Source organism: Lissotriton helveticus, chromosome 11 (assembly GCF_964261635.1).
Source record: "Lissotriton helveticus chromosome 11, aLisHel1.1, whole genome shotgun sequence".
NCBI classification, from domain to species: Eukaryota; Metazoa; Chordata; class Amphibia; order Caudata; family Salamandridae; genus Lissotriton; species Lissotriton helveticus.
In genome coordinates, this window is record NC_136072.1 from 1,146,031,464 (window position 1) to 1,146,092,411 (window position 60,948).

Sequence of the window (60,948 nt, forward strand, 5' to 3'; positions counted from 1 at the left end):
GTCATAAGAGCCCGAGCCTTCCGAAGCAGTGATAATCGTCGCTCCTCCGAAGGAGACACGCTTGCCGACAGCATATCGATGGAGGCTCCCAAGTACTGAATGCACTGGACTGGAGTCAGTACCGACTTGGACATGTTGATGTGCAACCCCAGCTTGTTCAAGAGAACGCACGTCTTCTGGAAGTGCGCTTGCGCTTCCGTGAAGGAGGAGGCCTTGATCAACCAGTCGTCCAGGTATGGGTAGACAAACACCTTGTTCCTCCTTAGGTGTGCGGCTACCACCGCCATGCATTTTGAGAATGTTCTCGGCGCAGACTTCAGTCCGAATGGCAGTACTGTGTATTGATAGTGATTGATGCCGACTTGGAACCGCAGGAACTTCCTGTGTTTGTGTGCAATGGGCACATGGAAATAAGCATCCTGGAGGTCTATGGCACACAGCCAGTCTCCCCGTTGCAGCTGAGGATAAATCTGATGCAACGACAGCATGCGAAACTTTTCTCTGCGAATCCACTTGTTTGCTTGTCGCAAATCCAGAATGGGCCTGAACTCGTTCTTGTCCTTTTTGCGAACCAGAAAGAACTGGGAGTACAGACCTCTTCCTCTTTGAGACAGAGGTACGTCTTCTATTGCCCTTTTCCTTAACAGGATATCGGCCTCCGCCTGGAGCTCGCGCAGTTAATACTGCGAGCTGACCGGAGGAATTGATGGAGGCGGGCTGGTGAACCGAAGACTGTATCCATTGCAAACAATATTCAGCACCCACTTGTCCTGAGTAATTTTTCTCCACTCTGCCAGAAAAGATTGAATGCTTCCCCCCACCGGAGCGGGTAACAGTTGCAGGGGAAGTAAGCGCTCAGGGCCTAGACCCGGCCTGGCCTTTAGTCGCTGGAGCCGACTGATGGCCGCCTCTGCCTCTCTGGCGCTTCTGGAACGGTCTTCTGAACTGCTGCTGTTGTTGTTGCTGCTGTTGTCCAGAAGACTGGCCACGCCCTCTGCCTTGACCACCGAACCGACGTTGGAACGGACGGTACGACTTCTTGGTCTCCTTGGGCTTCTCCAAACCCACCGCTGTGAGCGTTTCGGCCTCCGCCTTCATGCGGGCCATTTCATCATCAGCGTGCTTCCCGAACAGGGTTTCGCCAGAGAATGGGAGATTGGCAACCCTTTGCTGAGCGTCCGGTTTCAGAGACGTAAGTCGGAGCCATGCTTGTCGTCGCTGGTTAATTCCGTGGCAGAAACCATGCGCCGCCAGCAGCGAAGAGTCAGCTGCAGCGCTGATGACTTGATTCGCCACTAACATCCCTTCGTTCAGCACCTCTTGGAAGTCTTCCCACTTGTCCCGCGGTAGGATCTCCACAAACTGTTGAAGGGATCCCCAGAGGGCTCTGTCATACCGACCCAACAAGGCAGTGGCACTAGCGGCCTTCATTGAGGTCGCTGAAGTCCCACAAACTCTTCTTCCAGACGAATCCAACCACCTAGATTCCTTATCTGGTGGAACTGTGGAGGAAGGTGTGGTGGCATACTGTTTGCGCGCCGTCGTCACAATCACCGAATCTGGAGGGGGCTCCACCCTTAGAAAGGCCGGGTCCGAGTCCGGAGCCCGGTACTTCTTCTGCAGTCTCGAGGGTGCCGCCTTAGTCACCGCTGGGGTGAGAAAAAGATCCATGGCCGGTTCTTCCAGACCTGGCACCAGTGGCAGTAACGGCCGAGACAAATGCTTCTGATGTAGCGTCTCGAAGATGACTGATGTCTTGGGAGTAGGCACCGTCAAAGTAATGCCCAATTTCGCCGCACCACGTAACAGTACTTCCTGGAAGGAAACCAGATCATCAATCGGTGAAACTCTCGTTTCTGGCGAATCCGACAAGGTCGGGGAATAGTCCCTGGTCCCTGACGACCTGGTCCGTGAACGAGACCTGTGCCTCCTGTGGCGCCGTCTAGATCGTGTGGAAGACCTGTTGCGCGAACGTTCCCTTCTCCTGGAACGGGAGCGCGACCTCCCAGTACGTGGGCGCTCCACCGGTTTCCGTGGAGGCGTCTTCCGTGGTCTATCCTGGGGCTTCGGAGTAGGTGTCCCCTTAGGAGGTGTCGGAAGCAGAGGCAGCGACACTGACCTCGGTGGCCGGACAGGAGGCCTCTCCGGCAAAGGCGCGGGCCCATCAGGTGGGACCGGCGGCGGAGGTTGCCCCGCAGGAGGTAGCGGAGGAAGTGGAGGTAGCGGCGGATTAACAGGAGGAGCCTCCTTCGGTAGAGGTGGAGGAGTCGCAGGCCTTGGCGGTGTATATACCACCGAGTACACCGAGCCCGGTGACTTCTTCGGGGGAGGAGCCTGTGACCCAGATCCTCCAGAGCGTGAGCGACGCCTCCGACGTCCTTCCCCAGATCCAGCGTGACTTTTCGCGCCAGAATCCCTTCTGCGCCGCTTAGGGGAGGCGGAGATCCTCGGGGACGCTAATCTCTTCCTGCTCGACGTCGAGCGTCGTTTTTCAGGCGTGGAACGGCGACCCCTCGACTCCGGCGTCAAACGCCGTCTCCTCGACGTCGAGTGCTTCTTCCTCGACGACGACCGTCGCCCCCTCGACGACGAACGGTCAGACCTCGATGGCGAGCGTCGACTCTCCCTCCTCGCGACCTGTTTCCTCACAGTCCTCGACGGCGATCTGCTTGACGGCGAACGGCGGTGTCGCTTCGACGGCGAGCGCAGGTGCCGCCTTCGTCGACGACAACGACGACGCCGTCGGCGGTGACCTCGACGGCGGCCTACCCAGGCCTCTCGACGTCGATCTTCCACGCTGTCTCGACCCGGAGCCCCGGGGAGAAGGGGAACACACCGTCGTCATCCCTCTCGACGTCGTCGTCTATGCAATCGACGTCGACCGGGACCTTTTGCTGGTCTTCCTGCCTCTGGGGAGCCCCCCAGAGGCCTCAGCAGGGGCAGAGGGAGCCTTCCCAGCCTGCCCAGACCCACCTGCAGGCTGCAGTCGCCTCTCTTCCAGGCCTTGGAGCCTAATTCTCAGCCTTTCCCTCAGGGTCCTTGTAGAAAAGGTCTGGCAGATGTCACAATCTTCAGGGACATGCTCTTCAGGGAGGCAAAGAATGCAGACGTCGTGTGGATCAGTCTTGGCCTTCCTCCTTCCACATGCTGGGCACTTGTCGAATAAAGCAGGCATTTTAGATCCCTAAAAAGCCTGAACAAACACACAGAAGTGAAAGGAAACACCAAGTAGCAACTGAAAACACTATTAAATCGAAAAAGTGTACAAAAACTCCAATAAACCCTTGAAAAAGGGAGAGCTCAATGCACCAGGGTCCTGTAAGCAGGAGCCGGAAAAAAGAACTGAAAGTGAGAGGGACCTGCTATGCATTCTGGGATACTGGGAGAAGTTCTGGAAAGTTCTCTTAAAGGCACAGTATCCTATTTAAGCCACAAAATGGCAGCCTATGGGGCTTGTCTGTCCATGCCTTCCTCTCTATCATTTCTGAGGGTGTTTGGTGTTTGCTGTTGAAGCAAGGGAAATCTGGACAGGCTTTGCTGTTTGTGGATTTTTTGGTGGAATTTTCTAGTTGAAGTACTGGACAGTGTAGCCTGTGGATATAGGCTGCATTATTTGTCTTTAAATTTTCTCTTAAGTGTCTTTGCAGTTCTGCAATTTTCTGACAACTTAAGAGATTATTTTTGATTGCCGGGGTCCTCGCACATGGGCGGGACTATTCACTAGATTATGACTATACACAGAGATCCCCTACTACAGAACCGCGTCATCCGCGTAGAGGAGTACTGGGACTACGTAGTCCCCCACGCGTGGAACGTCTGGTGTAGACCCTTTCAAGGTTGATTCAAGGGAGTTTATGTAAAGGGTGAATAGGAGGGGTGCCAAAATGCACCCCTGTCTAACACCTCGTTTCGATGTAAAGGAGCTAGTGCTTCCTCCCTCGCTGTTGGTTCTAATCGAAGCTCGCAGGTCTTGGTGCATGGCCGCTAAAAAACGTACCAAGGGTGGGTCTATCCCTATATTAATTAAAATAGTCCAGAGTTTTGTGCGATTGACCAGATCGAAGGCCGATGATAGGTCCATAAAGGCCATGTATAACAAACCCTCCTTAGCCACGGTGTATTTGCTAATTAGCATGTGGCGGTTAAGGCATTGGTCAAGAGTACCCCTTTTGGCCCTAAACCCATATTGTAGTTCGGAAAGGACCCTCCTCTCCTCTAGGTGTTCTCTGAGTCTCTGCAGGAGGACTCTGCCCAGGATTTTAACGGCAGAGTCAATCAGGGAGATCGGCCTGTAACAGGCAGGGTCAGATCTTGCTCCTTTTTTGAACACAGGTATAATAGAAGAAGTGGCCCAAGACGAAGGAAACCCCGATGTAATTGTGGAGTTAAAAACATTTGTAAGCGTCTTAGCCCAAAACTCCAATGGGTTCCTATAGAGGTCTGCGGGCACACCATCTGGGCCCGGCGCCTTATTTTTCGTCATTTCCACAATGGCCCTCTCAACCTCATTTTCTTTAAATGGCGAAAGGGGGGGCTAAAAGACTGTGAGTGGGGTCCGTCACTGGAATATAGTCCTCCTCACTGTTATAAATTTTACTAAAATGTGCAACCCATCTCTCATCTGGGATCACGGAATCCATGATTGAGTTATTTGTGCCAGCGAAGTAAGGGTGGTTAATTACAGCCCAAAATTTAGAGCGGTCTCTAAGAACATCTATTGACATAAGATTTTCCCATGCCTCATTTTTAATGCATTTTTTACGGTTAGCCATGGCAAGTTTATAATTTTTTTCAAGTAGAGCCACTAGCTCCCGATTTCTAGGTTTTTGTTTTAATGCATATAATAGTTCTTTGTGGGTTTTTGAGCATGTCTCATCAAACCACCTTGGGAGATCTGGGCAGTCCCTCTTCTTATTACACTTCAAGTCACGTCTGACTTGTGCACAAATATTGGTGAAGGAGTTAATGACCTGTTTACCATCTGCCAAACGATCTAGACATATTTCCATGTCCTCTTTTACTTTGCTCTCTAAGTCCTGCATAAATGTGTCTGGGACCACCTTGGCCCAATTAAGCCTCCTTCCCTGGTCCTTGGGAATAAGTTCATCATGATTTCGTTCCGCACTATCATTATGTTTGTACGCGTCACCCCCCTTGAGAAATGACAAAACAAGGGGGTTGTGATCGCTGAAAGTCGAAACGACAACTTCAAAAGTTGCTCCCAAAGTTATTATGCCAGGAGAGACAAAGATGAAGTCAATTACTGTCTCAGCATCTCTGCCTACAAAAGTCGGGGCCCTGTCCTCCCCCCAAGTTCCCTCAATTTCATATAGATTAACAATGGCCAGTAGATCTTCCAGCATCTCACCTTGTGAAGAATGTTCAAAATGAGTGGAAATAGAACCAGGAGGACCTATGTGTTGTTTTGCCAGACAGTCCCAACCACACGGGTGTACATTAAAATCGCCCATTAAAATTACATCGAATAAAGCGGTGTGCGTTGACTTATAATCTTCTAAAAAAGTAACCAAAGTACTCAGGTGTATGTTCTGTGTGTCCTTCTCTGGGGCATTATAAAAATTCAGTATTAAAGTTGTTAGATGTTTAGGACGAGACCATTCCAAGCCCTGAAGGTTAGCTGAGGTGATCCCCAATTTGCTGAATGTGCCTGGGAGTTTAAGTGAAGTTAGGATGCACAGGCCACCTTTAGATCTTCTTCCCAGTACCGGTGTAGACTTTACTAGAAAGCTACAATAACCATCTAAAGAAAAGAGATCACTAGAGTCCCAGGTCTCTTGTAGAGCGATTATATCGCGTTGTACCACAAAATTTAGCCATCTGTCATCCCTTACTTTCTTTCTCAGCCCTGCCACGTTCCAACTGATTACCTTATATGAAGAATATGGCATTACCTGCCTGTTCTGTTCTATAACGGCCATGTCGGCCGTATCAGTGGATAGTTGTCAATCGTTTATGTCCAAACTCGACAGGGCGGAAAATCTATTGGTTAAAGTTATTTCTGGGCAATGCCCTACAGTAATTCTGCACGCTTTTCCCCCTCCTGAGGCTGAAGCCGGGAGGTCTCTTGCCTTTCCTCTTTGTTTTAACTGATTTAAAAATTTTGCTTCTTGCATTTTGCACTTCGTTTCACCTGAGCTTAAAAGGTGGGATTATTGTGTATTATTGTGCTCTGACCCCCCAGCGCTTGTAGCGCTTCAAATCCCCTTCTCACCCCCTCCCCTCTTGCACCGGACCTGCTCTCGGCTGAGTATTGACGCCGAGGGCAGGGCACCGGTTTTTGGCCGCCATCTTGGGTAGGGTTGGGCTTCCTGACGCGATTTGCAGCGTCATAAAAGGGACGAGAGGGCGAGTGCAGGTAATTCTGATTCTGCACGCTTTTCCCCCTCCTGAGGCTGAAGCCGGGAGGTCTCTTGCCTTTCCTCTTTGTTTTAACTGATTTTAAAATTTAGCTTCTTGCATTTTGCACTTCGTTTCACCTGAGCTTAAAAGGTGGGATTATTGTGTATTATTGTGCTCTGACCCCCCAGCGCTTGTAGCGCTTCAAATCCCCTTCTCACCCCCTCCCCTCTTGCACCGGACCTGCTCTCGGCTGAGTATTGACGCCGAGGGCAGGGCACCGGTTTTTGGCCGCCATCTTGGGTAGTGTTGGGCTTCCTGACGCGATTTGCAGCGTCATAAAAGGGACGAGAGGGCGAGTGCAGGTAATTCTGATTCTGCACGCTTTTCCCCCTCCTGAGGCTGAAGCCGGGAGGTCTCTTGCCTTTCCTCTTTGTTTTAACTGATTTTAAAATTTTGCTTCTTGCATTTTGCACTTCGTTTCACCTGAGCTTAAAAGGTGGGATTATTGTGTATTATTGTGCTCTGACCCCCCAGCGCTTGTAGCGCTTCAAATCCCCTTCTCACCCCCTCCCCTCTTGCACCGGACCTGCTCTCCGCTGAGTATTGACGCCGAGGGCAGGGCACCGGTTTTTGGCCGCCATCTTGGGTAGGGTTGGGCTTCCTGACGCGATTTGCAGCGTCATAAAAACGGGCAGGGATGACTCCGCGCAGCGGACGCGATCAGCGGGCGCGCCGGATCTGCGCCGGAGTCGTGCCAGAGTCCTGCCCGTCTGCGCCCATCCGCGACACGGCAGCAGATGTCGCGGTGGCAGGCCCTGGACTTAGGCTTACTTACTCTGCAGCGGATCTACTATCATTGAACCTTAATACCGCTACCTGTCGGTATGTCTTTCCTGGCCGATTCAAAGGCAAATGCTGCTGCCCAGGTTGTGGTTGGTATCCTAACATTTACCGGGCTTCTGAGGGTTCCCGTCCACTCCCATCTAAACAGTTTAAGTGCTTATTGCTTAACACCCGCTCATTGCATAGGCACGCTCTGGACATCTTTGAGCTACTTACCTCTGAGAAACCACTCTGTCTCTTGCTCACAGAAACATGGCTCTGCGAGTCGTCTAATCCTGACATCGCGGCAGCCTTTCCGCCTGATTATATTGTTTACAGACAGGATAGGACAGTGGGAAAAGGTGGTGGTGTGGCACTTGCAGTTCTAAGATCTTTTGCCTGCACAGTTATTCCATCCCTGCCTATTCCTGGCTGCGAATTCCTGGCTGCGAATCCCTCGCCTTTTCCATTGCACTCTCCCCGCATCAATCTTTTACCGGGCTTCTTGTCTATAGACCTCCGGGTCTGCGGGGTTCCTTCTTCGATGACCTTCATTCTGCTATTACTGCTCTTTGCTTGAAGGTGGAAAATTGCATAATGTTAGGGGATTTTAACATCCATATGGACGTTGAGTTGGACAGTGAAACGATTAAAATCAAGGACATCACTGCTCCTCTTGGTCTAATTCCTTACATCTCAAGTGCGACTCATGATAAGGGTCACACGCTTGACCAAGTGTTCTCCACCTTTCCCCTTATTATGTCCCATCCCACCCCTGTTCTCTGGTCTGACCATTCTTTGATCAGTTTTGTAATTCAGGGCAGAAGTAAAACATCTTATACTAATTCAGACCACCTCAGGCACCCCAGAAGACCTCTGCATAAAATTACTCCTGAGATTCTGGCTCAAGCGCTTCAGGAATATCCCTGTATCCTATCCGGCCATCTGGAGAGGGACCTTGAAACCTTCCAGGAATGGTTAACTGAAAGGCTTGATGATCTTGCTCCTCTTTCTACCCCCTCTTCATCTGTCAAGCGCTGCTCGGCCCCTTGGTTTTCTAAATCACTTGCTCTGGCACGGCGTAACTGTAAGGTAGCCGAAAGACTCTGGCGGAAGCATTATGATGAAGAAGCTAAGTCTGCCTATAAACTATCTATTAAATCTTACCACTTTGACATTCTTGAGGCCAAAAAGAACTATTTTTCAGATAGAATTGAGTCTGCGTCAAATTCCAGTAAAGAAATTTTTACCATTGTCAAAGAGTTTATCTCTCCCAAATCTAGCATAGTCCAGCACAAGTTCTCCGAACCTTGGGTAAAGGAACTGGCCATTTTCTTTAACACTAAAATCAAATTGATTCAAGAATCTTTTCCACCAGCTGCCCTTATTGCATCATTGCATGACTCCAATCTGACGTCCTTATCTCCTGATTCCTGTCCCATTCTATCGGAGTTTCCTCCTTTATTGGAATCTAATTCTCTGGATCTTCTACTCAGGATTAAATCTGGCTCTCCGCTTGACCCGTGTCCGGCGAGCTTTTTAGCCAGGAATGCCATGACTCTGAATTCCTTAATCTCTTCTGTTTTGAACCTTTCTTTGTCCTGCGGCATGGTTCCGCCAGCCTGGAAGAAGGCAATGGTCGTTCCCCTTCTAAAAAAACCAGGCCTTGATCCAGAGATACATGCTAACTATAGGCCCATATCTCTCCTGCCCAGTTTGGCTAAGATCGTCGAGAAGCACGTTCACTCTGTGCTTTCTTCCTTCCTTGAAGACCATGGGTTACTCCACTCTACCCAATCTGGCTTCCGCTCCAACTTGAGCACTGAGACCGCTCTTTTGGAAGTTAACGAAGCCATTAAGGAAGTTCTCGACACAGGCGGAAGAGCAATGCTGGTGTTGTTGGATCTGTCGGCGGCCTTCGACACCGTCCCGCATGATGCCCTCTTGAGAAGACTTCACGAGATCGGTCTCAGAGGGACGGTGTTGAGCTGGCTGAGATCTTTCCTAGCGGGTCGTCGACAAGTGGTCTGGGCCCCCCCGTACTCCGCCGAGATGCCGCCTATGGATGTCGGAGTCCCACAAGGGTCGGTGCTGAGCCCGACCCTTTTTAACATCTTCATGACTCCATTGGCGGTACTGGCGGAGTCAATGGGTGCCCAGATCATATCATACGCTGACGACACCCAGCTCCTCTTCACCTGCAAGAAGGGCATGGAGTTCGACGGGGAGAGCATCCGTGGTTGCCTTGGGGCTGTCTTCAACTGGTTTCAGCGAAGCAGCCTCAAGTGCAACCCTGATAAATCTGAGGTGCTCTTCTTCGGCTGTCAGGCAGATCCGCCCTGGCAGGAATGGTGGCCGGTTTGCATGTCCCCCCCCTCCTCCTCCTCTTTGGTCGCCAAAAACCTTGGGGTCAAAATTGATAACACCCTTGCTTTGAAAACACAGATCACAGGTCTCACGGGTACCTGTTTTGGTCTGCTAAAAATGATGCGCAAATTCCTTCCTCTGCTCCCTCTAGCCCATAGGAAGCTGACAGTACAAGCTCTGATTTGTTCCAGGCTTGACTATTCAAATATCCTCTACCTGGGTTTGCCGGATTATCTCTTGCACAAACTCCAGGTTGTACAAAATTCTGCGGCCAGAGCCATCTTCGGCCTACCCCGGCAAGCCAGATCATCTGAGTTGCTTTCCTCCCTGCACTGGCTTTCGATTAAGAAGCGAATCACATTCAAAGCTCTTACACTGGCCCATAAGGCACTCCATTTGGTAGGGGCCTCCTACATTCAGAAACGGCTTTCTTTCTACAAGCCCACCAGATCTCTCCGGTCGGAAAATCTTGGCCTGGCAATGGTGCCTCCCATTAAGAAGGCCAGAATTGGTGGACGTTCCTTTAAACATCTCGCCCCCAAACTATGGAACTCCCTTCCCGTTGATCTCCGCCGCATCCCCAACCTGTTTGCCTTTAGAAAGGCCCTGAAAACTTGGCTTTTTAATCAGTAATTCTGTTATGTTTTTGTTGTCCTTCTCCTTTTTTCAGTAATGGGTCAGAAAGCGCCGGGACACTCCTTGGAGTAGCCGTGCGCTATATAAGTCACCCATTAACATAACATAACATAACATAATCTGTCCAGCAGTGTCCATTTTATCTGCCCTCAGCAAAGCCTGCTGAGATTGATATGAGTGACATTTAGTGTTGATGGCATTCAGGGTGGTGCATTGAATCTGTGGGACATTAAGTGACCGTAATTTGGGTTGTAAGTAGAAAGATAAGGGATCAAAATAACCTAGAGGTAAAGGCCTGATGCCTTGTCCATCAAGCTCTGAACCATCCCATAACAAAGTATTCACAATATTTGCTTTGTTAAAATTAACGACCACACAATCTCCTGGGATAGTCTTTCTCTGTTTCCCAACCCACTCAACCCTTCTAGCCGTAATTATACTTGTGGCAATATCGATATTCCCACTACTAAACTGTGTGCACCACCTTTTAGTTCTGTCCAATAGTTCATTTTCCTTTTCCACAGCACTATTTTATTTTAGAAGGAATTCCGGTCAGAATTACCACTAAAGGGGCTGCTTGAGGGGGAAGATGCAATATAGGTAATTTTGGGTTACAGGGGTCAGAGATATGAGAGTCCTGGACTAGGGACCTTCTATGTGCAGGCTCAGGAGGTATAGGATGTTGTAGAGCCCTCATGGGTATCTTTGTCTTTTTTTCTTGGTGTGTCTGTCGTTCAGACAGGGTCTGCGTGTCTGTACCCAGGGCGGGAAGCATGTCCATTTCCTGCCTAGACATCACAGCTTGAGTTTCGCCCATGGCACTACTATCCTTGAAGCCTGTAAGGTGAGCCCTAAATTCCTTCAGGAAATTATCAATAATTTCACATTTCTTGACAATATTTGTGACACAAAGGTTCAGAGAATCCACTATGTCCTTCCCAATGTTCACAAGTACAGGTTACAAGTGGGATACAATTATTTCCTCCATCAAGTCCTTCACGTTAGCAGGGAAACTAAGGTTCGTTGTACTATCCTCTCTCCCTTTAGACTGGATAGGGGGTTTCTTCCTTTTATTGCCTTTACTGCCATATTTAGCGTTATCATGTGTCTTTGCCCTCCCCAGACTGTATCTCTGAGTGGTATCTACAGGAGCCGGGCTATTCAGGGCACCCTGCTGCCGGTTGGCTACAATAATGTCTGGTTCTAAAGGGATAGGGGGAGCAGTACTCAATCCAATTGCGGCATCCAGAGGGGGTACTAATTCTGTGGACATATCAAGTCCCAGTTCTTTCTCTACATTGGCAATTTGGTCGTTTAGAGCCCCCACAGCTGATGTTAAATAGGAAATGATACTCTGATTTACGGGGCACCTTGGCGTTCTTACCTTCATTGGGAATAAGTTTGCGCTTCCCCATCTTGCAGCCAAGAGGGGTGGCCCGACCCGACCGCCTCTGACCACTGATGGCCACAGATGGCCCCGCCCTCTGCCCGGGCTCAGCCCGGCGACACCCACACGCGTCCCGCGACGCGGAGGGAAGGGCTGCCTCTAATATGCCTCTGGGCGGAAGCCCCCGCGGTCCGACGGCGTCCCCGCAAAGCAGGGGACGCTGGGAGTTGTAGTCCTGGCTTGCTGCAGGCCCCTCTCGGCGGCCGCGGATGGTCTGCGGCGGCGGGGGCGAGTATGGAGCCTGTGGTGTAGCGACCTGAAAGCAGCAACCCCAGTGCCGGTAAGAGCGTCCTCCCCCTGGTCTCTAGCACCTTCATGCCTTAGAGTAATTGCTGAGCTTTATAAATCTCAAATCAAAATCAGACACGTTTCTGGACCTCTAGGTCAAGTGCCTCGGCTCTCTGGGACAAGGGACAAGAAACAATGCACATGCTGGGCGGGGTGTCACACCTCCTCCCACAGTATGGGCACAGTGCTCGAGAGGGACGCTTCAAAGACCTGCCACCGCTGTAATGCAACCCCCAGCCGCAGATGGAAACCCATGGTTTACAACTCCACTGTGAGTGGGAAAACCTAGAAAGAATAAGAGGTATGCTCGCCTCTGCCAACTCGACCCCCAAGGTGAAGGAGGGGAGGTGAAGTACACCTTTCAGTCCGCCCCATCTTGCAGTTGGAGCAACTCCTCCAATGAGGTCTAGAACAATCCCCTTCTCACAGGAGGGTGGCATAATTGAGGGTGTAGGTGCCCATTGGCCCTACCTGACACGCCCTTAAAACATTCCTAAATGTAGTATTTAGGTGGCTCGCCCAGACCCTGAAACTAGTTCCTTCCAACTTAAGAACAAGCATTTGCAATGCAATAGGTCTTACATTAGGAATGTTTGAGCTATTGGTACTGTAAATGACAACTTTTTTATTTATGTGTTGGTTTTGAAAATAGCGAAATTAATAGCTTTGTCATTTACAATGCCAATAGTTTTAACTTTCGCAAATGTGACACCTATGGCATTTGTAATGCAATATGTGTTATATTTACGGACTTAGATATATTGATATTACAAATAACAATGGTTTTTATTTTATTTTTTAATAATTAATACTTAAAAGTAATTGTAATTTATAATGGCAATAGCTTAAACTTTTGTAAATAACTTTTGTGAAGATTATGTTCAGTGTCTTATTGTGACGAAAATACAAGAACAGAAGTGAAATATTAACATCTTTTTGTGACATTTGTAATAAAGCTTGAAACACAGAGTACATATTTGAACCAGTTGTTGTTGAATGGTTGTACAGACTGATGCTGTGGCGGCACTGAGTGATGTTGTGGTGGCGACGAGTGATGCTGTAGTGATGCGATAGATAGAGTGAGGGCGAGCGATAGATAGAGGGAAGGCGATCGATGGAGTTAGGACGATAGAAGCGTGCACTGACGTCAGGTGGTGTGTGTGGTTGTTGGTTTGTGTGTTGTGTGTGTGGTTGCACTGTAAGGCATTCGCAAGCGTGGCAGTGCTAGAGTACACACCTTTCAGTGAGAGGCTTTGGGGTAGAGGTGTGCTAGAAAAAAACTCAAACGCCAGATTGCAGCATAATGTATACCAAATTAGATCAGCCTAACAAAAGTGCGTAAAAGACAATACATAAAAAAATAGTTGTCTAACAATTAGGTGGGTCGGATGGTGGTGTGTCTGCCTGCTAGAAGCGTGCACTGATGGCTGGTGGGGTGTATGCCTGGTGGAAGCGTGCGCTGACAAACAGTGGTGGGTGTGTGCCTGGTGGAAGCATGCAAATATAGCTGGTGTTGTGTATGCCTGGTGAAAGTGTGAACTGACAGCTGGAGGAGTGTGCCTGTTGAACAAGTTACTTACCTTCGGTAACGCTTTTTCTGGTGGATACAGTATCTGCCTGTGGATTCCTAACCTTGTGAATATCTCCCTGTGTCAGCAACGTTCTGAAAATTATTTTGTAGCACGCCGGCGTGGACGACGTCATAGGAGCACGGCATCGCGCGCGACTCCGACTGACGTCACTGACTCCTTATTAGGCCTACGTCAGCGTGATGACATCAGTTCCGCCCTTTTTTCCGTGCCTTTGAGGCACCCGGACGGACCAATGACAGTAGCTATATACATATACAGTGTACACAGTACATAATAATCAAGATAACACATAGTGTGAAGACAATGCATGAAAAACACAATATATATACAAAATATATATATATTAATACATTTAAACATTGCCATAAACTCAGATATAGAAGAGTGGACAACAGGGAGGCGGGTGAGTCAGTGAGGAATCCACAGGCAGATACTGTATCCACCAGAAAAAGCGTTACCGAAGGTAAGTAACTTGTTCTTCAGATGGATACATCTGCCAGTGGATTCCTCACCTTGTGAATAGATTCCACAGCAGTCCCCACTCCCGGAGGAGGGCGTCTACTCTCCTATACCAGAAAATCCTGGAGGACTGAACGCGCAAAATGGCCGTCCCTCGTCACTTCGGTATCCAAGCAGTAATGCTTTGTGTAAGTGTGGAGGAAGGCCAAAGTTGCCGCCCTACAAATATCCTCTACAGGAACACCCCTAGACAAAGCAGATGTTGATGACTTTGCTCTAGTAGAGTGAGCTCTTATACCTTCTGGAGGCTCCTTACCCGCTAGGGAGTAGCAGATCTTGATGCATAGTATAATCCATCTTGAAAGTGTGCGCGTGTGCACAGCTCTTCCTTTTCTGCAGCCAGCAAACCCAACAAAGAGGTGGTCATCCACTCGATAGTCTTTTGTCCTTTCAAGATAAAAGCTAACCGCCCTCTTAGGGTCCAGGCGATGAAGTCTCTCCTCCTCCTTGGAAGGGTGAGGGGGGAAGAAAGAAGGTAGGGAGGGAGGGTAATAGACTGTCCTAGATAGAAGGGAGTTACCACCTTAGGCATAAAAGCAGCCCTGGTCCTGAGAACCATTCGTTCAGCATGAATGGTCAAGAATGGGGACTTTGAACTAAGAGCCTGAAGCTCACTTACCCTCCTTGCCGAGCAAAATCACAATCAGGAAGACCGTCTTAAAAGATAAAAGTCTCAAGGGACAGCTATGTAAAGGTTCGAAAGGAGAACCCATCAGAAAAGTAAGCACCGAATTCAAGTCCCATTGAGGCACAATAAAGGAAGTAGGAGGAAAATGTATTTGTTAGACCCTTTAGAAACCTCAAAACAACAGGAGTTTTAACAAGGACGGCTGATCCGGCAGACAGAGCAATGCTGAAAAGGCCGGAAGATAACCTTTGACTGTAGCTACAGCAAACCCTTGCTGAGCTAGGAAAAGAACAAACTGAAGTATATCAGACAAACGAGCCTTCAAAGGGTCAATGGACTTCTCTCCACACCAAGCAACAAACTTAGACCATCTGTGAGAATAGATCGACTTAGTGGAGTCATGCCTAGCCAATAGAATGACATCCACCACATCATGTTGGAGAGAAAAGGAATTCAGGTTGCCCCGTTAAATCTCCAGGCATTAAGGTGTAAGGTCTGGAGGGGGGGGGGGTGTAGAACCTGCCCCTCCATCTGAGAGAGGAGATCTGCCCTGAGAGGGAGACGGAGCAGCGGGCACAAGGAGAGGTGGAGAAGGTCTGTGTACCACACCCTTCTTGGCCAATCCGGGGCGACCATTATGACTTTGGCCCAGTCCTGACGTATCTTCCTCAGAACCCGAGAAATCAAGGATATGGGAGGAAACGCATAAAACGCGTCCCCCAAAGCTCCCTGCATCAGATATTGGAGACTGCAGAATGACCGACAGAGAGCATTCTCGCGAGTTGCGAACAGGTCCACCTGAGGAGCTTCCATCGTCCGAAAGACGTAACAAACTACCTCTGGATGGAGCCTCCACTCGTGGTCGGCTGAGAACTGCCTACTGAGACTGTCTGCACATACGTTCCCGGCCAGATGATTTGCCATCAGACAAATATGATGGTCCTGAACCCAGAGACACTGCAACCCTACTCCACCCTGCTTGTTGACATATCACATCGCGGCAGTGTTGTCCATCAGGACTTGAACTGACCGACCCGGAAGGGAGGAAGGCCTTGAACGCCAGACGTATCGCCCTCAATTCCAAAAGGTTGATATGAAGCAACCTTTTCTTCGGAGACGAAAGACCCTTGATCTCCAGATCCCCCAGATGAGCACCACACCCTAAGGTGGATGCATCCGTTATCACCGTAGCCACCGATGGAGGCAGATGAAAGGGCTTTCCTTGAGACAGATTGCCTTCCACGCTCCACCAAGACAGATCCGCTGCAGTTTCTCTGGAGATCCTGATTGACTCCCTGAGATCTCCATTGTGCTGATACCACTTCCTGCGGGGACACCACTGGAGTGCCCTCATGTGCCAGCGTGCATGGTTGACCAACAGAATGCAGGAAGCCATCAGACCGAGCAGACAAAGGACCTTAAGGACTGGAACAACCGCTCCATTGTAAAATAAAGGAATAATTTCCTCTATGTCGAGAATCCTTTGAGGTGGAGGTAATGCTCGATACACAGTTGTGTCCAGTACAGCACCTATGAACAGGTTTCGCTGGGAGGGCACCAGGTGAGACTTGGTGCCATTTATTGAAAAACCCAACCTGTACAACAACCGAGTTGTCTCTTGCAGATGATGGAGCACTTTCTCTGGAGACTCTGCTTTGATCAGCCAATCGTCCAGATAAGGAAATACTGGAATCCCTAACCTTCTGAGATGTGCTGCCACCACAGCCATCACCTTGGTGAAGACTCAAGGCGCAGTAGTAAGTCCAAACGGAAGGACCGCATACTGGTAATGTTGCAATCCCACCATGAAACGGAGATACTTTCTGTGCGACTTCAGGACGGGGATGTGGAAATACGCATCCTGCAAGTCGATCAACACCATCCAGTCTTCTTCCAGCAGCGCTTGAAGAACCTGAGCACGGGTGTGCATCTTGAACTTCTTCTGTTTCAGGTAAAGGTTCAAGATCCTGAGATCTAGGATTGAACGAAGTCTGCCATCCTTCTTGGGAATCAGAAAATACAGGGAGTAGAATCCCTGACCCCTCTCCTGCTCTGGATCACCTCTATCGCACCCTTTCTTAACAGTGCCAGGACTTCCTCCTGCAGAAGCAATAGGTGGTCCCCCGTGCAAAAACCTTGGCAAGGAGGGTAATTTGGGGGAAATTCCCGAAAGGGAAGAGCATACCCATTCTCCACGAGATTGAGAACCCAAAGATCTGATGTAACCGATTCCCAATCCCGCAGAAAATAGGTAAGCCGGCCCCCCCATAGGACCCGCATGATCCGGAATGGCAGATCTAGGGCTGCTTTGGTGTTGTAGGAGGGGTTGGGCAGAAGAGGAGGCAGTGGAGGAGGAGGAGGCCTGACGTCCACGAGGACGAGCTCTTTGTCTGCCCCTGTATGACCTGTACAAAGGATTTTGCTGCTGCTGTGCCTGCTTATAGGGACGAAAAGAAGATCTTCCGAATCCCCTGTATCTTTTGCTCACAGAGCCTCTACTATGCAAACCCAAAGACCTGGCCGTTGCCCTGCTGTCTTTGAACCTTTCCAATGCAGCATCAGCTTTTTTACCGAAAAGGCCTGAGCCATCAAAGGGCAAATCCATTAAAGCAGCCTGAACATCTGTAGAGAACTCAGAAGTCTTCAGCCAGGCAGCTCTTCTAGTGGCAATCGAAGATCCCATGACTCTAGCCACTGAATCCGCGGTGTCCATACCGCTCTGTATGACCTGCCGAGCAGCAGCCTGCGTGTCAGACACCACTTCATTAAAAATGTTCCTGTCCTCCTCAGGAAGCTTAGGAGACAACTGTTTAACAGTATCCATCAAGGCATGGATATAACTACCCAGTAAACAAGTGGCATTTGTATATTTTAGGGCCATGCTGCCAGATGAAAACACTTTTTTGCAGATTGGTCCTGCTTTTTAGAATCCTTATCACCAGGTACCTGGGGAAAGCACCTACAGATCTTTTTAGAGCAGGCAGCTTGTACTACTAAACTCTCTGGTAAGGGACGAGTAGACAAAAAGTCAGGGTGACCAGGAGCCATTCTATAACACCTTGCAACGGCCTTAGAAACTGCAGGAGCTGTAAGAGGTCTACTCCATACCTCCAGGATGGGATCAGTTAAGGCATCAGTAAATGGAAGTATAGGCTCAACCACAGATGATGGAGAATGGAGGACTTCAGTCAGAATGTTCGACTTATACTCAGCAGATGGCAATGTCAAATTCAGCAGTTCTGGAGCCTTTTTAATTACCACATGGTAGGGAGCCACATCTTTAGAAGGAGCATCAGACACCGTGGCTAACTCCCAATCAGGAGACAGTTCTATACCACTTGCTCCTCGCAGATCATCAAAATAATCCTCCTGTTCTTGAAACTCACCTTCTTCAATTTCAGCTTCCCTTTAACTCTGCTCCTCCAAAAGGCGCTGTGCTTCACGCCTCGACCAGAAGGCGCCGGCGTTGAACGTGGAGCTGGAGCCGGCGTCTAACATGGAGCTGGAGCCGGCGTCGAACTTAAGAGTTGGATCTCTAGGTCGGTTCGGAGCCGGTGAAGCCGTAAACGGCATCGATTACTTCGGCGGCACCGAAAGATGCCACGGTAGAGCCGGACCCGGCATAAACGGCACCGGAGCATAAGCTTCGGGAACCCCCAAATTGTATGCCAAAGGACCCATGGGACCAGCCGGTGCTCCAGAGGGGTATATGGCTCTCGCATTTAACACCATACATGGCGTTTAAAAAATGCGAAGGATCCTGTCCCAGACCCGGAAAAGGAGGATACAAACCCACCGGCTGCTCCCGAGGAGGCTGCACCGGAATAGACTCCTCTTGTTCCTCGGGTTGGTGTACCAGTTGTCGAGCCTCGAGGAACAGGAACCTCTTCCTCCTCATGTTCAGGAGCCGGTGAATGCTCCTACGACTCCAAAGGCAAGGCCTCACCTTCAGGATTCAGATCTGGAGAGGGAGATACCATGTCCTTACGATGCCTTCTAGAAGACGACTTCGAATCCGATCCTTTTACCGAATGGTGCCTTGAACTATGCTTCCTTCTCTTATGCTTTTTCTTTGATGGTCTGGAAACATGTCCCAAAGTCGACTTCGAAGCCGACCGGGACCTCTGGCATCTCGAACTCTTCCTGGCCTCCTTACCCTTTAATTTAGCACCAAGGAGTTTTGCCTCACATTCACGAAGAGCCTTCGGATTCATCTTCAAGCAGGATCGACAACCCTGGACGTCGTGATCCAAACCCAGGCACCATAGACAGTTCTCATGCAGGTCTGTGATGGACATAATCTTTCCTCATGTCCCGGTTTGGAGACCCCTGGTTTAAACCCAGTCTTCTTCGACGACATCACGACAGAAGACGGTGACACCGAAAAGATACAGAAAACTCTCAATAGTAAAGTTACTACCAACACAACAGAAGATCCCTCGAAACCGTTAGGGTCGACGACACGGAAAAAAGGGAACTGATGTCATCACGCCGACGTAGGCCTAATAAGGAGTCAGTGACGTCAGTCGGAGTCACGCGCTATGCCATGCTCCTATGACGACATCCATGCCAGCGTGCTACAAAAGAATTTTACAAACGTTGCTGACGCAGGGGGATAGTCACAAGGTGAGGAATCCACTAGCAGATGTATCCATCAGAAGAAACGTGCACTGGCAGCTGGCGGGGTGTGCCTGCCTGGTGAAAGCGTGCACTGACAGTTGGTGGTTTGTCTGATGGAAGCGTGCACAGACAGCTAGTAGTGTGTGCATGATGGAAGCATGCACTGACTGGCGGTGATGCCAATTGGACCTTCTGAAGTATTTAGCCATGCAGCACATTATCCTGGGTGCTACACCATCTACTGTTACTTCAGGTGCATTGGTTAACGACCACACACCCAAGGATGGACTTCCGTGCTTTTAAATGAAAATATGACAAAGTTGTGTACGTGTGTCATGTGAAAAAAACTGTGGAAGTGAGAGACAGGTAAAGGGACGTCGGTACCAGTGGTGCAGCAGGTGGCACCAGGTCAACTGCAACCAAATTGCACATTAAAAACAATATTAGATGTTCGTGACCGACCTCACACTATATGTGGAGCACATGCGGCTTGATTGCCATATGACTGTAGGTAAAAACTCACATGGACAAGGAATTAGTACATCAGAAGTTCAATGTGATGAATCAAAAAGTTCCACAGTCAGAAGGGACAACATGAGTTAACTGTTTCTGTTGTATCTGTAGCCAAGAATAAAGAAATATAGAAATTAGTCTTTGTGGACTTAATTGTGCATTGATTACATTGAAAGTTTGCTCTTCCTTGACCGTGATTCAGAAATAAAGTGTTGATGTTTTTTACTTTAAAACTAGGGGATAGTTGGGCCGTTTTCCGTCCTTGCACATGTGCACACTATGTGGTCTGAAAGCCCTCTCTGCTCCATACGGGACTGTCACATATCCAGCTTCAGGTAGGAAAGCACCTGGGGTGATTTATTCTTTAGGGCTGGTGTCGGCTTCCGGAGCGCGCTGTGAAACGACCACCTGCCCCTGCTGGCTGGACGAAATTTCGAAGAAAAAGCTAATTTCTGATAAGCCTGCTACAAGGGGTGTCAGCTTGAAGGCAGAGCCATGGTCTGTGAGAGGCTGTGTGGGCAAAGAGGGTGGGGGCGCTGCGGTGACGGTCTGTGGGCAGAAGAGAGGCAAGGCCTCTGCCCAAAACCCTGCCCTTAAGGGATATCCCGGGACTGAGAACGAGAAAAGGCCTGTTCAGGGGTTGGGGATCCCCGGAATGAGAGAATACAAGGCGGAAGGTAAAGGAGAAGCATGCAACGAAAGAGGGAGTAAAGGTCTACTGAGAGAGCAAATATTGAGAGGCAGAGAAGGGAGGACATGAAAATAAAGGAGAAACAAGGGGTATATAGTTTGTGCGATCTGAATTTGCAAAGGAGGCGGGGTGATGTGAAGGGAATGGACAATCCAAAGATATAGAAAAGGAGAGCGGGAACATATGAAAACAGTGGAGAGAACGGCCAAATAAAAAGGGAACACAGAGAATATGAAGTGAGCAGAGGGAAGAGTAAACTAAACAGGGAAGTTGTAAAGAAAAAAGCTAGAAAAGAGATTGAAGAAGTGAGTGAAGAGGGTAGAGATAAAGTAGGGGAGAAAGAGGGGACGGAAGAAGGGTTTGAGAAGGATGAGATAAAGAGTGTGTCTGAAGAGAGCGGGGAGAATGAAAAGGAGAGTATATACAAAGCGAGTGGAGAGGGAAGACAAAAAAGAACAGGGTAGATGAAAAGAGCAGAGAAAAGTAAAAATAAACAGAGACATGAAAGGTGTACATAGAGAGGACAAACAAGAAAAAGTAGAGTAAGGAACGTGCAAGTGAGTGAAAGTGTATCTAAATGGGAAAAGAAGAAAGATGAATAAAAACAAAGTATGGAGCGGTGAATGCAGGGAGTACACCCATACTCTTGGGGTGAGAGGGAAGACTGGATCCTAAGCTCGAGGGGAGTGGACAATAAAGGGAGGGAATGGAAAGTACAGTGGTCTGGAGAGCACATGGGTTGGAGGGTCGGAGAGCAGGTTGTGGAGGGTGGAAAGTCAAAGATTGGTCAGTGTGTCTGGAGAGAATCAGATTTGGGAGGGGGCAGAGGAAGATTCTCAGAGGTGAGAAATAGAATGGGAGAGAGCATAGCTGGGTAAAGTTCTGTGCAAGGAGGCATACGAGACTAAGTGCTCACAGTTCAGGCAGACAAAAGAAAACAGGGTTCATTCAGGTGGGAAAGCGATTTGTCCAGGATCACCCGAGCGGCCTAGTGATGAAGCCAAGATCTCCAGAGTCTACAATTAGGTCACTTAGAAAAGTATGTTGCCCAGATGAGGAGCTAGGAAGGAATACGTGATATAGAGGATAATAGATGTATCAAAATGTAAAGAAAAGGCAAGGACTAGATGTGAGGTGGGGGAAGGTGACTGAGTGGGCTTACCAATTAGGAGAGTGGGTGTCTGTGGCACAGCAGTTTGGAGGAGAAGGAAATGGGAGTCAGAACAGTCGAGCGTTATTGAAATAAGAGGGCAAATGGGCGGGGGAGGATAGAGCCGCCCAGTTAAAGATGGAGGTGGGGAGAGAGGAGGGGAAGACAGCAGCGACTAGAAATCAACAAAGGGAAGTGGATGAGGCGCTGAGAGACTGGAAACAGAGAGAAGAGCAGTGGCGTAAATAGAGGTGTCCAGAGACAGTGGACGATGGAGAAAGAGATGGGGAAGGGGTGCGAATGTGGAAAGTGTGTTGGTAGTGGTTGAAAAGTGAAGAGGCAAATGGGAGAAACAAGGAGGGTGGTGGGGAGGGAACAAGGATGTGGACGCGGTAGTGCAAAGGGGACACAGCACACAGAAATGGTAGGTGGGAGGAGAAATCAGTAACACCGGTTGCAAACATCAGCTGCGTATGTTTGCCTCAGAGAGCCTACAAACAGCATTCCAAGAACACGAGCCGAGGCAAAGAAAACGGTGCACAGAACGAATTGAAATTAACATTAGTAAAATGAGACATGTAACAGGGGATGTCTCCATGTGAGATTCCAAAACACCAAATGGAGGGGCTAATAAGCATAGTCACAAAAGAAGGCATTTATGAAGGGCAATAACAGGAACCAAGGTAATGGCATGGCGGGAGCGCATGCCTTTGAAGTACGATGCCGAGGCACAGACAAATGGTGGTGTGCGAGCGGCTTCCTTTCAAGTCTGATTTGGGGGGGGGGGGGGGGGCAAATGGTGAGCACACACCTGGTGCACATGCACTGGCCATAATCCGCATTCCAAAGCCCTCTTGGCAGCCTTTCCTGGAGCCCCTACATAATTCTCGCCGAAGCAATGAGCAAGCGCATTGGCTCAGCGAGACCTAAAAATTATGACACCGTGCAGGCCTTAAGGCCCCAGCCCTACCGGCCTGTGTCCAGCTTCAAAGACTCAGCAAAAATAATACAATGCAGGTCCCGCAGCCAGCGACTTTCAGAACTCAAAAAAGATTGCCTGATCCTTGATAAAGAGCAGAACTCCAGAAGACAGCGGATCTGTCCCCAACAAATCTACACAAAGGATTCTGGTGCCCTCTGGAACTGAGAGTCCTGCCCACTGTGACCAGATGCTTTCGGCACCTGCCCTGGTGGGCAGTCGACCCAGAACAAGTTCCCCAGCAACCCAGACCTCACATCCAGCATTGGCTGACCCCTTATGAACTACACCTGCAGACTGAATCCAGAAGCCCCCCCCCGACCGCCAAGAAAAATCTGATGCCAAAGGATACCCCTGCACTCGAAGACCCTTGGCCTTGGACAGCTCAACCAACGGTGTCCCTATGACCCCCAACACCTCAACATACCCAGCTGTCGCTGGTTTGCTTCCAGCAGCCTCGATTTCGACACCTGCAGCCTGTTTGTCCAACCGAGTTTCCACATTTTAGAGCATTGGGCGCTCAATGCTGTATTTGCCCCCTGCACCCAGCCGCCCCTGTGCCGCTGGTGGTACAGACTGCGTTAACCTGAACCATGTCCTCTGCGGATCTTAAACCCCCGAAGAATGGGACAGTAAGCTGGATACTTACCTGTGAAACCGCATTGTTGTTTTCTTCCATAGGTTAACATCGAATTGTGCAACAATTGCACAACTTTTAAAAAGACTAACTTATTTTTCCTGAAAAACATACTTACCTTTTTGCAAAGATTTTTATCTTAAACTAAAACTTGAACAAAGCTTCTTTTTTTTATAAAATTGGTGTGGATCTCCTTTGAGGCGTGTGGTAGTTATTAGGCAATGTGTGTGCAATACATAGCTTACACTCGGGTGTTCGGCCTAAAGCTGCTTGCACACACTACCACTAATAGAGAACTTTAGGTTTACATTGAGCCCTGTACACTTCGGGGGGAATCTCTGGACTCGGTGCACGGTATACCCACTTAGTGGTACACCATATACAGAGCCAGCTTCCTACACCATGCAACAAAGGAATATAATCTTGTCCCTCTGTCCGCAGCTTAAGATACTGGACATGAGATATGGACTTCTGGATCCTGCTATAATGTTGATTACATGCAACAAAACCTCAAAATAAGATGACCAGGGCCAGTTCAGGGCTTCCTGGACTCTCTGGAGGATTTAAACATGGGCACAGCCACCAGTCTGACAACAGCAGTTCTTGCTGACACAGAGCTGAGGGAGCACCAACACCTCCCAACCGAATACAAGAGACAAACTGGAAGAAATAACCCAACATTGGTCAAAGGGCCTGAAATCTAAATACCTGGGCAAACCGTAACCATCACAGGACAAAATCCCCAAAAATTGTATTTCGCTATAGTTCTATAGCATAAGGATTCAAAATTACAATAAGACAAAGGCAAATACACAGACTTTAAACTCAGAACTGGAATGTCACCATAAGAATTCATTTACATGTTTCAGGGACAAGGATATCCTAGTTCTGGACCACCTTATTCCAGACAACATATTTAAAACAGGTGCATGCAGAGTTCTGGCTGGAGTAGACTTGCTTCTTGGACTCAGAGACTGAATCATTGCCTAGCCACACGGTTCACACCAGTGCATGCCATCTTGACCGACTCCACAACCTGTGGAAAGGGAGCAAATGTATGGGAATAGTGTCAGGAATATACAACATACTAAGCATGTATACTCCTCCCCACTTCCCAACATTGAAAGGGGTGTGGTCCCAATGACCAACTTGAGTATACATATGAAAACAGGGGGAGCTCTTGGCAACACAGCCCACCTACCCCCATCCAAAGGTCAGCCACCAAAGCAAGCAGTGGCTTGCCAGAGCCTTGGCAGTAGCCAAACTGCGCATACCACAACTATAGCGATCCTATCTTTCCCAGTGTATTCAAACTAACTATGAGACATGCACAATACAGCTGCCTATTAGGTTATAATCCAGCTAAATGATCAAATGGAGAAATTCAAGAGGGTATGGGTCAGCTCACCCGGCCTCGAGCAATATTCCCACCTGACTCAGTCAATCCTCCCATGTCGAATTGACTGTGCACAAGCAAGCCCTGTCACATCTCGTCTCCCACTACTTGCAAGCATGCAATGGTAGCATTATATCGAGTAGGGACTTACACTGGCTGCTCAGCCAACCCTTCGTGTGCATTAAAAGTGGAGAACATGGACCTGCAGGGTGGACCCAACAACCTACATGCACAGAAGGACATCAGGCTTAGGTGGGTTGTACTTGCAGGAGTGTAAAGCATTAAGGATATTTTCTAAATGCGATATAGACTCTCCCTGTTTACTTTTGGTATAGAATTTTTTGGGAAAAAGAACGTACATTCAAAAGATTACACTTCTGTACGGTCTGTACAGATACCAATGTATATTGAGCACTTTACCTGTGATTTTCTCAGAAGATGCAGGGTGTTCGAGGACACTTGATCCTATAGAACCGGTCTTTCTACTCCCTGGAGGGAATGTTTAAAGTTTGTTATGCGAACATTGTCAATAAGATTGTTCTGAGAACTGTGTTCTCATCATTACATGTGTGTGAAATCCACAAAATGTAAAAAAGCCTGGACAGCAAACCACTGACTTTAAAGCAAAGGGGGATAAAGATTAAAACCGTTCCACAAAAACCCTATAAGAAAAGAACGTGAATATGATTCAGCAGACAACAGAATAAAGCAGCACAAAATAATTACAATGCCTGGAACAGGATTTCCAAAATCTAGATTTGTATGGCCTCTGCCACATGGGAAAGCAGGCCTTTACTCTACAGTATAGGTAACCTTCCAAGCTGATGGGACAGTTTGAGAGTCAAAAACTGAGAGTGGAGATTAATACACCAAAAGGGGGTACTATTCATATCACCTCCCTCTTGCATAGGAGACACTCGAACAAAGTGAAACAAGAAAATGCCTAACTTCCTGGTCCATTTCCCCAGCTTCCACTCCCCAGGCTCCCTCTTCCGGGAACCAGAAGCAAAACCAAGCATTTTAGGTCCCAAAATGTTTGCACTCACAAAGTTGTCAGATTATGCCAGGTTCTGAGACAAAGGCAATAACCTGCTGAGGGGAACACTTTGCACACTGGTCAAACCCCGGATGTGCACAGCAACTGGAATCAGGTGGATGTCTGTCCAAATCGCCAGTTGAGTTGTCACAGAGTTTAATGATGAGGAGTACTCCCGTAGTGACAGATCTACATGACTACATAAGTCTGATCTCACCAGGATGAAAATGTTGCAACTCCCTCTCAAATTTGAAGACTTGCAATTTTTTTGTCGCTCACCTGGCTTGACGAGAATGAGAGGCCTAAGTTGCTCACCATCCTATCAAGTAGACATCCATCATGAGAATCACTTAAGATCTTGGACATATCAGCTCCCTTAGAGAGGTGAAATGGATCCTGCCATCACTGGAGATTGCTCTATTTCATGACCAACAGGGTGGTAGTATCTTAAGACTTAGACAGCAAAACCTCTGGAGATGTGAAAGGAGCCAACATAGAAGTTTTGCGCACTGCCTTCTGAAAACATATGCAGGGATAGATCTCCAACCATTTCAGTGCTGCATCCTCCTGAAGAGAAAGCACTGTCCAACAGCATTCACTTCGGTATGGACAATTTCACTAAAACATCACGAGTCAGGCACCTATAAAATGGATAGAGTAGACATTTTTGGATCTTGAGGACAAACCAGACACAGTTATTTGTTGAAGCCTGTATAAGTCAGTTATTGAGGAACAGATTAACTGAAGTGCCATAAGATGATTTTTGGGAAAGAACCAGGGCCCCTGTATGCAGGATAAATATGCACTAACAGGGAATAAAAAACTAACAAATAAAGAGACACCTTGGCAAGGTGAATAACAACGTATGCGGGCATAACACTTTGAATTCAAACATTAACAAGTCTCAAAATGTATATTCAAAATATATAAATATTTAATAAAGTTATATATAAAGAAAGAATGACATTCATGATCACAATATACGATATTGTGATCATGAATGTCATTATTGAATCGTCCTTTGAAATTAACTAGGCTCTTATGACCTTAGTACAGTGTATAGTGGCATTATTAATTTGGCCAACGCTACACTGAATGATTGAGGTTTTTTGAAAAAAATGGAATATAAATATAAACAGATCAATTTGATTGATTACAAATATGTGAAAAGAAATACTTGAATATTCTCTTTATATAACTTGATTAAATTTATATTTTGAATATAAATTTGGAGACTCAATGTTTGAATTGAAAGGGTTATGCCAGCATAAGTTGTTATTCACCTTGCCCAGGTGTCTTTACTTGTTAGTGCCGTAGAGATGATCCGCAAACTACTTGAAAACGTGGGTCTAACGAAAGACCAGATGAGAGAAAAAAGTTGAATTACATACTTTGTGATAATTTACAATAGGTATCTGGGATTAGGCAAGCATCAGTTATACACTGGGTAAGATGTAATTTAATGATCCTCGCAAGGTTTCCACCTTGAATGGATGACAAAGTCAATTTTTCCAGTCGCCCAGAAAGTGTTGAATTGGACCGCCCACCTCCAATGTCCCTTTTGGTCACGACAGTAAGGTTGAAGGCTGTTTAGGAAGTTATCCAGCAAAGGAGGTTATTTGAAACTTAGAAAACCGTTGCGGTGGTTGTAGTCTTCTTTGTGGCAGTCTAATCAAATGATTCCACAAAAGATTCATATATCTTTGAGGACTCCTAAATTAGGAAGAGTGCTTGGTCCCCTTACATATGCAGTGCAATTTATCTTCCAATCCATTTCCAAAATGCAAAGATCCTTCTAACGGTATTCCCAGAGTTCCAGACTTTTGAAGAGCAGTATCATTTCACACACACCCTTCCCCACCTCACCAACGTACATACAAAAGAGGTCCCAGTTACTAAGTGCACACCTCACATCAAAAGATGACCGACAAGGATTAGTTACTTACCTGTAATCCTAGTTCTCTTCCAGGGGTATCCTCATCAAAGTCATAAGCATTAGAAAATTCCCGCCCATGTGCGGGACCCCGGAAACACTACATTATATGTGCCCCACATATATATATATATATATATATACACTCATATATAATATATATATATAAAAACATGCAATAGCAGCCAAACAAATAACAGAGCTGAAATATGCTGAAAAGAATTTCCACCATACATGAGTAATAAGCATTGGAAAACATGAGAAAAACAACACAAAGTTTGTTTTAGAAACTGTTTTAATGCTCAGAAAGCAGTAGAAATTCTCATAACTCACTGGAAGCATAGAAAAGCTTCCAGGCTGCATTGCAAACACAGTCTAAAAAGACTGAAAAGCCAACCTGTAGCTACATAGCAATAAACTGACACCGTGCCTTTAAGGCACCCATGACCCCCAGTATCCCATCATGCCTCAGGGGTGACAGCTAGGTCAGTTGTTCTTTTCGGAGACTGAAAATAAACCCAGTAACAGATAGGTTAACAATATCTCCTTTGCCCGGGGAGGCGGGAGGGTTGCTTATGACTTTGATGAGGATACCCCTGGAAGAGAACTAGGATTACAGGTAAGTAACTAATCCTTCTCTTCCAGGGGATCCTCATCAATAGTCATAAGCATTAGAATAAAATAGCGAGCCTCACCTCATCTCATCTCCCTGCGGGCAAAGGGGTAACAATACAGTAATAACCATATTAAGCCTAGTAACTACTAAGCTTGTACAGGCCGTAGGCTACCCAAATAGATTCCTCAAAGAGGCTTGTCCTACTTGAGTATCGGCCCTGGAATCAGACTCGAGACAGTAGTGTCTCGTGAAGGTATGAACTGATTTCCAAGTCGCAGCCTTGCAAATCTCCGACATTGGAATGTCGTGCAAGAAGGCTACTGTAGCGGCCTTCCCTCTAGTGGAATGCGCTTTGGGTGACTGCAACAAAGGCTTGCCTGCAAGCTGATAAGCCAATTTAATGCTAGAGACAATCCATCTCGCGATGGACCTCTTGGCCGCTGGAAAACCTGTTCGCATCGAACCATAGTTCACAAACAGTTGATCCGTTTTCCTAATCCCTTTGGTCATTTCCGAATAGAACTTGAGCACTCTCTTAAGATCTAAGGAGTGAAGTGACCGCTCGGCTGGGGTCGTAGGATTTGGAAAAAACGAAGGGAGGGAAATGGACTGATTTATATGAAAATCAGAAATAACTTTAGGTAAGAAAGCTGGATGAGCCCTTAGGACTACCCTATTGTGATGAAAGACAGTATAAGGTTCTTTCGCACAGAGAGCTTGAATATCGCTGACTCTGCGAGCAGAGGTGATAGCCACCAAAAAGGCCGCCTTCCAAGAGAGATGTTGTTAAGAGGCCTTGTGGATGGGCTCAAAAGGCGGTGACATTAACCTGGATAGAACCAGGTTCAATTCCCATGGAGGAGAAGGATTTCGCACAGGGGGATACACTTTTTTCAACCCCTGGAGGAAGTCCTTAACCACTGGAACCTGAAAGAAAGAAACCTGATCAGGTGATTTTCTGTATGCTACTATGGCTGACAAATGCACCCTAATAGAAGCGTATTTTAAACCAGCAGTCGCTAGGGAAAGGAGGTATGGCAAGATGACATCCTCCTGTCCTGTAGTCGGATCAAGGTGTTGATCCCTACACCATAAGAAAAACCTCTTCCACTTGAACGCATAGGACGCTCTCGTGGAAGGTCTCTTAGGCTCCTTTAAAATGTTCATGCACTCAGGAGGCAAGTTCAAATGTCCGTATTGCAGGACCTCAGGAGCCATGCTGATAGGTTCAGTGAAGGGAGGTTGGGATGCATTATCCTCCCGTTCATCTTGCTCAACAGGTCCGGCCTGCAAGGGAGTCGTCTGTGTGGACACACAGACAGATGTAGAAGATCCGGGTACCACCACTGCCGCGGCCAATCCGGAGCTATCAGGATCATGTCCATGTTCGACCTGCAGAGCTTGGAAACTACTCTCGGAATCAGAGCCAGGGGAGGAAACGCGTAAGCGAATGTCCCTGACCAATCCATCAGTAGAGCATTCCCCTGAGTCCCTGGCCGGTGGAACCTGGACGCGAAGGCGTGGCATTTGGAGTTTTCGTCGTCTGCAAACAAATCTATGGTTGGACGACCCCAGCAACGAAAAAGCTCTTCTACGACTTCGTTGTGTAGCACCCAGTCTGGCTGATCTTCGAAGTGTCTGCTGAGTGCGTCTGCTTTTATGTTCAACTCGCCTGGAAGGTGCACTGCCACTACCGTGAGGCCTCGAGAGAGGAGCCAAAGCCAGATTGCCTGAGCCTCTCGAGACAGTGGGCGAGACCTTGTGCCTCCTTGCTTGTTCAGATAGAACATGGTGGTCGTATTGTCCGTCTGAACTAGGACTGAGTTGGACTCTATCGCTGGGAAAAAAGCTTTGAGAGCCAGGAATACCGCTCAGTTCCAGCATATTGATGTGGTAGGTCTGCTCCTGCGCAGACCACTGGCCTTGAATTTAAAGCGGACCCATGTGCGCTCCCCAACCTTGTAGAGAGGCATCCGTCACTATCGATTGGGTTGGAAGAGGCTGGTGAAAACGAACCCCCACCAGCAAATTCTTTCTCCGTGTCCACCATTTGATGGAATCTTTCGTCGCTTGGGAGAGCTTGATGCAATCCTCCCAAAGACCTGTCGCCTGGTCCTCCAGGGCCTGCTGTAGAGGACGCATTCTCAACATGGCGTTTGGGATGAGAAAGATGCAGGATGCCATGGAACCCAGCAGGGATGCTACTTGTCGGGCTGTTGGAAGCCGAGATTCTAGCAGAATTCCACATTTCTGGTTCAAGGAAAAAAGTCTCTCCTCCGAAGGAAACGCTTTTCCCACTTTTGTGTCCAGAACGGAGCCTAGGTAGTGAATTGACTGTGTAGGCCGCTGGACTGACTTCTCCAGATTCACATGGAGACCGAGCCTGTGCAATTGGAGAAGACACAGATGTAGATCGTGCTTTACCCGCACTGGAGATGGACCTTTTAGGAGCCAGTCGTCCAAGTATGGGTATAGGAAGAGTCCCTTCTTGTGCAGAAAAGCCGCCACCACTGCCATGCATTTGGTGAAGACTCGTGGTGCGGACTTGAGACCGAAGGGTAGCACTGCGTACTGGTAGTGTTTGTTCCCTACGACAAACCTCAAGTACTTGCGATGTTGTTGAGCAATTGGGATGTGAAAGTACGCATCTTGCAGGTCCACCGAACACATCCAATCTCCGACTTGAAGATGTGGGCATATTTGGTGAAGCGCCAACATGCGGAACTTTTCTCTGATGATGATCTTGTTTAGAAGTCGTAGATCGAGTATTGGTCTGAACTTGTCCTCCTGATCTTTTTTGGGGACAAGAAAGTACCTGGAGTAAACTCCCTTTCCTCTTTGAGCGAGAGGAACCTCCTCTATCGCTCGTTTTTGTAGTAGGACGTTTACCTCTCTTCGGAGCAAGCTTAGTTGGTGAGGGTAAGCGCTCTTTGGAGGTATGTTCTTTGGAGGAGCAAGGAAATGTAGTTTGTATCCATTGCGCAGTATATTCAGCACCCACTGATCCTTCGTGATGCTGACCCACTCTGCCAGGTGTTGTGAAGCACTTCCTCCCACTGGAGTGGGCAACGGCGCCAGAGGAAGCCACTGCTCAGGCTTTTCCTCCTCAGGTGGTGTTAGAGGATTGTTGATGACCTCCTCTACCTCTGCCAGGTTTACCTCGAAACTGGGGTTTCCCTTGGTTCTTATTTTGGGACCACTGAGGGGTTTGAACCCTCTGTTGAGCCCCTCTCCCCCTGTTGGTCTTGAAGCGGCGCTTGAATTCTTTCTTTTTCTCCAAGCCCACCGCTTTCACTGTGTCCAGCTCCGTCTTCATTCAGGTCATTTCCTCGTCAGCATGTTCCCCGAAGAGAGCGGAACCCGAAAAGGGGAGATTAAGGATGCGATGCTGAGCATCCGGCTTCAGGCCTGTAAGGCGCAACCATGCCGACCTCCTGGCACAAACCCCATGTGAATAGGAATGCGCCGCAAGGACAGCACCATCCGCAGCCGTACTTATCATCTGATTCGCCACCAGACATCCCTCAGTCACAGTCTCTTCAAAATCCTGCTGATCTTCTTTTGGCAGCTTGGTTTTGAACCTTTCCATAGAGTCCCATAAGGCCCTATCGTATCGACCCAGAAGCGCAGCCGCACTAGAAACCTTAAGAGTCGAAGCAGCTGAGGTGCAAACTTTCCGACCCCGCGTCTTGCTGTCCTTGTCTGGTGGGACTGAAGAGGAGCCGGCAACTGCGTGTGTCTTCCTCGCTGCTGCCACAATTACAGAGTCTGCTGGAGGGTCAGATCGTACAAAAACCGTGTCAGAAGAGGCCGGTTTGTATTTCTTCTGAATGCAGGCTGGCACCGCTCTAATAGCCGCCGGAGTTAGGAATACCTCATTGACAGGAACCATAATCCCCGGGACTAATGGAAGTAGAGGACGGGAGATCGCTTTTTTGTGTAAAGTCTCAAAAATGACTGTCGTTGTAACCTGAGGGACAGACATTTCAATGCTCAGCTTCTGAGCTCCTCTTTGTAAGACATCCAGATACGTGCCAATGTCATCCACTGGGGAGGAACGTAGGACTGTCCGTCAACGTAGGGGAGTAGTCCCTCTTGGAAGACTTGGTAGAAGAGGTAGATGAAGTAGATGGTGTGCGTCGACGTCTACGGTGAACACTGTGCCCCCTCTCTTTTGATCTTTTCGAACGCTCTTCCCGTCTAGGAGAGCGAGACCTGACTCGATCCTCTGGTTCGTTTCTGGGAGATCGGGGCCTTCTGGGAGATCTGGGTGGTGGTCTCACAGGAGATTTGCGCCTGGGAGGACTATGCTTGTCCATCTCCTCTACTAGATCCTGAAGGGGAGACCTGTGCTGCGAGCTGGCATAGTCCTGCATACGTTTTGCAGCCCCAGAATCTCTCCAATGTTCAAGAGATCTGTACCATCTAGGTGACAGTCTGACTTTATCCGCCCACGGGTCTGTCCAACGCTCAGGAGATTTGCGCACAGGACTTCTGGACTTCGAAGATGCAGTCGAGGAGCCAGAGGACCTTGAAGTGGAATGACGGGAAGCTGACTCCGTTACCATAACTACATCTGAACACCTCGACGTCGAGCGATCTTCCCTCGTCGTCGAGTGCTTTCGGGGAGTCGGCGGATCAAACAATCTTGTCTTTGATTGTCTATGCGAGGAGGAATGGTCTCTCGACGTCGAGCTGCTGCCGACGGAGTTCCCCGTCTCGACGTCGAACGGCGAGTACCGGCCGTCGACGGAGCCCCCTCTCTCGACGTCGAACGACGATGCCCAGTCGTCGACGGAAGTCTTTCTCTCGACGTCGAACGACGATGTCCAATCGTCGACGGAGCTCTCTGCCTCGACGTCGAATGACGATGTCCAGTCGTCGACGGAGGTCTTTCTCTCGACGTCGAACGGTGATGTTCAGCCGTCGACGGAGTTTTCTGCCTCGACGTCGAATGTCTGTGCGACGACAGCGGAGGGGTATTGGGCACCCTCGACGCCGACGGAGACTGTCTCCTCAACGCCGAGCGACTTTTCCTTGTCGACGGCGGAGGGGTCTTGGTCCTCGACGCCGAACGCCATTTCTTTGACGACGGCGGAGGAGTCATACCTCAACGCTGGTCGTCGTCTGGATGACGTCGGCGGAGGGGTGACCTCCCTCGACGCCGGTCGTCGCCTGGTTAACGACGGCGGAGGGGTCTTGGATCTCGACGCCGACCGTCGCCCGGTTGACGGCGGTGGAGTTCCCTTCCTCAACGTCGCCCGGTTGACGCCGGCGGAGGGGATTTCGACGACGGAGCTGGATCCTTCAACGCCGTCGACGTACCTGGTCTTCTCTTCGACGGCGAGCCCGCCGTCGACAGTAGTTTAGACGATGAATGATCCACCGGTGGTTCTTCTCTCAGCGCCGAGCCCGACGCTGAAGGTGAAGGGTGTGAAGACTTCTTTCTGGAAGATGTACGAGTCTTCCTGGAGCCCTTCTTCACCAGAGATCTTCCTCTTGATGACCTATGAGCTAGGCCATAAATGCGAATCCTCTCCCTGTCCTTCAGAGTTCTTCCAGACAAGTGTTCACAATGAGGACAGGTGCCTGGATCATAATCTTCAGGCAGACACAGGATACAGACGTCGTGGTTGTTTGATTTGGCCTTCTTGTTGCGACAAGAAGAGTATTTGTCAAAGAGTGAAGGCATTCTCAGGAGAAAATGTTCACAAAAATGACTGAAAAAGGAAGTATCTTACTAAACTAGGTGTAAAATGTCAAGTAAGAGCAAAAAAATTGTCAAAGTGAAGTATTTTTCTGTCAAAAACAGAAAAAAAAATAGTAGAGCTGTGTAACCAGGGTCCTTCTCTGAAGGAGCCGGAAAGAACAACTGACCTAGCTGTCACCCCTGAGGCATCATGGGATACTGGGGGTCATGGGTGCCTTAAAGGCACGGTGTCAGTTTATTGCTATGTAGCTACAGGTTGGCTTTTCAGTCTTTTTAGACTGTTTGCAATGCAGCCTGGGAGCTTTTCTATGCTTCCAGTGAGTTATGAGAATTTCTACTGCTTTCTGAGCATTAAAACAGTTTCTAAAACAAAATTTGTGTTGTTTTTCTCATGTTTTCGAATGCTTATTACTCATGTATGGTGGAAATTCTTTTCAGCATATTTCAGCTGTTATTTGTTTGGCTGCTATTGCATGTTTTATATATATATGTATATATATTATATATGAGTGTGTGTGTGTATATATATATATATATATATATATATATATATGTGTGGGGCACATATAATGTAGTGTTTCCGGGGTCCCGCACATGGGCGGGAATATTCTAATGCTTATGACTATTGATGAGGATCCCCTGGAAGAGAACTTGTTGCTTCCTATAGCACAGCAGAACACCCTGCACCACCGTGGACAGCTTTAAATAAGAATGAAACTGGCAATTGTGGTATATACTCCATGTAAAGCCGCACAAAACATCATGTGTAACACCAACTTTTCGTTCGAGCCGTTGTATGTTATCTTCTGCCATTTACAAACCACCCCCGCCTAGAAACTACATGTACAGTCAGGCAGTTTGTACTTTGTGCATTCCAAGGGACATAAAGAACACAGCAGATTGATCTTGACCGGATCCTTCCATTCCAGCATCACCATATTCAACTTACAATCAATTGGCCTGCCTCTATTGGGTCTTCAGAAATTGTTGATGTCAGAAGTTACAGGTTTCAACAGCATGAAAGCCCATATTCTCCCTTACCTGCGACAGTCCAATGATTTCTACCACTTGAATCAGGACCCCCATCTCCCTCCAGATACTAAAGTAATCGGGTTAATCTTGATCTTCTCACTCATCACTTGTCCCCAGTCTCTTTTATGCAAGCTGATCAGGAGAAACTTGAGGAAGAGGTTGGAGAATTGGGCCTCCTTTTGTCTACACATTACCTTACAAATCAACAGAACACGTAGCAAGCCTTCAGCTCCTAGGTCTTCCACCATTGACAGTCCAGTCTCAAAGAGCATAATCTCAAAATTTTTACTGAAATTGCATTCCACAGAAACGCTCCTTGCTACAACACTTACACAGGCTTGCACAATCTATTGCCCCAGGGAATTGTCAACCACTTAACACTGACCAACTCAAAAGAATAAGCTTGCACAGTCCAATCACTGCACGATCAGATCAATATACTAAGCCAGATCAATATACTAAGCCAGCACATACTACTAAAGGGAGGTCATCCTCCCATGCATGCTAAGGGACTCAATACATTAACAACGGCACCAAGAGAACATCTCATGGCAAGGAATCCTTTCCCTCTCCCGCAGCTCTGTACCCACCACTCAAAAAGCACGACACCCATGTTGGGCAGGGACCTCTTCCTCCCGAGATCCTCAACTCCGTTGAGACTGAAGAGAAGGAAAGAGAAAAAGCAGGAAGCTGCTGAGAATGCCAGACCAGTTATGGCATCCAATATAGGGTAGACAGAGGTAGCATTTGTGGTACTCCTGATTTTTCCTGTCTCAAGGGTGGGATTCACCTCCTAAGTAACGAGTAAGAGGAGGCAGATATTCCAAATCATGGCAGGGTCAGCAAGGAGGAAACAAATACTGGATGTTAACGGGCTGACAAATACAAGAAATAATTCCTAGTACAATCACCAGGAGACTGCTTAGCAAAAACAGTAGGTGAGATGGGTAAGAATTTTGGTCGTCATAAATTGGTTTTTACTGTTCTGGACGTATTTTTTCTTTTCCATCGACCGTAGATACAGGGCTATCGTATCCGGACGGAGCTTGTAGAGCTCAATAGGGAGCCCATTGGGGCCAGAGGCCTTCCCCGAGCGGACCGAGCAGATGGCAGTAACTACTTCCTCCACCGTGGGCGGTGCCTCGAGGAGCCCCCTCTCAGGGTCTGACAAACAAGGCAGCGAGAGGTCTCGCAGAAGTAGCTGGGAATCATACTCTGGTCGATCGGACACAGGGAATACACATCCCGGAAATAGTCCGCAAAACAGTCTACAATGTCGGCGGGGTCAGCGAGACTCACTCCTTGCACATTCACAACCACAGGGACCACCCGACTCGCTCCCTCCTATCCAGCCAAGCAAGCAACTTCCCAGCCTTGTCTCCCACATCATACAGACGCCCCTGCTGTTCCCTGCCCATTTCTTTTGCATCATCCGTAACTAGTGCTCTGTAATCAAGTTGTTTAAGACTCAGTAGGTGCAGTCTATCCGGGGTGACCTCAGATTAGAACTCCCCCTCGAGAACAGTGATTTCGTTGTCGATCCGGACAACCCCCTCCTGTTTAACCTTCCTAACATTGCTAATCAAGGAAAGGGCGTGGCCCCGAATCACAGTTTTGTACACTTCCCACAGTGTAACAGAGGAGACGGTGCCCACATTATCAGAAAAATAATGGTCAAGCGCTTTAATCAGTTCAGCTCTCACCTTTGGATCACGGAGATACCAGGGGTTAATCGGAGTCACTCGGCCCTCAGTCCCTAGCTGCGTATCTATGACTAACCATAATGGGGAGTGGTCCGATATACCCCTAGCAAGGTGTTTTATCTCCCCGATAGAGGAGGCCTGTGAGGAGGGCATCAACACATAGTCTAGTCTTGAAAGACTGCCGTGAGCCCCAGAGTGGAAAGTGTACTGCGACTGCCCTGGGTGGAGCAGGCGCCAACAATCAGTGAGCCCCAGAGTGTCCAAGAAGTCCTCCAGCCAAGATTGAGACCGTGCATTTTCCCAGGGAGGGTAACGGTCACACATCCCCGACACTACAGAATTGAAATCCCCTCCAACTATAAGCTGACCCTCAGGGACCCCCAGGAGTACTCTTCCCAGATCGGCAAAGGTAGTGGCCTGCAGACCAGGCGGGACGTAAACAGAGAGCAGGGTGATGACTTTCCCTTCCCAGCGTCCCACAATGGCAGCGTAGCGACCCCGATCATCAAGGATAATGTCGTCAATAGCGAGAGGGAGGGAGCTCCGTACCAGAATGCCCGCCCCCCTAGAGCCAGAGGTGAAACCGGAGCGGGCCAGGAGACGGTACCCACGCCTATTCATTGCGTGGCATGTATTGCCAATCAAGTGCGTCTCCGAAGCAACACCACATCAGGGGATAACCGCCGCAACAGTTGCAATACCACTCCCCGTTTTATCCTGTCCCCCAACCCGTTGACGTTCCAACACAACAATTTGAGTCCCCTACCCCCATCCCAGAAACCAACCCCGATCCCACCCCACACCAGACGCAACACTATGTAGCAGGAGCACATCAACACTATGCCTTGAAGAAAACAAAGAAACACAAACTGCAACCCCCCAGCCCCCCAAAAAACCCTAAACACCTCGCCCCCCACCCTGCACCCCTGCGTAAGACTCAAAAGCCACCCCAACTTGCAGTGTGCCTGTCGCCCCATCATACAACTAGTCTACGAAAAGAACCCCATAGGAGGAAGACTCACCCAACCCCCGCCCACACCCCGAAAAGATCAAACATTAGCAGGCAGCAGTTGCATAGCATCAAACCACAGCTGAAAGTCAAAGCGGTGGCCCGGGAGCCAGCGTCGCTCCCTATTCCCGCTCCACCGGGCCGCCCTCTGCCCCTCCGGAATGTCCAAATTGTTCCTGCCCAGGGGGCAGCGTGTCAAGCCAGTCACTCGCGGCCCCAGGATGGTCGAAGAAGAATGTCCGATCTCTGTACACCACACGTAGTCGGGCCGGGAAGAGCATAGCGTACTTCATGTCTGTCTCTCAGCCTCCTCTTCACCCCTTGGAATCCGAGTCTTTGTTTCTGCACCTGCTGGATGAAGTCTGGGTAGAAACTGACCGTAGAGTTTTCAAAAGCCACAGGACCAGATTGACGCGATGCTTGGAGGATCGCATCTGTCTCGAAAATGGAAGATTCGAGCAATGATGGGACGTGGAGTGGCTCCCTGCTTAGGCGGGCCTCCTGGTATCCTATGTGCACGTTCCACGGCAAAGAACTTACTGAGGCCTTTAGGCGCCAGGTGGTTCAGAACAAGGTCCTCCACCAGCAGGTCCACCGAAGAGGCTTCCGATTTCTCCGGGACACCAACCAGACGGATATTGTTCCGCCGTGCACGGCCTTCAAAGTCCTCCAAGCGCCGAGAGAAATAGTCATTGGAGGCTCGCAAGTTGCCGACTTCTGTCTGTAAATCGGAGACGTCAGTAACGAGGCTGGATGTCTTCAGGTCGAGAGATTTGACCTTCTCGTTGGTTTTCGCAAGATCAGCCCTGATCAGGGTAACATCGATGGCAACCGTGTCCAGCTTGTGAGACAAGGCCTCATACTGTTGACCCAATGTGGCCTTCATGCCAGCAATGGCGCCCATAATGTCTTTTAGCGACAAGTCCTCACCCGTCGAGGAATCCTCTCCGACATAAACCGTGTCCAGCTTGTGAGACAAGGCCTCATACTGTTGACCCAATGTGGCCTTCATGCCAGCAATGGCGCCCATAACGTCTTTTAGCGACAAGTCCTCACCCGTCGAGGAATCCTCTCCGACATTAATCGGGGATTTGGTCGGTCCTCCCAGGGAGCCTTTGGCGAGGGTGTATCTGTCCATGACGTTAGACTGCACGGAACCCCCCCCCGGAGAGCCGTCTTGGTCTTGCGTCTTTCGCCCTCAGGTCTGGTGGCCATCTTGGATATCGTGCCCCGGAGGGTTGCCCGAGACCTGGTGAAAATGGCTACACTTGGTGCACCCGCAACAGTTTAAAAGCAGAAAGTGGGCACTCCACACCATTTAGTGAGCCACCCTAAGCAGATCCGCAAATGTTGAGATATGGTAGGGTGGAGGGCAACCGAGGGAGGCCGATCCGGACAGAGTCAGAGAGGTCGCAGGGTGAGAAACGAAACAGAGTAGACGACTGAGCCGAGGTGACTCAGGCGATCCGTTGTTGTTCGATTACTGTCCGGCTAGCAGAGAAGCAGAGCCCGGGGTGGCACCAGGGAGCAGGCCAACAAGATTCTGAAGTCCGTAACTTCGGTTCCCGGAGTCCAAATCGAAATCTGGAAACAGATAAATGATCAGCAGGGCTGTGCCACAAACGACCCGTCCTCTAAGTCAGGATAGGGTACAGGATATACAACGGAGGTGGCGAAGGTCCGGGAGCCCTGTGCTCACGCGACCATCTTGGTTGCGCACGAAGCTCCTCCCCTCCTTGTTTTGATTGTTGAAACACTTTCACTATAAACATTTCACCTTGTGATAGATTCTGCTCTTCAATGCATGACAGCTGTGCCCTTCAACACCTTTTACTGTTAATGGAATATACAAAATTGAGGGGGACAAACGCTACCACATGAGGGGGGGAAAAAACATGGCCCAATTAAAGGTTTCAGATAGTCATGACTAACAGCCAAAAAGCTGTTTAGCACGGAACCCTTTACCCACCACAGAGGTTGTGGCTAAGATACAAAAGTTTAACCACCATATATAAATGTGGCACTGAGTAAACAATACATTTGCTACTTATGACCCGGATACTATGCAAAATCTCCATTAGTTAGAATTTCAAAAAATCTGGTCCAACATGAAAAGAAGAAAAAAAAAAAAACAGGTACGCAACAATGGTGCTTTCATCTTCAATCCAAGTAAAATACACAGCAACACTGGTGAACTAAATGCATGGAAACAAATCACATTTTTAAAACACTTGTACAGAATTAAACATTGCCCATTAACACCTGAAAATGTTTTTATTGTTTTGAAATCCGCTTTTCAGTTGAGATGTTGCATCCCTGCAAACGTGACTCCACAGACACTCCCATGTGTTCAAATAAAAAAAACGCATGTACATTTATAAGTGGCTGCACATTCCAGACAGATACATTTCTATCAGGCAACATACAGAAACAATGGGAACCCCCTGGAACAACTATACAGCACATATCACAACTTAAAGCAACCCAACTTTACAACTGGTGCTCTCCCATCTGTAGCTCGAACTATATTTCACATCACGTCCAAATTACTCCGTTAGCGGAGAAAAAAATGACCATTCACAGAGCCCAGGCCGACTACACAATGCAATAGGCTGCAAGTTAATGGATACCCCTTGCCAACTCCATAAAGTTAAAGCAAGAAGTAAAGAACACTCTAGCTGTGAAATGTGAGGCCATAAGAGATTTAGGAACTCTTGTAAACATAAATGCACAAACCATCACAACCCGCACATCTTCATCACACATCAATTCTTGCAAGTCCCAGTGCACAAGGGAGTGTGGAGTACAGATCTGCACAAGTACTTTGAATGTAGAATTTCAAAACTTTGTAGCAACCACGTCAAGTGAGCAAACGCCTGAAAAAAGGCTGTTAGGGTCTGTGACGCCAAATACCTTTACTCAAGGGCGAAAGGCACAAAGGTCAGATGTTAATGAACGCTCACTCGAGGAAAAAAAAGCTTCCCTCTGAAATCTTTGCTTGGAGTTAAAACGCTATTAAGCTGGCTTGCAGGCTAGTTCTCTACAAGAGAACTTCAACATGCTGCACACATCTTTGCATTAAAGAATTAAAAATGCAACTTTGAGATCCCAAATAAATTCTATTTTCGCAAAATTAGGAACGATTTGTAGAAGCAACTTCTAATTGTGCTAGAACTAAACCAATATACATTTAATATGAGAACATTTCAGCATACAAAACATATGTATGGTTACAATTTCAGATGAATACCCCATTGATGAAAGCTGAAGTCAACCTCCCGCCTCCCCTGAAAAGAGTGGGTGGGTAACAGAGAACAAAAATGTCTAGTTATTAGTGAGCACCAAATGCTCTTGTGTTCAACCATTAGCTCTCCTCTACCCACATCTGCACAGTGGCTTTCCCAATCGTGGTTCTTTAGTTGCTCCGACACCCATTACAGTAGGGCACAATGTTTGAGAAGGTGGACTAGAAAGACTTTGGTGTATGACGATCACAAGGAACAAGCATTGCACTTGTGAGCTTCAGTTGCTTAAAGGGACCAATTGTACACTAAAACAACGTTTGATTTAGTTCATTCTCCCACAGATATGATGCAAATTAAAAAAAAGCTTAGGTTACAGTGGGCTAAAACTAGAAGTGTGCTAAATATTGTGAGCGACTGGTCAAATGACCACTGTAACTCCTCAACACACCTGAAGTATAACATGCACGAGTGGCAGACAGAGGAATGCTGCTGACCGATGATACCAGACCTCCTGGGGCATGCAGATAAGTTTGAGGGACAGCTCCCAGTGAACATAACCTCTATAATGGCAGTCTAACTTTAAGCCAAGTTACCTACCGGACACCTTGCTTATGGTACAAGCACCAGTCTCATATCTGAAGGACTGCAAGTTACCACCCAAGTCTATTATTCACTTTCTCAAAACGTTGACACAGTTCCATTGGTTTAGATACGTGTAGCTGCAACAAGTAATGTCACAAATGTGAGCAGAAAAAAAAACGTTGTACAGTTGGTCATAAGATTTGTGGTACAGCAAGTTAGAACACAGTTCTATCCTTTGATGCCATTTTCAAGTGTATTTATTCATTCTCTTGGATGACTATAAATAAGTGTTTCCACTATGGAAAAGAAAGCTAGCACAGTACATTTTCATGACTGGGGAATGAATTGCTCTGATATTCCAAAGGGCGAAAGCTTAGAAAAAAAATAACCCGAATGTTTGAATTTCAGTTTTTCACAAGTCCCTTATATATATAAAAAAAATAATAGTAAGGAACCAGGTGTAATATCACTTATTGCTTTTCTTCCGATTTTTCTTCACTGGTTTCATTCTTCTCAGGCTCAATGCTTTCCTTACTTTCGCCCTTACTCTCTTCATTGGTCGTTTCCTTCTTGGGAGTTTGATTTTTTTCTTCTACAGGCAATACCGTTTTCTCCTTTACAGACAACTCTTCCAGTTTCTCTGCGATTTTATCAGCAGTATTGATTTTACCCACGTCTGCAGAAAATAGAAATGTATAGTTTAAGACCTACATAAGAATTAATCAACCCCATTTTTAATCGGCAACAGCAAAGCTAACATGTTTGACAGTTGTGCGATGAGAACAGCAATAAATACATCTTTTTTAAATGCTGCTGCAGAACAAACTACTGCTTTGTGCATCCAATGCATGGAGGCTATTAAATTAAAAATGTGATGACAAAACGTAGTTCAGATGAATCATATTTCCACGTACATGTGGAGCCTCAAATACACACGAAGGCGAAACCAAGTTCTTGAAAGAAGCAACGATGCTGGAGGCAACACTTAGTCTCATGTCCAACAGAGAGACAAAGTACCACAACCCCACAACAAAGATGAGGTAGTTGTTGCAGACCACCATTAAGGAGCAGGACAGTGGGCAGACAAATGCTTGCGCGTACATGCCTAAATTAATCTGTTTGAGTGAGGGTGTATACTGCAGCAGCTAACCAGAGCACAACTGCCAAATTAATGAAAGAATTTTCTAATGGGTGTCAGAACTAGGAGTAGGGCGGAGCAGGCAGCGCTAAAATGAAATTCCACTTGCATGAAACCAGCTCAACTCTTTCCACATCACTTGAAAGTTTAAAAGAAAACCCAGGTCTGACAGTTACACAGTGCCACTTCGTATGCCGCTGCTTCTAAAAATAAAAAACCCACAGGAGCAGGGAAAACGACCACGTTTTTCTTTCTAGGTTGCACTTTAGCAGAAACAGACACTCCTGGATGCAAAATGCATGATGGGAATAGCTCAATAGTTCTTTTTAAGAGTGTTCTGAGCCACACCAATCCAGCTTTGCCTGGGAAAGCTTTGAGAATCCAAAGAACGAAAGGCAATGGGTGAAGAAAAATTGGTATTGCTTCGCTAGTATGCAGTCCAGGTATAAACATTTTTCCTCCGCCCTGCCAGAAGACCTGTTGAATGCAAGCTGCCCCCTTTAAGTCCATTATCTTATCTAATCCATAGAAATTGCTCAGTTCTAATGACTTGTTCGCTGACCTGATACAGGTTGAAGTCTTTTGGCACATACTGCACAGGATCACGCCTCCAAGGATGGAGTTTCAAAACGAGATTCTGAAGGTCCCAAGTGTAACAAGCATTTGCGATGCAATAGGTCTCGCATTAGGAAAGTTTGAGCTATTGGTATTGTAAATGACAAATTTTGTATTTGTGTTGGTTTTGAAAAGAGCGAAATTAATAGCTTTGTCATTTACAATGCCAATAGTTTTAACTTTCGCAAATGTGACACCTATAGTATTTGCAATGCAACATGTGTTGTATTTACGTGACTTAGATGTATTGATATTAAAAATAATGGCTTTCAATTTTTTTTAAAGAATACTTAAATAAAGCTATTGTAATTTATAAATGGCAAAAGCTTAAACGTTTGTGAAGATTATGTTCAGTGTATTTAATTGTGACGAAAATCCCAAAACAGAAGTGAAATATTAACATCTTTGTTACATTTGTAATAAAGCTTGAAACATTGAGAGAACATATTTGAACCAGGTGTTGAATGGTTGCAGATTGGTGCTGTTGTGGCGCCGAGTGATGTTGTGATGGCAAACGAGTGATGCTGTGGCGTTCAGTGATGTTGTGGTGCCCCAGAGTGATGCTGTGGTGGTGCGGAGTGACGCTGTATTTTGCTATGTTTTGTTAAGCTAGGCTATACTTTGTTAGGCTATACTTTGTTAGGCTATACTTTGTTTTGTTGTGTTTTGCTATGCTGTTTTGTTTCCTATGCTATGCTGTGAGAGTGAGGGGGTGAGGGTGTGAGGGAGGGGGTGGGGGTGGTGAGGGGGGCGAGGGGGTGAGAGTGGGTGAGGGGGTGAGAGTGAGTGAGGGTGTGAGTGGGTGAGGGTGTGTGAGGCTGAGAGGGTCTGAGGGGGAGGGATTATCAGACAAGAGAAAGAAGGCGCAACGGAAGGTTAACTACTGAGAAAGAAGTGAGAATGAGAAATACAAGAAAGGAAAGAGAAGTGGAACTAAGAGCGAGCCGTGGGAGGGGGAAGAGGAGAATGTGTGAGGCAAACAGCAAGTACGAAAGAGAGGTGGAAGAAGAGAGTGAGAGTGGAGAGAAGAGATAGTGAGATCAGAAAGGAGAGATCAGAAAGGAGAGAAGTGATAGTGAGAAGAAAATAAACGGAGCAAGAGAGAGAAGTGAAACCAGAGGATAGAAAAGAAACGGGAAGAGGCGGTAAGAGACACATAGATGACATGGTGTGGAGAATAGGATAGAGAGGGAAATGAGAGAATTGGAAAGTCGGGGCGGGGAGACGGCAGGCAGAGAAACGACAAGTGGGAAGGTAATAGGGAAAGAGACAAGGAGAGGGGACGACAGCGATGAAGGAAGGGGAAGACAGTGGGGAAGGGAGTGGGAGATTAACAATATGGAGGAAACAGTTATAATGGGATAATGAGAGCAGTCTGACATGGGGAGCGAATGAAGAGAGTATCGTAAGAAGAGAGTAAGGGAAGTGACAGGACGGGGACACATAGCCTGCATGTGTGAGGGCACAGGAATAACATAAGAGAGAAGGTAACACAATGGAAAAGGGGCTTATGAGAGTGTAAAAAGCAGTAACGAGTTGCTGGAGGAGAAAGGGTGCACCATTGTCTGATGACGAGGGCTGACATCACGTGCCAGAGGTCGAACTAGCCTTGAACAAGACCGACCTACATCTTCATCCTCCCCAGGCCAAGAAACTAGTACCAACGGCTTACTCGATGCTTAGGCACAAAGAGGCTAATTGCTGAATATATTTGATATTTATTTCAAGCGGTTAGTTTTACTCCATGAGTGTGTTACAGCGGTCATTAGTAATAGGCTCTGTTCTGCCTCATCATTGTCCCATTCTTGATGCTGTGGGGCAACAGCCTGGATAATAGATCCAGAACACGAGACTGAGATCTCGGAGTTAATCACAGTTTTCAAATGAAAAAATAACAACTGTGTGTATCAGATATAGACCTCAATCAGGGCTACTACTGTTACGATGAGGCAGGCAAGGCAATACTTTGACGGACTTATAGTTCATGTACAAGAATAGCCTTGAGCTCTGAGCTTTTACATGCTGTTTTTGCTTTCTCTGCCAAAAGTACCTCCAATCACGTTAAAGATAAAAGACTCGACATCAAGATTTTCACTTTATATGGCTGCGAGTAAGACGGCCTCATGCTTTGTTAACATTGCGCTTTTATAGCCAACAATACTCATTAATCACGGAGAAGAGGGGCTCTGACAAGACGAATAGGCCTCATCAGCTGTAAATAACCCAGGGAAACAAACATGGTCACGTCAAAGTCAGAAAGCATGTTGTTTATTTTCAACAAGCCACCATGCAGTACGTGTGCACCAATAACTAGCATAAAAACATCTGATTTGGTTCTTGCTGTCTGGCTGTTGCGAACAAAAAGGAAATATCAAGCACTGAACAGAAATATTTTATGGGTCTTATTTATAGATGACAGCGCCACTAAGTTATGAAACATAATGCATCCCAACCGGAAGAAAGCACAATTGATATCATATTTATTGGCATAAAAAAGGTAAGAAAGTGCCACTACAAGCCGACTGTAGACGAATTTTGTGAATAAATGCCCACGCAATGGAATTCCTATAACCCTCTCCAGGTGCACTTTACTCTGATGTCAAACGTTACAGTCAGCTCTAGGGCAGCTCGAGGCATTTCCACTGCTGCTATTTTTCATGTAGAGAGCAGACAGACTGCAATTCAAAGCATGTAGCAAGACCTTGCCTTGCAGCGATCACCCCTCCTGGAAAGATGGGCCATTAGATCTATCAAGCGGAGTGAAGGAGAGTTATTTGATGACATATGGAAAGATACTGTAGCCCCTCCATTTCTGAAGATGCCCGCCTGGGCGCTCATCGGGAAACAAACTCTTAAAAACAAGCATAGACGCTGTCCCTGGATCTGCGGCTCGTGGCCACATCCGGGCCGGGGAGGAGAAGGTGGGTGGGGGCGCACGGGCTGCTCGCGCATGCGCTGTCCCTGGATCTTCTGCCGTAGTTAAGGGAACGCTGCGAGACTCATGCGGCGTAGGGAAGGGGGCTACTAACTCGTGCAGCTGCCACCACCGCGTGACGAGAGGAGTCTGACAGACCCGGTGAGTGTGTGTGGGGGGGGGGGGGGGACGTGTTGCTCTGTGTGTGCGTCTGTGTTATCCACTTTCTCATAATCTGGGACAGGAGATGTGCACTGCGTGTGGGTGAACATGCGCGCTCACGTGGAAATCGCCTGCGCGTGCCCATCCCCAGCCTGACATTCCAAGGACGTGAGAAACAAAAGATGCTTCGCTGGACGCAGTGCTTCGCACGCTTACACCAGCTCGACCTCAAAAGGTTTGGTGGATGGAAAGCTGGTTAGTCAGTCCTGGAATTGGCCAAGCAAGGCTTGAAGTGCCTCAACAGTGAAGGTGGTCATGAACATGGTTGCCACAGCTCATTCATTTTCAGCTTGGGCCTACATGAAGCAGATGGGGCAGGGCGTATTTTGGCACGATTCATGTACCCCTCAGCATATGACAATGGTTTGACAAAGGTCCAGCACCACTAAACAAGAGCGGGTAGGAACTCTGCAAATGAGTCCAATACCCCAACCATAGCACTCCAATACAGACAAGTGAATGCTGCGATTGAGGACTGAGGCTTGTGTAATCCTAGCAGAGCACCTATGAACAATGCTCCACGCAGGTCTACCCAGCCCAAACTCATATAGAGACTAAGATCTTTTAGTACAAGATAGTTAAATGTTCCAAGATCAGGATCCGAATTCCCCCAGGGGGCAAGAGAAGACGTATGCAAGACCATGGAATTTTTTTCTAGCAGATCGAAAAAGCACCAGGACTGAAGGCTGCAGTCAGGCACAGAGTGAATCTGCAAAAGGTCAACTAACGGTTCTAGGACTTTCCGGAATAAAATCGGTGGGAAAAGTAAAACCGAAGAAGAAAAAAAAAACAAGTCTATGATGGAGAAATGTCTTTAAATGTAACTACTCCGCAATTTTAGCTTGAAAGTGAAATAAATTACCTTTCGGATCCCTGCCCTTTACTTCATTTTTGCATTCATCAAATTTTGCTTTAAATTTCTGAGCATCTGAGAATAAAAGAAAAGGGTATATGATACACATGCCACACGTTTGTTGCACAAATAAGTAAGTGAACGTAATCTAAATTGGAAAATAAAGCACATCGGTGCAAATCATACTAAAAAGGCAGTGAATTCTTAATATCTTATAACACCTAAATCATAGGCAGCTAAGCCAATAATTTACAGCTGAGCATAGACGTAAAAGCCAACAAGATACAGCTGAGTGCAGACTTAAAGGGGACATCTTTGAACTACATTAACTATCCCAAATAGAAACATTACACAATATTTTTCCATCTTACTTTTGTTACTTACTTTCTGCATTTAAAAATCGTATAGCCAACAGTTCAGGTTTAGGTGCTTCATCTGCATAATCGGCATATGTATTCCAGACCCATGCCCGGTCACTACCTGCATTTGGCTTCAACTCCATCTGAGGTGTGACTAACAAAAATGAGAAAATAAGTATGACTGATAGCAGAAAGGCATATGTTAAACAGCACTGGGTAAAGAAATCAGATGCAACCAAAACAAATTTGAACCAGTATAACTAGGGAAACAAAAGAAACCAATTGCGACTGTAAATTTACACGACAGCAGTCATTGCCAGTCAGCAGGGAGTGGAGAACATACACGAGGTTTGCGACAAGTAGAAATGCTGCTTAGTCTTGAACTTTTCAACAGGTCATTATTTCCGGTATTCGTTTAATTAGTTGAATGGACTCAAAGCAAGTCTAGAACACCCAGAATGCACTCGGAGCACAAGGTGGGTTGAAGGGGGGTCGTCAGAATCTACCTAATGACCCGGAAAAGAGTTATCCTACTCGCAAGTGACTGAAAATAGCTAAACTGGTGACCAAATAAGCACCATAACATTATGAAAAACACTTATGATGGCACAAAGCGAAACATTTTTTAATCTTGACAAAAACAATGCAAAGGTCATATACAACACTGATACTAACAAGCACTAAAAGCTCAACAACTCCCACTCGACCTATATTTATTTTGCCAAGGCTAAATCAGCTCTATTGGGCCATTTGCATCAGACATGATTCACAGCAATATTCTATTTTTATTAAACCATTTTTTTCCATATAGTAATTTAATTTATCAAAAAGGTTATGACATTCAAAAAAAATTCTCATTTACATGAACATTTAATGTTTTTACAAAGAGAAATCTCTAGAGATAAGTTCATCCACATTTAAGTTTTTTAGAACCCCTATGTATTGAACCACCAACATATGCTAGCCTTTAACATGCATGCACACTCATTCATACTTCACAACATATCATACCCTCCAGAGATCACATACACTAGCTTAGTCGTACAAGAGATGTTTTTTGGTCTTCGTGACAGTGTTGCATAGATTGGTCAACATATGTTTCGGTGGTATAAGAATGTGACCCCCTTTTCAGGACCGCCAATATGAACGATTTTAGGCGAGTGGTTGGGGTATAACCACTCGCCTAAAATCGTTCATATTAGCGGTCACGAAGACCAAAAAACATGTCTTGTATGACCATCTAGTGTATGTAATCTCGGGAGGGTATGATATGTTGTGGAGTATGAATGAATGTTTGTGTTAGAGGCTAGCATATGTTGGTGGTGCAATACACAGGGGTTGTCAAAAAAGAAACCTCATGTGAGTGTTCTCTCTACACTATGACATTGGTATAAGCCATCCACACACCCAAGGTGTACCTGAACACCTTTGTAGTGGGATCAATGACTGGTGCCGTCTTATATTACTTGTTTACCTGTTTGTATATTGATATGTATTATGTATGTTATTATAATCCTACCACGTCAGTGACTATTATACTGCTTCCATTATCTCTGTTCATTCCTATTGCCCCTACCCTGTCTATGTGAAGCGCTCTGATATCTGTAAGGATCTTGTTCGCGCTATATAAAACTTTGAATAAATAAATAAAACATTTCTATAGTGATTGCTTTCTCTTGGTAAAAACATTAACTATTACATTCATGTAAATGAAAAAAAGAAAATGTTGAATATAATGTAGGCCGTTTAACCTTTTGGGGGAAAAATGACCATAAAAAAGAAAAAACTAAATAGTTTAATAAAATTAGAAAATTGCTGTGAATCATGTCTCTGGAGCAAATGGCCCAATAGAGCTGTTTTAACCTTAGCAAAAGAAATACAGGTCAAGTGGGAGGTGTTGAGTTTCTTTTTGTTTTACTTTCCCCCTTTTCTCCCAGGCCCAAAAGTACATTTGAAGGGGGTATCCATTTTTATGCACCAACAACCACTACACCAGGAGAAAGGACCAAAGTAAAATTAATGATAAAATAAGGCACTTACGGTAATGGTTGGCACAGATCTTCAGTGTTTTATCTCGCCTCATTAAAAGACGGATTGTTTCTCTCTCTCTGTGCTTAAGCAGTTTTACGTCACCTGTGCCTCTTTCCTTCCACTCTGGAGGATCATTTTCGGATGCAAATCGAAATAGCTTTGCTCGCCTTCAGAAAAGAATCACAATTAGTATCACAAAATAAGGATACACTGCGGCAGTTAATTTAAGCAGGGCATCTGAATTGCAAACCACAAAATATAGTTTGTTGGGTCTTCAGCAATTTCAATCTGAGGAATCTAAAATAAATCCACATTATGATAGCACATTCATCTACACTCACAGCAAGGTCAGCGCAATATTTTCTCGACCTATTAGACAGTAAGCAGCTTGGGAGCAAAAGACCTATTCTGGTCTTACCAAGATCTGAGAGGAGTTTACAGTACTGGCTGGCATCATTGTCACTCCTTGTGTTAATCACTCCACTAGAGCATACAATCTTTACCAACTCTTTGATTGACTGCCTTCCACTGGCCAATTTCAGGGCCCTTTCTTCTTTTCGGTTAAGCACTCTGAGATTGCACGGCATAGCTCAGTCTCACCATACCAATTTATGGGAGCTCCTCAGGAATGGCCGCGGGAGCCAGCTGTAATAGCCCTCCTACCTCGAAAACTTTAATCTGTTAATATTTACTTTTTTTTAAACATTTGCTGCCCTCCGGTTAAGAACCGCTGTTAAATTTGAAACAATGAGCAGCATGACAACAGCTAAAACAAGCATTTACAATGCAATGGTTTTGCCTTTGTTAAAGTTAGAGATAATTGGCATTGCTCTTGACATTTTTATTTATGTTTTTTTTAACTTCGTACGCATGCATCGCTAGTCAAAACCTAAAAAGGTGGCTGCCAGACCCCCGACCCCCCCCTGTGGGAAAGGCGGCCTGAATGGTACAGTGTACACCCGGCACTATTGACGTTCTAAACATGTAAATGAACACATTGGAGCAGACAGGCCATTGTGTGGGGAGCTGCCGACCTGTGCGCGCGGGGCTACCTTGGGAAGCCATGGTGATGGGGCCGCGGACAAAGGGGGGCCCCCGTCCGAATGGCCTAGTGCACCTTTAACGGCGGCTGAATGGCACGCAGGGGCCAGAGAGAAACTGTTTGGAGGGACAACAGCCCCTTCCCATCGCTGGCAGTCAATGCTCGCTTCCTTCTGGGTCACTGAGCACCTCTCCCGCCCGATGCGCTCGGGGACATATTGGATGGCTGCTGGGGGCCTGCGCATTTGTATTGTGGTCACCTTTCTCCGCGCATTAGGTGCCGGCAGCAGTGACATGTCACCCCCCTTTCCATTACTCACTGAAAGCATTTGCATCATAAGTTGTGTTTTTTTTTAATGTGGTTTTATACAACTGGCTGCAAGTTCCCTTTACTGGGACAGAAGAGACACAGCCACGCGACACGTCAGTCACTTGTTCTGTGTGCAATGGGGGTTATTGTGCTGTGTTTTTGCAACTACTTACACAGCTTTGATGAGTTAGAAATTAAATAGAAAGTCTCGACACGGTGGGTTAAAACTTGCCCTGCGACGCCGGTGTGCCCTTTGCGCTCGAAGTTACCTTTTGGGTAACGGTGTGAGCAGATATCTGGTGGAGATGTTCACTGGTGCTAAAAGACACAACATTAACATAGAGTTTGGGGTCCTCGCTTGCAGCCAGCCGGAGACACTCGACCCCCAGAGACTTTATTTGTGTCAACGCTCCCCTGTGTGCCCTGCCCTGTGAGTGCTGACATGACAGTGTGCACGGGTCGGCTGAGGTATGCATCGTCTGCACAACAAATCCCATGGGATAGCTGCACAGACCCTACATTTCAGAGAATCAGCAACGCTAAAGTCATATTTGCTGTAATGGACTATATAACGGTTTTATCTTATTCTCTACCTTGACGCCAACTTTTTTTCTAAATGCATACTTTCTTCCCCCGTCTTTTCCCGGCCGCTAACCTGCTGCAGGTGAAGATTTAAATGTGGAACCAGACGTATTTAACTTTGTGAAAGAGACGCAACTATTGTAAAATAGTTTAAAAGCCCGACTCGGTGCGCTTTCCGGGGCTTGCAGCAACACTACAGGGGGGTGGGGACGGTGTGTATCTGTGTGCGACCAGAGAAGCGGACGTTGCCCGGGTCGGCTGAGGTATGCATCGTCTGCACAACAAATCCCATGGGATAGCTGCACAGACCCTACATTTCAGAGAATCAGCAACGCTAAAGTCATATTTGCTGTAATGGACTATATAACGGTTTTATCTTATTCTCTACCTTGACGCCAACTTTTTTTCTAAATGCATACTTTCTTCCCCCGTCTTTTCCCGGCCGCTAACCTGCTGCAGGTGAAGATTTAAATGTGGAACCAGACGTATTTAACTTTGTGAAAGAGACGCAACTATTGTAAAATAGTTTAAAAGCCCGACTCTGTGCGCTTTCCGGGGCTTGCAGCATTAGGCGGGTATTTAAGCCAGGTAAACTATAGGCTCCCCCTGGTCAGCTGTTATCTCGATCGTGGAACGCGCTGTAGGACCAGAGCTGCTGTGTATTTTTAAATTACCTCGTTTTGCTATTTGATTTGGATTCATTTGCATTTCCCCTGTTTTTAAAAGCGCGCCTGGCCCTCACCTGCATTATAACTTTGGGAACCACACCGCTGTTGGGCGGGTCCGCATCCTCGCGCTATTGGAACTTTAGGAGCGCCATTTTGGAAGTACTCTGTGCCGCTTTTCGGCGCTAGCAGGTTGGCTTGACGCTCTAGTCGTCAGAAGGACGCTAGGCGGGTACTTAAGCCAGTCATGCTGACGCGCAGCGGTTACGCGCTGCGGGGACGCCAGATTGACGCCGGAGTTACGCCAGAGTTCAGCCCGTCTGCGCCCGTCCGCGCTGAGGACGTGCTGCTCGACGGGCTGGACTCTGGGACTCCCTGCGCGTATATGCCCCCCACCCGGGAGGATCTGTTCTGTACCCTTCTGTCCCTGAGACCCCCCGCACTCTGTTGCCATCATCGGTTTAGACCCGAAGTGTTGCTTCGTGCCCGTTCGTGTCCTTCTTGCAATATCTCTTTCGCTCGCGCTACTCAGGCCCGTACTTATTCAATTCCTTCTGTGCCTGCCAGCCATTTTTCCCTATCTAAACAGGGATTCTTGATCAATGCACGTTCTTTGATCAAACATGGGCTTGAATTTCTCGATTTTGTTAGTTCGAGGAATCCCGACGTGGGCTTCTGAGTCTTCTGGCCATGATTTGCTCTTGGCCATACCTGAAGGATACACTCTCTTAAGGTTAGATAGAGAACGTTGTAGAGGTGGTGGAATAGCCATTCTTTTTAAATCGACTCTCTCCTGTACCATAAAACCCTTATCGGTCTCCACTGATCCCTTTGAGGCACTATACTTTTGTATTGTGCATACCCCGGTGAGTTCCTTTTCTGGTATTTTACTATATAGGCCCCCTGGGTCCAGAGCCAACTTTTGCCCAGAACTTTTTAGAATTTTGGAACCTTATTTTGGCAGACCTCATCTCACCATTTTGGGTGATTTTAACTTCCATTTAGAGGATTTGGCTTCGAAAGATACCTTCTCTCTGCTCAATTCTCTGGAGGCATGTGATTTTGTCCAACGAGTTCTCTCCCCGACTCATAAGGCAGGGCACATCCTTGACGGGATCTTTTCTAACGATTCTAGACTGGATGTTGGTACACCGGTACCAATCATCTGGTCTGACCATCTAGCAGTCCCGCTGTCGTTAGACATTCCCTGCCTTGATGTCACTGTGGGCACTGGTAAAAAACAATCTAAAAGGAGCTTCATAAACTTTACTAATGAGGCTCTAGCCCCTTTTATTCTTGACATCAATATTTCAACTGAGCGGAAGGTGGATGAGTTGGCTCAAGAACTCACGGATGCCATTACCAGAGCCGCCGATGAACTAGCCCCTCCTTCCTTCAAATCTGCAGCTCGGCGGAAGCCAACTGCCCCTTGGTTCTCCGCCGATTTGAGGCTTCTCAGACAAAAATGCAGACAGAAGGAACGTAGGTGGCGTAAATCCTGGGATCCCAAAGATAGAGAGGGTTATAAGATCTTATTACGAGAGTACAAAAATAGAGTCATTAAGGAAAAACAGGACTATTTTTCCAACGCAACCTGTGCCCTAACATCCTCTAAAGAGCTCTTCAATATAGTTGACTCTCTGTGCTCTCTCCAGGTTCCTGACCCGGTAGTTGCTTCCCAGGAGCTATGTAATGATATATCAGACTTTTTTTACAAAAAGATAGATGATATTTACATAGCTCTAAAGTCGCAGAGGAACTCTTAGCTCTGAGGATTTCTCTCAAATTAAAAGACTGGAAGCTTGGAATAAAGATTCCCCTCAGTACCTTGAACATTTCCCTGCTCTTTCTTTAGAGGATCTTAACAGTCTGTTGGACAAAACAAAATCTTCATCCCCACTTGATCCAGTTCCTCTGAAACAACTTAAGAACTGCAGAGAGATCATTCTTCCTCTGATGCTGGAAGTAATGAATGGAGCCTTGGAACAGGGCATTTTTCCGTCACTCTGGAAGAAAGCCATTGTAAAGCCGCTGCTGAAGAAGACTACCTTAGACCCTGGAGAACTGAAGAACTTTAGACCCATCTCGCTGCTGCCGGCCCCTGCTAAGATGTTGGAGACCCATTTGAATTTCCATCTTTCAAACTTCCTGGATACCTCGGGCTTCTTGGATGGGTCCCAACATGGCTTTAGAAAGCTGCATAGCACAGAGTCGGCCTTGACGAAAGTCATGGATAACATCCGCAGAAAAGTGGATTTGGGTCAAACCACCGTACTAGTGCTGCTAGATCTTTCAGCAGCATTCGACACCCTGTCTCCCCTTACTTTAACATCCAGGTTAAGGGAGGCAGGGGTAGAAGGACCGGCTCTTAGTCTCCTGAGCTCCTTTTTACACCAACGAGAGCAGCGTGTCATGCTAGGTGAATACCTCTCCCCTGCTAAGTTCTTGCAATGTGGGGTGCCACAGGGGTCGGCATTGAGTCCGACCCTGTTCAACATCTATGTGGCCCCCCTAGCAAGACTAGTAAGATCTCAGGGGATGGAGGTAGTGTCGTATGCCGACGACACGCAGATTATGGTATCCCTGACCCACTCTGTGAATGAAACCGCATCGAACTTTAGGGCCTGCATGCAACTTGTTGCAGAGTGGATGATTTCCAACTCCCTAAAGTTGAACGGGGATAAGACAGAGGTCCTGGTCTTTGGCAAGGACCAGGGCATGTGGTCAGGTGATTGGTGGCCTCCTTCTTTAGGTAGCTGCCCTATACCTACACAATCTGCCAGGAACCTCGGCGTCATCTTTGACACCAAGCTCTCCATGGAGCTTCAGGTCAATAGAACGGTGGCTACCTGTTGGGGTGTCATCAAGACCCTGAAAAGGATCGTTCACTATCTGTCCCCACAGGCACGGAAACAGGTGGTGATCGCCCTTGTTGGTTCAAGGCTAGATTACTGCAACGCACTGTACGCCGGGGCCAACAAGGGCCTGCTCCAGCGCTTGCAGGTTATACAAAACGCGGCAGCTCGGTTTGCTCTCGCTCTGCCTTGGTTGGCATCCATGACCTTAGCGAGGAAGAACCTCCATTGGCTCCCCATTCCTTCTAGGATTACTTTTAAACTTCTTTGCCTAACATATAAGGCTCTAACTGCAGGCTCGGCTGATGCCCTTGGGTCGCTTCTCCTTAGATATGCTCCGAGTAGATGCCTTCGTTCCAGTGAGCTTAATCAACTGGTAATTCCCAGAGCCAAGAAGGCTAGATGGGGGAGCAAAGCTTTCTCCATATTGGCACCTCAGATGTGGAATTCACTCCCCCTGGAAATTAAACTACTGCCTTCTCTCGATCTTTTTAGGAAGTCACTGAAAACTTGGCTTTTTATTAATGCATATCAGTAGGCCCTGTTTTTGTCTGCTAACAGTCTGTTATTTGACTTAGGCGCCTTGACGCCCATTGGGCATAGCTGCGCACTATAAATGATATTTAAATTAAATTAAACACTACAGGGGGGTGGGGACGGTGTGTATCTGTGTGCGACCAGAGAAGCGGACGTTGCCCACACACAGGACGGTGAGAGGGCTTCAGTGCCCAGCGACGGACTTTAAACAAGAGTCTGAATGTGCCAGTGTCCGGAGAAGACACCTCTGGCAGCAGAAGGGGCCTCCGGCATGACACCGGATGGGCCGGGAGAAAGGCGCCTTTTTGTGCGAGCAGAGAAAGTGTTACAAAGTTAGTCAGGCGACTCGGCATCATCTGACCGAACTTACTGACAAGCGCCTGCATTCCTGGCCGCGCCGGCTCACCTCTCCCCCCGTGGCTGGGTTTGTGTGCACACGGTCAGGGCGGCCCTGGCTGCGGGCCCCCTCCACCCCCTGACACCCAGCCCCGGGGCCGCTTTCATGCCAGGCGCCCTCTCCCCTGCCACAGAAATCACTATGGTCAGCCCTTCCCAACAACGTCTGCTTCCCTCTGCCCTGCCCAGCCCTGCCAGGCCTTCCGGCATTACAATATATTAAAGAACTCTTTTTCCGCATTTAATGCACTTCGTGTGTCCTAAAATTGTGCCCCCCTTTGCTGCCAGTGTCATCCAGGCGTGTTTCTAGGATTGTCCCCAGCAGACGCCCCCTGAGCCTCTGAGTTCCAGAGTGGGCAATGCTTGGAGGGCCGCACTTGCCAAGAATGTCAGGGCACGGTGGGACCTCGCGCGCCTCTTACAACCCATGCCTTACTTCACCAGCCCACGACCTACAGCAAGGACTGCCTTGAGAAATGCGTCTTGTGGGCGTGTGAAGGGTGCCAGGGTCCACCACCAGTGTTCGCCCTCTCCAGAAAGTTAGTGTCTGTATCTGTGATCTGTGCCCTGGTGCGCGCAGCGCCATCAGTGGGAGAGGGGCTGTGCGTACAGCACGCGGCCAGGAGAAGTTCCTGGTATTTAATTACATGTGTGACTGCTTCTGGGCCCACCCAACCTTCGGACTCGTGCTCTTCCCTGCCGGGGTGCAGGGCTGGCCGAAGAAAACAAGGCGAACAACAACGCATGTGATATGTTACACACGTACACAGACTGTCAGTGACACCTTTGATCCGGGGAGTCAGAAGGGAAGAGGTCAGAAGAAGGCACAAACACTCGCAATGAGCATAGGGGCGCTTCCGTTACATATCTCACTGTCTTAGAAATATCTCGCTTTGCATAGGCAGGGAACCGAGGGTCCTGTGCCCGAGGCTTGTGCTTATTCCCCAGCTGGTCTGCAGTGTGTTTCCAGTTCTTGGAAGGAAAGGAGGAAGTCCCACAAAGGACATTGATTTCAGAAAATCGATTGTCAACATTTAATAAAAACAACAGAAGAGCCGGGGAGACGGACAACTTCCTCCTCCTCCTGCCCCCCTCCCCGAAAAAAACAACAAACAGCAACTTCCGGTCCGGCGCGAGAGAACTGCATTGCACTGAAAGGGCTTATTCCTTTACCCTCTCCACCTACCCCCTACCCCTCCCCATGGCTCAATAAAAGTAAAGACACGAGAAAACTAGATGTCTGCAGCAGTGAAGACCAGTTAAGGGAGTTCCGGCGCTAACTGTTCTCACAACTCCGCCCGCAACCGTTGTGTAATGGGTCTCCAAAATGGCGGCTGTGGGCTCTTAGTTACGTATAGAATCGCCCCTCTCACACAGTCTGGTATCAGCATGCCGGGTCGTCCCCTGCGAGTCCCCTCGTGTCATGCGGCCCCTTCAAGCAACGCACATACCTCCGGTTTCAAAGGCGCCTCACTCAGCGGACGCCCGCCCGCATTCTCTGCTCGCGGCCCACAGACTCACAACACCCGCAAGCAGACCCCCGAGCACAGCAATGCCGGACCAGATTCGGGGGCGCTTTCGGCTGACGTCGCGTGACGTCGGCAAAAGCCAAAGAATCGCGGGAACGCCCCCGAATCTGGTCCGGCATTGACGGACAGGCCCCTCGTCCAATGGCTAGGCTCCATTTATGGAGCCAGCCAATAAATGACGAGGGCCGACCCAAACCCCACTACAGTTCTCATCAGGTTTTCGCCTGCGCGAAAAAGATGCGCAGAGCGCATCTTTTCGCCAGGCAAAACCTAAAAACACATTAAGTACAAAAACTCACACCGCCACTGTACACGTTTTAAACGCTAGTCTAAGGGATTTAACGTTTACAGTGAGTAAATGTAACTGCAGTCTAGTACATGGTGAAATAAGCATTGTCAAAACCAATAGGTGTCACCTTTGAGGTCCATTAGCTATGCCAAGGTCGCCTTCACACTGATGTACAGTCTAAACAGAAAAATTAAGATATGACGCCGTGACTAACTTTGTACGCACACATGACGCCTGCCGGTGCCATTTGCTCTACCGAATAGAAAAGCAGCATGCGGACGGTAGAGAAACGGGGTGCCCGGGAGGAGTTTGTGGAGGGTGTTGGGCCAAATGTGGGCAGTAGACGGATAAAGGTTAAAAAAAAAGTTATGTATGCTCCACGGAAGAAGCAAACAAAGACGCCACAGCAATCAGTTTAATAAAAAGCAAGCAAATAAGAGACAAAACCAATAAATATTAGGGAACGGGTGGGCTGAAGTAATCAAGCTGACAATAGGTATTTTGCAAGCTAACTACATAGCGGTCGGATAGGCGCGACCTAAAAAAGCGCCACAAACTGACACTTGAAGGATGAAGAGTTTATGCACTCTCAGAAAGGCAAAGACCGGTACAACAGGTCGACGGCCCCAAGAAAAGTGTAAAAGTGCGTCAGACCAAGTTACAAGAATGGAAATATAGATTGAGAACTAGTGCGAGAAAATTACAACATGGACCGACATGCCAGCATTGATGTAATTGTCAGTCTTTGAATGTGTGCAAACGACGTCCACAAGTAAAGACTACTCACATCTTAAAAAGTTCTTCTTCGTCTTCTTCGAGAGTTTTAATATCTTGTTCTGGCAATGAAACGATCGGTTCAAAGTGGGGGTCATGGTTGGAGTCGTCTGCGGTGTCGTTAAGGATTTCAGGTTCGGATGGTGATGCCTATGAGACAAAACAAAAGCGCACTACTAGTCATTTTGTTCCGAAACAGTATGCACTGGAAGGGAAGATAAAGTCACAGCTGTTACCAAGGCAGGAGGAACGGGTATTTACAAACAGTGGGGGATGTAAAATATGGTGCATACTTCAGCCTATGGGAAACAAAACCAAGAAAAATGTTGGGGAGCAATAAAGTTGGTACTTCGTGTTACAATGTTCAATATTCGTTTTGAGGGTTACTGTGGCAGCGGTATTGTTTTTGTTTACATTTTGGACGGCTCACTCCCGGAACAAACTTCAGCCAACAACTTGTTTACCCTCAAATAAGGGTGGTGTATTTAAAGTCCCTAGAAAAACAGAGGTATTAAACAGCACACATGAATTCTCCCTGAAGTTTGGCTTCGTGCTACAATGGAAGTATATAAAGTTAATCTGCGAACGCCTGGCTGCACTTCGGCCCGGCCGTGGCTTGCATGGGAAGCACTATTTACCCAATCTAACGGAGAACCTTCACATCAGCAAAACGCACAAAGGGAACAAAGTTTGAATCGATCCCGACGCCTGAAATAAACGGGCCATCACAGCAGCTCGCCAACTACGCCAATAACTTTGGCATGCATGTGCCAGTCTACAGCGCTGTACGCTGGGTGGTATGCTAACGAGCATGGCGCGCTCTAACTTCTTAAGCTAGCCGCCGGTGCACTCGGAGGGGTGTGGGGGGCTCGGGGCACCAGAAGCCTCTTCCTCTCACCGGGGATCGGACTCTTGCACCTCTCACGGCCGACTCCTAGTACTCTCCACCCGTCCAGGGCCCTCCCTCCATCACATGGACGTGGTGTTGTATTTGAACATTGGGACTGGAGGGGCACATATAGAGTAATATGGGTTGCATGGGCATAACTTGCATTTGCCCCCCTATGTCGTAAGGGGGGGGGGCAGACAGTATACCTCCCTCCCTGTATAGAACGTGAAACTGTCACCCCAAGTCCCACTGACCACCGTCTCACACTGCCTGTCTCTCCCTATCCAGCTGTCCCCCCTCCCATCCACTGAAAGGACCTCATCCCCAGCTCAGATATCCCCCAATGATCTCTTGCCAACCCCCACTGATCAGGCACCCCTCCTCCCTCGTATTAGACCACCCCCCTCAACTTTCTTCAACACACTGCTCCATTTCAATCTTCCTGCCAACCCCAGTAACATCACTCCTCTCCACAGGGCCTCACTGGCCCTCCACCCTCACACTGCCCCCTTCAGACTAGCCACCCTTCTCCCCCCCTAACACCCCCCACTCCTCGCCAACTACACGAGCCAAATTCACCCCAAAAGACCTCTCTCGCCACACTCACGAACGGAACCCCGCGGCCCTGGTCAACAACCCCGTCCCCAGTGGTGGGCCTCGGCCTGCCCTGCGAGGACCTCCAGCCACGGGCGGCGGCGGCTCGCGCCCCCAGTCTTGACGGCTAACGGCAGCGAGCGCGCGACCAGCTCCCAAACAAGCCACGTTAAAGCAAGAGAGACCCTTCCACCGGGGCCGAGGGCACCTCGTAGACAGGCGTGAACCCCACGGACTCCCTGAACCTGCGACCCCCGGCTGCCCGCACCTCCTCACGGTACGATCCCGTCTGCCCGGCCGCGATGGCACCGCGAGGCAGTGGGGGCAGTGCGTGAGGTACCCTGGCGGAGGGGGCTCACCTGGATGTCCGCCATTGGATGGAGGATGGCGACGGATGCTGCGCGGCACGGGTTCCACTCCCTGCTTCTTCTCCGGCCGCTTTCGCGCTGCTTTTTTTCCTTCACCTCAGTGCGACGCCCTCAACGTCATCAACCGGCACTCTCGCGCACAGAATCTCATAAAACACTGGGCAGCAAAAGTAGACTGCGCATGCACGGGCGAGGGAGTCGCGAGCGGCGGCCAACTTAGGGACAGGCAAGAACGTTGTGATGCCTACAGTGATCAATATTGCAAACAACAACAAAACGATCTCTCTGCCTGACTTGTACATGGCCACTATTTAGAATACGCAAGCACCAATCTGCCTGACCTGTACAGGAACACCCTAGTCGGCAAATGACATAAACTATTCTTTCCAACTCAGGTCTCACCCTACTCTTCCGTCAGCTGATTGAACACAACATATATCACAGAGATAGAAAACAAGAAGGGTGTACTGGCCCCT

At 47.8% G+C, this 60,948-nt stretch overlaps 1 protein-coding gene and 1 non-coding gene across 2 annotated transcripts; both read right to left on the reverse strand.

Moving 5' to 3' along the window:
• Positions 1–39,939: 39,939 nt before the first annotated feature.
• On the reverse strand, positions 39,940–60,709 carry RANBP1 (RAN binding protein 1). The gene is made up of 6 exons (XM_078667923.1): positions 60,464–60,709; positions 58,635–58,771; positions 49,653–49,810; positions 47,638–47,766; positions 47,263–47,328; positions 39,940–42,187 (listed from the first exon to the last, which is right to left on the reverse strand). Exons 1-6 carry the CDS (start codon positions 60,476–60,478, stop codon positions 41,982–41,984), a joined length of 711 nt encoding a protein of 236 aa, XP_078524049.1. The 5' UTR covers positions 60,479–60,709; the 3' UTR covers positions 39,940–41,981.
• Positions 47,001–47,113, reverse strand: LOC144793279 (small nucleolar RNA SNORA77). Its single transcript, XR_013602873.1, has one exon. It is a non-coding gene; the product is annotated as a small nucleolar RNA SNORA77 (small nucleolar RNA).
• Positions 60,710–60,948: the final 239 nt, after the last annotated feature.

Bases quoted from the DNA above. Each gene is read 5' to 3' on its own strand.
- RANBP1 (XM_078667923.1), bottom strand. The intron at 47,329-47,637 runs GTAAGTAACAAA...TTTTATTCTCAG, and splicing joins ACGATTTTTAAATGCAGAAA to ATGCTCAGAAATTTAAAGCA. The intron at 42,188-47,262 runs GTAATTTATTTC...TATTTTCTGCAG, and splicing joins AAAGGGCAGGGATCCGAAAG to ACGTGGGTAAAATCAATACT.